The 72,089-nt window shown below is 34.5% G+C and overlaps 1 protein-coding gene across 1 annotated transcript; it reads left to right on the top strand.

The window, feature by feature from the left end:
- Nucleotides 1-33,551: 33,551 nt before the first annotated feature.
- On the top strand, nt 33,552-70,933 carry LOC139706088 (zinc finger protein 420-like). The gene is given in 4 exon segments (XM_071613738.1): nt 33,552-33,672; nt 57,177-57,303; nt 62,226-63,681; nt 63,683-70,933. Coding segments are annotated over 4 exon segments (1,905 nt in total). The 5' UTR covers nt 33,552-33,612; the 3' UTR covers nt 63,945-70,933.
- The last annotated feature ends 1,156 nt before the right edge of the window (nt 70,934-72,089 follow it).

Raw genomic sequence — 72,089 nt, 5'->3', positions numbered from 1 at the left:
TATTAATTTGTTTTTCTCTTTTATCTTTTTTTATATCATTGTTCCATGTAATACAAGTTTGCCCAAGTACCTAAGTGTTTTGTAATACTGCGATAATTAAAATTTTTATTTTATCATTTGAAAAGTGAGTGAATTGTGATGTTGTGGTATAAAGAAATAATATATATGGTACTTGTTTTATGATATTATTAAATAATGAGAATATAGACAACTTGGAGATTGCCATTTAAATAAATATATGGGCTTTTGGAAGTTTTGCTGTGTCTCACTGATGTCATATATCTTGCACACACAGAGGTGACCATGGTCCTATGAGTCTTGTTATTACTTAAAATTTTGCTTGCTATGTATATCTCAAGTATAATTGCATCATTTGGTTGGGCTTTTTTGAGTATTCAATAACTTATTGCAGCTGTCATTTATCCATTAAGATTATGTTGGAAAGTTTTACTACTTTTTTTGCTTTAGTGTTTTGCTTCACATGTGTTGCTCTCTGGATTTTATTATACCGACTTTATTCATCAATTTCACTACTTATAACTAATTATTGGGGCTAAGGATATAGCTCAGTTGGTAATGTACTTGCCTTGCATTCACAAGGCCCTGGCTTCAATCCCCAGCACCACAAAAAAGTACCTTATTGAATGATTGAGAGCATTTCCCTATGTGAGAGCCTGCTCTTCTAACTCTCATTACAACCTTTGTCAAATTAAATATTGTGTCAATGATCATATGGTTGATGTGATATGTATTTAATCATTTTTATTTCAGGAACCATTGATGTTCAAGGATGTGGCAACTGCTTTCTCTGATGAGGAGTGGAAATGCCTGGACCCTGTTCAGCAGACTTTATATGGAGATGTGATTTTTCGAGATCTATAAAAACCTGGTCTTTGTGGGTGAGCATAAATTTCCATCAGAATTCCTAGTTAACTACCAATATTTAATTTTTTAAATTTGTAGAATATCTTTTTGCCACTTCTATTCTGCACAAAAATGTTTTAAGTTCTTGTTTTTAGAATGAAGATTGGGCATTTGTTTATTTAGAAAGAAATGTTAACGGATTTTCTTTTTATGACCAACCTATCTTTTCAAAGTGATGCTGACTATCTGGAGATTGAAAATTGTTGCAAAGTATTTTAGTGGTTCTGTCAAAAACAAAATTTGAAAAAAGTAATTGTCTAGACTCTTCTATGATTCCTTTATTTTTCCTAATGAGTTCAGCATTTAAAAACATCAGTAGTTAGCAAGAAAATTTTAAAAAATGAACCTTATTCCATTTTCCAACAAACACAAAATCTTTAAATCATCCTTGGTCATTTCTGTCTCAAAAGCAATAACCTTGGAATTTGAAGAGAAAAGTGACAGTAGCCATATATTCATGTGGGTAAAAGTCAAGGAAGCAAAGAATATGAATAAGATGTCAAAATGTCAAAAAAAAAAAAAAATAAGTCACTCTTTAAAATGTTGAGAAGCTAAATTCTAGCAGAAATTATATTTCTAATCCTAGGTTTTATTGTCTTGCATTCATAACAGAGCATACCCTGCCCCATGTTTGACATAGTTCCCAATTCTTTAAGCTCCTTCTTGTATTTCAGTTATCTCCCTACATTTAAATAAACAAAGCACACCCTAATGCCTGTAAGAATTTGCATAATTTGACAGATGTCTATTGATCTTTAGAAACTCCTTAGAAAATCTGTGCATATTTTTGATATCTCTAGGTTGAACTATTGTAATATATTAATATCATAGAAGAATTTCTTTAATATAATTCATTTATTTATTTATTCAAATGTCCTCATCAGAACATTTTATTATTGCTTATACTGGATTTTCTGTGAAAATTTTCTGTCATGTAATGAATAGTAGTGATTCACAATGCCTGCTCCTAGACTATAAAAATATAGCTGATAAATGTGATTTAAAGAAAGATTTCTAGGGCTGGGGCTGTAGCTCATTGACTGAGGGCTTGCATTGCACATGTGAGACACTGAGTTTGATCTTTGGTACCACTTAAAAATAAACAAAAAAGTAAAATAATAACATTCTTTTCGTTTATAATTACAAAAAAAAATTAAAGAAGGATTTATAAGGTACTACTGTGTTTAGAATTTTGTGAGTTAGATTTTCTCTAATTCTTGTTTCTCTTTTTGAGATCCACTGTTTCGAGTAGTTTCAGTATTGCTCAGTAATACTGAGTTTTCTCAAATCAGTAATTTTTAAAAAAATTATTATACATATATGTTATAATTGAGTAAAAATTTTTCTGACTTCTCACTTGAGGACAATATTAGGTAAAATTAAATTGTACCTGAACCATGTTCCCATTTTTAAGAAAGTTAAATATGCTTATTTACATGTATAAATATTACCCCTACTTTGTTTATTATTTGTGTATAGTGCCTTGATTGTTTACTCTGTTTATGTGATTATTCATATAATTTATCTAAATTTTATTATATTTAAGCATATGTATGTATACTGGAGATTGAAGTCAGGAGTGTTATACTACTGAGCAACAATTCCAGCCCCTCTTAATTTTTATTAAAAAAAAAAATTCTTGCTAAGTGACTGATGCTGAATTTGCATTTTCCTTCCTCAGACTCCCAAAGAAGCTAGAATTACTAACATATTCATCATCTCTATACAGATGAATCTGTTCTTTGTCTAGTAGTAAAAATCTAGCATTTCAAAGATTTTTACAATTTTGTTTATCTTTTAGGAAGACAGCTTAGGTCCCCCAAGTGCCTCTCTTTAAAATGCAAAGCCATCCACTGTGACAAAAATATCAATCAGTAAGCTGCTTCTGTAGATAAAGCCAAGTCTGCAACAGAGATGTTGCCTGCTCCCCAACACCCGGTGAACTCAGGATGAGCTAAGGACAACAGATGGCACCCTTGTGCCCTCTCACTTGGGAACCAGGTATGTAGTCCACATATGCAGAACACTTAGTCTCCCCCGCTATGCAGAGATCTGTCTTTGCAGCGCCTCCAGGGGTTGCCTGCGTGGCACATCCCCAATGGCTGAGCACATATTAAATAATACAAATGCTTTCTACAGCCTTTGTGGTGAGATTTTTGGCTTAAGAAAACTTGGTTTTTAATTCTACTTCAATGCTCCCCTCAAAACTGGAAATGCTCTGCGTGGCTTACTAGTTAAATGTCACCACGAGGGAACAAGAATGAGGGAGGAGGATAAGTCAAGAATTACTTGAAAATAACAAATTCTTAAAAAATTCATCGTGTTATCTACAATTCCCTCTCCAAGTCTGCAGTCCAACTAGTATGCGCAGTGCAGCAGGCAGTGGCCTGAGGCCCAGGAAGATGGGAACAGTTCGCTCCCAAAGGGAAATCTTCAAAGAAGGTTCAAATATCTTAATGACCTTTTCTGGACTCTTCCAAAGGCCGCCTGGTCCCGCCACCCCACGATCTGGCCCTGCTTACCAGGTGGCCTGCCAAAGGGCCCCTGGCCCAGCCCGAGCCTGCGCAGGGGGCCACCAGGCCCCACTCCGCCCTGGGTGTATTCCCATTGTGAACGCAGCCTCTGCCCTGAGCTGGGGAGGCTTCAGCTGGGTGGTGCCCTTGTTGTCCTGGACACAGACGCCATGCCCAGGCAGCTCCAGGCCTTCAGGTGACCCAGCGCGACTCCAGGGAGACAGAGGCAGGACGTCTTCACTCCCAGGCCTGAGCCCCTAGGAGTGGGGCAGTTGGAGGCTGAAGGACATGCAGGATGCACGTGGGCCACCGATGCCTGGGGAACGGGTGGACCCATGTGGACCCGCTGGTGGCATTGTGGGCCCAACTGGGCCAAGCCTGAGTGGTGTGACCATCAGGAACCTGGAAGCCCACTGCGAGCATTGGGCGTTCCTGGTGGGGACCAGGCCTACGGCTGGCGCGCTCCGCACTCCCGGGGCGCCAGGTGCACACAGGCTGAGATGAATGGAAATTCTGCTTTTATCTTATTTATTTATTTTTTTAAATAATACTGAGTGTTTAATTCAGGGGTGCTTAACTACTAAGCTATATCCCCAGCTTTTGTGTGTTTGTGTGAGTGTGTGTGAGTGTGTATGTGTGTGTTTGTGTGCTTCTTCTGGGTATTGAACCTAGGACCCTGTGCATATGAGGCAAGCACTATACTAATGTAGCTCTATTCCCACCCCTTTTTCTCTTTCCCTTTTTTTTCACAATTTTTTAAAATTTCTTTCTTTCTTTTTTTTTTTTTTTTATTATTTTTGAGGCAAGATCTTGCTGAGGTTCTTAGAGTCTTTGTAAGCTGATAAGACCAGAGAAAAATGCCACCCAAACTGTAGCTTTGTGTTTTTTCTCTTTTTAAACCCAGCCCTAACATCAGTAGGGGCCGCTCTCCTTTGCTCTGGAGCAAGCCCTGGCCAGTAATAAAGGCTTCCTGTTGGAATTCTGCGGACCGTGTGCAGACTATTTTATTACTGAGGGATTTACTCAGCTGGCAGGATATAACAGAACAAAATTGATGTCATCATAGCCTGATGATGAAATTGTTTAGGTACATTCAAATATATCTGACTCTCTATGCAAGTGGAGGCCCCCAAAGATGTTGGCGACAGAGAATAAGGTAGAGGTTCAGGGTGCTGTAAAGAAGAGAAGTAAGGACTCCACACCTCATCTCCATTCATCCAAGGAAAAGGGATCACAGGAAGCTGGAAGTCTCAAGGCCTCCCATATTTAATTAGGACAAGAGAAGCAGGATGCATTTTAGTGAATTAGTAAGAGTCCTGATAGATTTATTTATTGTCGAGTCTATGGAGTTTTTTTGCAAAATGACAAAGTGTGAGATCAGCTTTCTTGGACTCACAATGAATGCCATTTTTTTTCCTTAAAGAGAGAGACCATTGAGTCAGTCTCTCTCTCTCTCTCTCTCTCTCTCTCTCTCTCTCTCTCTCTCTCTCTTTTTCTCAATACAAATCTATCTATATATAATTTCTTTTTGTCTTATGTAATAATAGCCAACATGTATTGACTTTACTAGATGGCAAAGACCAGGTCAGTTGTTTTATGTGCATCATTTTATTTAATAATCTAAACAACTCTGTGGGATAGTTACTATTATTACCCATGGTTCACAGATAAAGAAAGAGTTTCAGAGAGTTGAAGTAACTTTCCCAAAGTTACATAATAATGGAGAATAACAGAACTTGATTTGGACCCTAGAAGACTAATCTCAAACATCTCTTTTGTTAGAATTTTACTTTCTTGCCTCTCTTCTATGTTTAAAATATAATATACCTTTATAACTCACTGAGCAACTTGTCAAAGTGGATCTATAATCAGCATGTTTAAAAGAAAAAAAATCTAACATTACACATGCTAAATTCTGCTATTATAAGCAGTATCTCATCCAAGTAGGATATATTTACTACAAACTTATAAAACATCTATAATTTTATACTATTTTCACCTTTTAATGAGCCTAAGCTAAAAGGCTGACCCTTTTCTTGAACCATGAAATGTCCTTTATTCTTGAGGTAAACATGAAATAAAATATCTGTACAAATAGTCCTCCTTTGCAAGGACATTGTTTTCTTTTTTTCTCTCAGGGAAATCATAATCCTATGTCTTATACCAAGAGCTTTCTGAGCACCACCACAGACTTTAACATCAGAATTTCACTGCTATTTTTGGTAAAAACTGGTTGTTTTATGGTTGTTTTAAAAAAGATAACTTCATTTGAGAGGTGGTGTAGAGTAAGCAAAGAAATTTGTAGAGAGGAGAAGCATAAACACAGGAAGAATGCAAAAAATGAATATTCTTCGCAGTTTTTTTTTAAAGGACTATTATGAAAAAAAAAAATGGAAGTTATTTTGTTAATCCTAAGACTGTGCTCTCCTTCCAACCTAAAATGTTAACTTTATGAGCTATCAAAAGGTTACCCAACAATATTAGCCCAAAGCTCCCCAAATATTCATCAGCTGAATGGATAAATAAATTGGGTATATTCACCCACACAAATAAAAAAGAATTGTTGCTATTTTTATCAATTTGGACATATTACTTGGCATTATATTGAGCTAAAGAAGACACCAAAAATGCATCTTATGTTCAATTGAATTTAAATTCAGTCCAACAACAGATTAACCTATGACATTAGCAGTCAGAATAGTAGTTAACCTTGGGACAAGGACAATATAGTGATATTTTTTGTTCCTTGACTTGGATGCTAATTACCCAAATGTAATCACCTTGTGCTGTATGCTTCTGATTTGTGAATTTTTCTGGCTATATGCAATAATTTAAAAACAAATTTTAAGAAATAAAATAAGGAGTTCCGAAGAAGAAGAAGAAGAAGAAGAAGAAGGAGGAGGAGGAGGAGGAGGAGGAGGAGGAGGAGGAGGAGGAGGAGGAGGAGGAGGAGGAGAAGAAGGAGGAGAAGAAGGAGAAGGAGAAGGAGAAGGAGAAGGAGAAGGAGAAGGAGAAGAAGAAGAAGAAGAAGAAGAAGAAGAAGAAGAAGAAGAAGAAGAAGAAGAAGAAGAAGACATCTACTGAAATGATATACCACAAGTGCTGCTACTTGTGGGGAGAAAGTTCATTATGTATCATTTAATGTGACCAGAAAGAGAATCACTTAGAAAGCTAACCATGCATCTTCAATTCATTTCTGAAAATCTTCTTCCAGAATTCATTCTTACAATGAATTCTTCTCTCACATAAAACTATGGCTATCAATTAATATAAGGTGTTGTTTTATATAAAATTAAAAAAAAAAACGGGAAAAATCTGAAAATACCTGGAATACTAAGGGTCTAAAAATCATCCCAACTATCACCACATTAATGCAAGGACCTCAGTAATGACCCAATCTCTACCAAGTTTTCTGCTGGAGAGATTGAACTCTACTGTTAAGGCCACAGGTGGGGAAAGACATTCAAGAAAATGCTATGAAACTCAAAGGAATGTTCAGAAAAGCACTGCCTTCTCCTTAGGTGTATAGTGGGCTCATCTAGGAATTTGTTTAGAAGATTTTTATCTTGATAAGGTAATATGACCAACTGTCAGATCAATTAATTTTTTGTCATTCTCAGTATTCTGTAGTCCTTCTTTGATCAATATGGTATACTGCATGATTGCTCAATATGATTCATATAAAAAGAGAGAGTATAAAAACTTGCATTAGAAATAACTATACACTAAATTACATAAGATAATGAGAAATACACATTGCTCATTTTTACTCAAAACTTTATAATAACTTCACCTGTTACTGCTGTAGAGTCCCTTTGGTCCCAGAGCATAGGAGGGAGGCATTGGCAGCTTCCCCAAATGCTGGGGGACTAATTAAATATTGGTATTTATTTCATCATTAGCTCTTAGACAAAATATGTTCCCAATCTTTGAAACAGAAATGGATTTTGGTAGAGGTAGGGGACAGAAATAAGCATCCGGTCTCTGTACATTATTTAACATCAAAGTAGTGATTCAACACAACACTGAGGCAGACAAGGTTTCCAAGGCAAATATCAACCAGAGACATATTCCATGCTTATAGGCAGCTCAATTCCAATCATTTACTCCTTTTTCCTCAACTAAAGAAGACCTCAATCTTTAATTCCCACATCTAAATTAAAAGTTCTCCCTACCTCAGCCTTGTTTTAAATACTTATCCTTCTAAGTTTAAATTTTCCTTTCAACCCAATGCCCAGTATTCTACTTCCTCCTTCATCTCAAATTATCTCTTTAACTTGATTTTACTTATTTTTATAGACTCCTCCCAAGTCTCTACCCCAGGATAGGTACAATCTAAAAAGACTACACCCTACATTGAAGCTTAACCAAGAGGCCCACAATACAATTTTCCTTGCTTAGGTTTAGGAAGGATATATTTTAACTAAAATTTCATTATCATAAATTCCTTCCCTACATTTCTCCTATTCCTCTATCTGTTTTAAACACAATCACAATGTAGCAAACTCTCAAAATTTCTAAAAATATGTAACTGTAAGTATGCCACAAATACCATTTAAAATTCCAATGTTAGGGATAGAGATTAAAAAATACACTAAAATTTTCTTATAAGTTGTGTTTGTTGTTTGTTTTCAGTGGTAAGAAGGCCATAGAGGATTGAGGGCCTTCATACAGAACCAATTGCTTCACCTGAAACTAAAAACTGTATTGCAGCAAAATTCCATTGAAGACTAAACCTTTTTTTTTTTTTTTCTGTAAAGGGAAAGAGTTGAAATTGCACATAATAAAAAGGAAAGTCTCTATACCTTGCCCATAAGGATACAAAATATTAAGTAATTCATTTTCCCACTTGAGAAACAGGCTTCATGTACCAAACTAGAGCATTATGAAGTATGTATTAATGAATAATAGAAAAAAAATCATCTCTCCACTTTCTACCCTTCAAAGACTTAAAACCATGGTAAAATGGTTTTAGAGAATGCCCATGAATTTGGTTATCAATTCAGAATACAACCTAAGGGATAATTTGTGAGTGCCATCTGGGATCCAGGCAGCCTTATCAATAAAAATAAAACTTGTTGAGATCATCCAAATTTAAAATTCACACATAGTTTTCCATCTGAATTGAATTAATCTTTTCTTGGTACTGGCTTCCATGTAATAAAATAGTTGTTTGCAGGTTTTATAAAAAAGCCACATCTTTCGAAATTAAAATGTGCAATATTCCAGTTGAAAACCACAAAAAGAATTCCTTTATCAAAAAAGTTAGTTGTGAGACAGGATTCATTTGCATTAAACTCTAAAACTGACAGCTCAGTCAAAACAATTCTGTTTGAAACTCTCATTCCAAGTATCTGCCACAAAAGGGTACACAGTCTATTATGTCATAAGTTCTGAAATCCAAAAGCTTTATAAACATAGTTAAAGGTGGAAACAGGATCTGAATCTAGAAAAAGCTCTAATTCACCCCTAATTCAGCTAGCCCAGTCTAATGATAATTTTAAGAAACCTGGAGCTAAAAACTGTTACCTGGCACACTGGAATTTGTTTTCAAAAGCAGTGTCTGTATCATAGCCCATGTTGTTTTCAGGCATTCTCCTGTAGAACCAGCAGCATCTTAAATTTGCAAGTTCAAATTGTGTACTTACTCCTGATACCCACCAAAAGGAGGGACGGGATATAGAGAAAGATTTCCTGTCCCCTAAAATGTTTTGAGCACTGCAAGAACTGCTGCTTACTGTGTCCTATCAATGTCAAATCTCAGGGATTCTTACAAGCCTGGCAGCCTGGCCTCACAGGGCACACAGCAGGCGGCACCCACAGCCCCCAGGAATGCTGCTCCAATGCTGGTCCCTTCATAGTGACAGAAAGTGACAGACCAGAGCCCTAGAACAGAGTGCCAGAGACACCACCAAGCCCTGGAACCTGCAGAGCCCAGCGATCTGGGAGATGAGGCCAGGTGCATGGAGTCTGGAGCGCAGCCCGCAGTCACTACAGGCCTCCCGCCCTGGCCGCAGAGGTGGCCTGGGAGCTCTGGCCTCCCCTGCCACCAGGCTCTGCTGCCCCTGGCCGTCCTCCCGCCCCGGCGTGGGTGAGCTCCCACTCCCGAGGCGACTGGCTCGCCTGGGTGCCCGACCCTAGACCCAAGCGAGCTAGAAGAAGAAGAAAGACCGAGAGGGACACACTGCCCTCGCCAGGACTGGGGACCTCAAGAACTCCTCCCGAAACCTGTCCAGTCCAGCTGACAGGGGACCCAGTCAGTGCCAGGCGCAGTTTCCAGGGAGGCACTGGGTTCCTTTTCTTCCCTCTAGAAAGTCCTGAGCGCCAGGAGTCAGACCCTCCTCAGCTGTGGACTTCTTCCTGCTGGCGCCCCCTGCCGGCCCCTTCCTTGAGTCTCTCTTAATGATAAGGCTTCTCTGGATTATGTGACTTTTTGCACCACTGATCTGGGGGAGCAAGACAGAACACTGAGCCTCTTTTTAAAAAATAATTTTTAGTTGTGGATGAACACAATACATTTACTTATTTATCTAATGTGATGCTGAGGATGGAAATCAGGACCTCACACATGCTAGGTAAGTGCTCTTCCACTGAGCCTCAATCCCAGCCCCACTTAGAATAAGCAGGCTGGGGTGAGCAGTCATCATACTGTTATTCATTTATTTATTCGCCGTGAAAAGCACAGAGCGTTCAGCTACTATTAAGAATGAACACCTGGGTAGTGGCTTTGCAGGTTTCTCAGGAAGGCAGGTGAGTGCCCAATGCCTGGGATCCATGTGACTTACCTGGAAACTGGGCAAGCACCAAGGTCAATCTTTCTTTGTGCAAGGTGCCATCATGAGGCCACTGCAGATATTTCTGACCAGTCAACTACTAAGCCCAAGTGCCCAGCTGGGTTTTATATATTTCTGAGCTGACTCAACTCTTCTGTAATGATTGTTGTTTTCTGCCTCCAGCCAGAAAGTCATCTCAAGATATTGATTAATTTCAGATGGAGGAAAATAAGGTTCTAATACTGCCATCCATGTCCAAGTCTTCTCCAGGGCACCTGCTAGGCCTGCTGTGAGCCTCCATCAAAATGGGCAGGAATTCACTGACAAATTTCAAAGGGGCTGAAATGTCATCACTGTTTGTATAATTTTGGATTGATTACATTAGCATAAATGACACAAACATGACAAAGATGAAAGGTATGAAGCAAACCTCTCATTGGCAATCTTTTCTTTATTTAGTATTCAGCAGTAGAGTCAAGCAGTGGTTTACCTAGAATGGCTTATTTTGGGGGCAGAAAATGGCTTAAGTAAGGATCTGGGTTACATAAGCTTCTTTCACCATATCAATTTTCTTTCAGAAGCTTACAACATTCTTGTGAGCACTCATGCCATCCACATCTCCAAATACAATATGTCAAAGCTTTCTTTTCTGAAATCCAGATTCTATTTTTTGATGTTTGATAGTCCTACCAGTAATTATATTTCCCACCTTGGTCTCCTTTTTCCTCTATGTGCTTTCTATTAAAAAAAAAATGAAATAAAATAAACAAAGAAAAAAGAAAAAACTTCTTCTGCATGCCTACATAGCCCACATTTCTTCTTGTTTTGAAAACATAGGACTTGGTTGTACTTTACATTCTCTCTAGATCAGCCAGTTCTCTAATTAATAAACCTTGATTAAACTTCCAACATATTCAATGTCAACCTATATTTTGTATGCAAAAGGGTGTTGAGATAAATTCTAGCTCTTGTTTGTCCTTGATGTAAACTGTGAAGTGTATGGAAAATAAGTCCAAGCACATTACTCTAAATCTTTTGTCATTTAAAATTATAGACCTCAGCCAGAGCAAAGGAACATACACAAAACTACTTGTACCTGCTTGGTATCAGACCCCCCCACCCTAATGGAGCAGCTGACCCCAAAACAATAAGCCCAGAAAATACCCTATTCACATTCCTGTTCCATGCTTATGACTCAGCCGGGATCAATGCACATAAGTAGGCAAATATCAAAGGTTCCAGTTTAGCTCAAGACATTATCAGCATATTTTCTCAACTACTATTGCTGGCAGTATTGTATTGTGGGCATAATAGTGTAGAATAAAGTAAGTCACTGATACCCTGAGTGAGATTTTAGACCTTCGAGAGCCCTGGTCCAACTCTGCTGACCACAGTAATAATTCCACAACTACCAATTGCTCCTAAAAGAAATTTGTGCACTGTTTCAACTTTAACTGTTCGAGTTACTATATTCTGAAGTTTCAAGTTTTAGATGAAAAGGTGACTGGGCATGTGAAAATATCTGTAAACTGCAAACAAATAAATTTGCATTCTTTTTCTAGGACTTTTATGGACTATGGTTTCCAACAGTCATTCACAAAAGAGGTTAGAAAAAAATCCCTGTTTATTCCCAAGAAATCTTTACACAACACTCTTACACTGGCTACTTCACATAAACTTGCCTCAGGGATTTAATTCATAAATCAAATAAATTTCCTGCAGCCTGTACAGTACTGTTGGAATGGCTATTATAATAATCTAAAATTGTCATGTGTGGTGACATATGCCTGAAATCCTATAAGTTCAGGAAAATGAAACAGGGGAAATATTAGTTTGAAGACAGTCTCTTTAACTTAACAAGGCTCCAAGCAACTTGGTGAGAGTCTGTCTCAAAATATAACATAAAAAGGACTGTAGATGTGGCTCAGTGGAATGCACCCCTGCGTTCAATACTCAGCACCAAACCAAAAATTAAAAATAATAATAATAATAATAAGGATTCCAGGATACAAAAACATGTAAAAATGTTGGCAACAGCATAAATTTAATAAATGTATTTTTGATAAAAGTGTTAACATTCTTTAAAAAATTCTACATAATCCACTAGTAATAATTTGGGGTAGTAGCACAAGGTTGTACATGCCTGTGCTCCCAGTGCTTACAAGGATGAGACAGGATGATCTCAAGTTAGAGACCAGACTCAAAAAATTGGCAAGGTCCTAAGCATATCAGTAAACCCTGTCTCACAGATAAATAAATAAATAAATAAATGGGGTAGAGACTGGGTATGTAGCACATTGGTAAAGTGCCCATGGGTTAATCCCTGGGCTCAATCCTCAGTACCACAAATAAGTAAATAAATAAAATAAAAGAGAGAAAGAGAGAGATAGATTGGACTTGCATGTAATTTAAATTCTAAATAAATTTTAAAAAATTATAGGTGTATATATAAAGCAATTGAAATCCTTTTGTTGAAGATATTTCTGCCCTTCTATTTTTGTTGTATCTTTATTCACAGTATCTAATAAAAGGAAACAAATGAAGTGTCTTTTAGATAAAAAGGATTATCAGAAAATGCGTTCCAGCTGCAGATTATTCAACTAGTGCCTTTAGAAACTACACACTTAAAATTAAAACTGGTCCCTAGAAGGCAAGACTCAGATACTGGTGTTTTTTAAGTACTCCAAGAGATTTGGTATCTGTGGGCACCTTTTGTCAGACTGTTCTAAAACTCAGAATGAGGTACATATGGGGGGTCAGGATGAGACCACAATACACAGTAATTCTTCAATGAGTAATCTTAACTCAGACATTATGATAGATGAAAGCAGTGTTGGAGATTAAACTAGATTCTCTGTTTCACTGATTTCTGGGTTATGGATTCAATCCAAACAAATATTAGAAAAGACTTAAGGCTACTGGTTAAAATCTATTTAAAATAGGTATTAAAAATATACCAAGGCCTGGGTGTGTTGGTGCAGGCCTGTATTCCCAGTTGCTGGAGAGGCTGAGGCAGAAGGATCAAAAGCTCAAAGCCAGCCTTAGCAAAAGTGAGGTGCTAAATAACTCAGTGAAACCTCATCTCTAAATGTCTCTAAATGAAGTAAAAATAACCCTGAGACTGAGTCTCAGTAGTTGAGTGTTCCTGAGTTCAATCTCTAGTATCCACCATAAAAAAAAAAAAAAAAAATGTACCAGGGGGCTGGGGCTGGGCTCAGTGGTAGCTTACTTGTCTGGCACTGGGTTCAATTCTCAGCACTACATATAAGTAAATAAAATAAAGGTCTATCAACAACTAAAAAAATAGCATTTCACATAATGTACCTATTTGTTGACAGCCTTTGACCTCATTTGCTGTGTACTTTAGTCTTTGAGATTGAAGTTGGCCATGCATGGTGGTGCATGCCTGTAATCTCCCCAGCTGCTTCAGAGGATGAGTTAGGAGGGTCCTGAGTTCAAAGCCAGACTCAGCAATGGTGAGGCACTAAGCAACTCCGTGAAAACCTTTCTCTAAGTAAAAATAAAAAATAAGGGTAGGGATGTGGCTCAGTGGTAGAGTGCCCATGACTTCAATCCCTGGTTTTGCCTCCCAAAAAATGGGACTGGGGATATAGCTCAGCTGGTAGAGTGCTTGCCTTGAGGCCCTGGGTTTAATTCCCAGTACCACAAAAAACAAACAAACAAACAAAAAAAAAAAAAAAAAAAGGAAAGAAAGAGAGAGACTGGTCTTTCATGTAGTTTAAATTCAAGTTAGTCCCACTTTTATTTTCCTGCCACACCAGAGAAAGGTGTTTCCTGAAATGTTTGGAATGTTTCTATGGGTCAGGGCCATTTTAATAAAATGGTCTTACATATGAAAACAAAATGAATTGAGGACCCATTACAGTTTTGAAAAATCCTTTATTGGGACACATAAACTATACTATCTCATTTAGGAGAGATTAATTCTTTTTAATATCAACTAATTTTATTCTGCGTTTTTCATATGTGAAAAGCTCAGATTGTTGTTAAATATGGCGCCTGGAGCATTTCTCTTCCAGGAGCTCAGGTCCAGGACGCACTGAATGGCGCGAACTTTGAATGGCACACCTCCAAATCCCTGAAGTGGTGGGAACTCTCAGCCAATAAAGAAGTAACAGCCCACTCCCCCCTGCTCCTCCTCATCCCCCCCGTTGAGCCCATAAATATCAGCACCCCCTTCCTCCCCCTCCCCTCCCCCTCACTTCCCCCCTCCCTCTCCCCCCTTCCCCCTTCCCCTTTCCCCCTTCCCCCTTCTCTTCTGTGACAAGTTGCTACAGTCCTACTAATAAAATCTCGGCTTGTTGAGTTTATGGAGCTTTTCCACCATCCCTATACAGATGATAAATCAAATCTTTTAAAAATGATCTCTAGTTCATGAAGAAAAATGAAATGAAATATGGGAAAATAATCATTGATAATGTTGAAAGTGGAGTTTTGAGATGAAACAAAATTTCTCACTTTGCCAATTGAATCTGGGTGCTTGTCTCACAAATTTTGAAGAATAAAATCTATTTATTTAAGCAAGTAGAAATAGAACTCCCACCATGTGGATGGGGAATGATTCCAGATAAACTCATTTTTGTGTGCCATCTTAAAAGTTTACAGATGTTTTTCAGCAGACATGGAAAAAATTTATTTAAAATAGGTTTTAGAAAAGGCATCCTGACTACCATATGGGTTCACTTTCATCTTTTCCATGACCCATCTTTCCTCTTGCAACTTCAGCATGGGACAAAGGACTTTGTTGAAGGTGTTCCCAAAAGTGGGCATTAAGGTTTTTTACATTTGAAATAGGCCTTAATGGTGCTCATTAACATATCTTCCAGTTAGCCTCCAGCTGTGGTAGAATGAGGTTCATTATCCTGATTACACTGTCATTTTACTATCCCTTCTATTTTATACTTATTCACTATGAAAAAAGAACCCTGGATTTGAATACGTGAACAGAGAGCTAGAAAACTAGAGGTTTATTCTCAGACCTAGGAAGAGCTAAGCTGAAGTTCTGGAATTTATATTGTTGTTCTGAATTTGTGATACTGCTTCCCCTACATTTAAAAAGCTCAGGAGTCATGAGGAGCATTGAGTTAAATTCCAGCATCAGCTACTTAATGAGGCCCTAAGAAACTCAAAGGGACCCTGTCTTCATATAAAAATATTTTAAAAGGGCTGAGGATGTGATTCAGTGGCTGAATGCCCCTGGGTTGAATTCCTGGTACCAAAAAGAAAACAAAACAAAAAACAAAAAAACCTCATGAGTAACAAGCTCTAAAAGTACAAACTCTCTTGTGCATGGAAACAACAAATGAAGTTGGGGTTCTCTCCAGATAATTATCCCAGCCTTCACCACACAATGTGGGGACATGCTGGACTCATGGCACTTGGATGCCCACAAAGGGCTTTAGAGACAAGCTGAAAACACCATACAATTATGGGACAAAATGCCCAGGTTTTTAACTGCTGATCTAAGCTTCACTAGACTAGTAAGGGGAGGGGGTGGAGGTTGATCTGCCACAGAGACCCTCTGAGGAGTCCTGTGAAGATGGCCTTAGGCCTGAGCCTACACAACTCTATTTTAAAAACTCTAGTTTCAATCCTGCAGTCTCACCAGGCACACACACAGAGCACTCCAGTATGGCCTCAAACAAGTTACTTCCCCTCAACCTGATAAACAGAGTGAAGCCCCTGGCAGGCTGTCCTAGCCTGATAAGAGAGAAAGGCAAAAAGATCAGGGTGGAGACCACCAGACCAGATGTTTCTGACCCCAGGGTAAATGATAAGGAGGAATCTGGTTTTAGCTGAAGAAGATAGCAAGGGGGGTTCAAAAGCCCAAAATTTTATGTAAATAATAGAGCTAATGAAGAGGGATTCAGCCAGCCAAAACAAAGATGCACTGGAGCTGGAGAGCCTGATGAGGACCTGACATCCCATCACTGGTCTTCATTTCCTGATCCTCTGCATAATCCTCACCACTCTCCAACTCTGTGCCCTTGTCTGGACCCTGGTGAGAGCTGCAACTTCTCCCTATCATCCTGTCCTCAACCAGTCATCTGCTCCACACCAGGAAAGGCCTGCCTTGGTTTTTGTCCTGATCACCCTGGTCTGAGTGAGTGTGCATATGCTGGACATAAAGCCTAAGGCTTGAGACTTTTGAACTTAGCATGCATAGGGGGCGTCTGTAATTAGCCTGTCATTATTACATGTGCTTTGCAGTGCTTAGAATTAATTTATAATTGTTTGCTGTGAATGGATTATGTCTATTGCAGTGCCTAGCATTAAGAATTGTTGTTTTCTTGATTAAGAACCTATAGAGTGAAATTGTATCCAGTAATTGTGTGAATAAAGCATTGAAAGGGGCAGAAGTGCATGGACATCCTTTATTTCTCTCCTGTACTGCATATGTCACAATTTTTGCCCCCTCACAACAAGTCCCTAGCCACAATTTTCAGTTTTCGCCATTGCCACTCTAGCCAACTTCAAACAACCTACTCATCCAGTCTCAAGATAACAAGGCACATTTATCATTTTATTGCTTTCAGGGTTTTCAGAGTTCTCCCTGTGATTTGTTTTCAGCTTCTTCTTAGCGCAGAAACTTGGGCTCCTGATCCATGACAGAAAGCCTACAAAATGATTAAAAGAATTGTAAGGGTAAAAGAAATTGAAGTTAAAGCGTAAAAGTTAAAGGGTAAAAGACCGGGTGTTGTAAAAGTTTCTAAGCTGCAAGGTCTGAGTTAAAATGTAAAGGAGGTCTTGTTAGGTTTCTTTGCTACCTGCAAAACCCAAAATTTCTGTAGCTGTTAAGACAATGCTTAGAACAGCCCAGTAAATATTTCCCCTGACTATTTGGTTGTTTAGGGCTCTGTGTGGTTGCACATAGGCATTGCAGCGCCTGAACCAATCAGTTTAAATGTAACCCCCTCCTTAGGAATGACCTATCACTCCAGCCTGACCTGTTCCCGCCAATGAATGAACTAATCATGTTTAGGAGTTGTTGTTCAATTTTCCCGCGCCTCATGGTGATTTGTTCTGATGTATACAAAGCCCTCCGCCCTCCCCAAAAAGTGTACTTAAGCAGTGCTCAGCCCCTGCTCGGGGCTCTGGGCCGCTTTCCCTTCTTGAGTGGGCACGGAGCCCCAGCATGCTGGTTCAATAAATCCCCCTTCTGCCAATTGCATGAGTGGTCACTTGGTGGTCTCTTTCTCCGATGTTTCGCGGGACCCTTACAGAATGGCACCTACGAGACTGATTGGACAAGTCTTCAGGCACTGCCTCCAACCTAAGCCGAGTGGGCCCAGAATCAAGTCCAAAAGGCAGGCTGTTGCATTTTCATTTTTAAAAGACTAAGGATCAGGGTTGGGGATATGAACTTAAATAAGAGAAATTAAAATACTACTTATAAGGTATCTGCTGTTTTCCAGATATTCTCTGTATCACATGTGATTAAAACCTGACATTTGCCCTCCAGTGAGTATATTGTTTTCTATAACTGTATAAGAAGTCACTCTGCAACTTACTAGTTCACATTTGGATTGAACTGCATTCATCTGCAAAGTTTTTTTTTTTTTAATTTTGTTAATACTTATTTATTAGTTTTCAGCGGACACAGCATCTTTGTTTGTATGTGGTGCTGAGGATCGAACCCGGGCCGCACGCACTTCAGGTGAGCGCGATACGGCTTGAGCCACATCACAGCCCCATCTGCAAAGTTTTTGCTCCATGTGTTTAGCTGTTAAGATTACTGAAATTCAGAGGGTGATCTGGCTGCCAAAAAAAAAAAAAAAGCACCCTGAATCTTCTTCACATGATATCTCAGAATCTAATAAATTAAGGTGAGCTTGTTCTCATTGAGGAGACAGTGTTCTAAAAGCAAAAGCAAAAACATTAAAAAATATTTCCTGACTAGGTACCTGACTAGTACTCTTTCATAGCTACAACTTTATATAAGCCATAGGAAAAAAAAAAATAAGAAGAGCCCTGACCCCAAGTTTGTAGAATACATTCTACATTTGGCTAGAGTAGGAGTAAAATCGCATTGCCAAATTTCTGTACACACATAAGGCTAAAGGACTGCTGATATTATATCACTAATTCTGCCTTTTGTAATAGATGAGGTTTATACAGCTGTTCAGTGTCAAAAACTATTTTGAATATCCCACAAGTACTGTGTGTGTGTGTGTGTGTGTGTGTGTGTGTGTGTGTGTGTGAATGTATGTGTTTATATGAGTGTAGTACTGGTGGTTAAACTGAGAGAATTATTATTCCTGAGCTATATCCTCAATTTTTTTTTTCTTTTATTTTGAGACAGGATCTTACAAAGATGCTTTCTTGTGTGCCCACAATTTTTAAGTACATATCAAGATCAAATATGCCTGACCCAAAAGCAAATCTTATCTCCTTTAGGAGCCATGATTCATCACTATTTTTAAATTCTCTTAAAAGTTAACTAGTGACATTTTTTTTTTCCAAAAAGGGGGATTTATACACATATGGTGGCTCATGTCAGCAATCTTAATAATTTGGGAGAATGAAGCAGAAGAATCACAATTTCAAATTCAGCCTAAATAATATGAGAGAGTCCTAAGCAACTAAGCAAGACTTTGTCTGAAAACTAAAAATAAAATACAATTTAAAAAGCCTGGTGATACAGGGGTTTAGGAGAACTACCCTGGGTTAAGTATTCATTCCTCTCCCCTTAAAAAAAAGAAAGAAAGAAAGAAAGAAAAGAATTTAAAAAAAGAAAAACAAAATTTTTACATCTGATGAACTCTTTATTCAATGGGGATAATATGTTTGAGAAAAACTTCTAAAGCTTATAGCAAGGATTTAAAATAAACTAGGGAAATTGCTGAAAGTTCAATTGAAAAATCAAGAGCAAGCAATATTTTTTAAATTTCTTATCAGGAGAAATTTGAAAACAGGCATATTTCATTTCAGTCATGATGAAAATGCAGGATGCTATGGAAACTGCAACAAAAGGACTGTATCTGTATCACAAAAGTTTTGTAAATGGAGAATATGAAACTACATAAAAAAAGTGAGGACGAGACAACATTAAGGCTATATATGTAATCTAAAATAAATAATATACTAAATCTCCACTATACGAATTTTATCTATGAGTATGTCTACAAAACAACACAATACTCCTTGCATAAAGCAGAGGATTTGTGATAGTCTCAAATTAAAAATGATTTCACATCTGTGGCTGTTGTGCAGGGGCTCATATAACAAAAGCAAGGTTTGGGGCTCAAGCAGTTGAAAGAAGATGTGGGATGGTAGGCATGCTACTTTTGAAGGCAGCAATAGCCCATAACCAGCCTCTAGCTTCTATCCTTCAGCCCCCCAAATTATTAGATAGAACTTTTTTTTTTTTTTTTTTTTTTTTAATGCAGGTCAGACAAAGAAGGCACATCAACACATTTTACTGATGTAAGAACATGCTCACAAACAAATGTTTTTGACCTTGAGTACATAGCTTGAATATGAGTGGGGGTTTTTTTTGTTTGTTTTTTAATATTTATTTATTTTTTTTAGTTTCGGTGGACACAACATCTTTGTATGTGGTGCTGAGGATCGAACCCTGGCCGCACGCATGCTGGGCGAGCGTGCTACCGCTTGAGCCACATCCCCAGCCCCTTGAATATAAGCGTTTATGACCTTGGCTACTTGCTAAAAATACAGCCCTCTGGAAGCCTGGCCAGGTACTAACATACTTAGTCTTTTTTTGTCCTTAAATGCCTCATGGCATTGAGCATTTTACAACTTCTACTGTAAGGAGCAATGCTAACCTCTCCATTCTTAAGGTGCAACACAGAATGCTGTTTATCTCTAATTCTTACAGACAAAAAATAATAATCTTGCTCTCTTGCCACCTGGGTAAATTATTTTTTAAGTCCACCAGTTCTACTTAACAGGTAAAATGGGGTAAACTTGGATACCTGGGCTGGACATGCCAGTTGTTCACTTGGCTGCTGTTGTTTCATTTTATGCATCATCCATTGACTGGACTTGAAAGCCTTCATTCTTCTTTTTCTCCCCAGACTCAATCATCACAATGGGGAAGGCTGATGGGTATTTTCAAAATACAGAGATCTTACTCTACTGGATGTACTTTGGATTCCTAGACTTCTTGATTATCTTGCAATTCCTCATTCTAGTAGTCTCTCATACACTTGCATCAGTTTTTGCTGTCAGATCTATAGAAACCATTCATCCCATGGCCAGAGCAGCTGCACATGACTCATTTGACTACTTCTCCAAATCATCTATGCCACTGCTGCCACTTTTTTCTTTGGCCAGGGCCTGGGGCCTGGGCTTCAGCAATCCATTGATAGTTCAACTTCCAAGGTTCATGTTTGCCCACAGTGCAGTCAGAATCCTTGTTTCTGTTTACAAGGGACTCATTCCATTATGTCACAGCTCTCCATAGGAGTTCACTCTAATAGGACTGAGGCAACTAAGTGTTGTATGCTTCTTGGTGTCCATAGGTGCCACTACTCCCCTAACAATCTCCATTAATCTATCAGGACTGAGATATCTCTCACCTGCAAATATCCTAAAGACTATGCCAGTTGCTGTGTGGGTGTTGAGACCCAGGATGTAAAATTTTGGTCTCTAGCAATTGAGAGATATGAGGCAGAGTTGGCAGTGTAGTCATGCTTATGCAGAGGTAACAATAGCTCCCAGGTAGCCCAGAGCCTTCAGCCCTCAGACTCCTGCATCATTCTATAGGCCTTTTCATATATAGGCCAGAAAACAAAGGTGCAGGATCAATATTTTACACAGTGAACACATGCTCAGAAGAAAATGTTTATGACAATGAATGCATATACTAAATCAAGTTATTTATTACTTGAATAAATGATAATAATATTAATCATCATCATCATCATCATCATAATAACAGTAACCTGTTGGAAGCATCAACAACAGAGTAGCTATAGTCATGTCTGGCCTTTCCAATGATCCACCCTTTTAGGATTCATATTCAAAAAATCTACACACCTGAAGTCTTCTGCAATGATCTATTAGCAAGGAGGTAAGAGCTCTGCATCCACAGGCCTCAAAAAAATATGTTGTATTGTGATATGACTAGAACACAATCCCCCTGTCTAGGATTACTAAAAGCCATCTCCAGATGGTATCTAAACAAGCTCATCATTCTTGCAACTTGTCATTGATCAACTGCTGTATGGCTGCATCTAAAGATATCATATATATTGAAGTCATACAGATATTACTTTGGTGATCTAGAATATGTATACAACTGAATATGGCAGAAACCCATTCCTGTGCTGCTGATAACAAACCAACTGCTATGTGATTTTGCAACACAACTTTTTGTATTTGACATTTTTCTTTATTAATTAGAGATAGAGCCTGTTTTGTATGATTTAAGGTTTGGCTGTGTACTCTGTATCTTATTCACCAAGGATACATAAAAATAAAGAAAATACCTCATCCTCATGAGTTTAAAATTTTATTTATCATATAGTTTTCTCTTTAGCTATAACCACACCATAATTTTCCATAGGCTGTATGGTTTGAACCTAGTATCCTAATAATGCCAGAAGAAAAACCAGAAGTTCAAACATATTGAGTAACATTTTCAAATTAAATCAAAGTTTAGGCAGTAAAAAATTGTCTGGATAAAATGGAGATTAACAGGCTGTTGACTATAATAGATAATGTTACCTTCAATATACATTGAAATATGGGTTTCAATATTTAAACATTAGGAAGTAAGCCAGAATTAATAAAGGGGTGATTATAACAGCTGTTTCTCTGCTTAGCATTTCAATTTTGCCTATTCATAAACCAGGAAACAAGAGCCAATATTTTAATGCATGTCTGTAATTTCAGTGACTCAAGAGGCTGAGGAAGAAGGATTTTAAGTTCAAGGCTAGACTCAGCAACTCAGTGGGGCCTTAAGCATCTTAGTGAGAACTTGGCTTGTCTTTAAAAACAAATGGGCTGGAGATGTGATTTGTGATAAAGTGTTCTGAGTCCAGTCCTTGGTACAAAAAACAAAACAAAACAAAACAAAAACTCTGCTTTTTTGTGTCACTATCTAACTTCTAAGACAATAATGAAAGATTGATAAATCATGTAGTCTAGAGGATGTGAGTTGTGGCTTTGGGATCACATAGACTTGATCCTGAATTCTAGTAATGTTGCTTAATATTCATGAGACCTTTCAAATATTCTTTCACACGGAACAGCTATGTAAACCTCATCCATTACAAAAAGTAGAATGATACCGAGTGTCACCATATTAGCAATTCTTTAGCCTTATCTGTACACATAAAGTTGACAATGTGTTTTTACTCCTCTTGTAGCCAAAGTGCAGAGTATATTTCCCAAACTTTGGATCTGAGCTCTTATTTTTTGTGTGTGACTTATGTAAATCTGTGACTATGAAAGTGTATTAGTTAGAAAACATTTTGAATACTTTGTTTTTGCTTTCATAACACTGTCACCTCCATGAGAATGAGGCCACCTTAATTTATTTGATTCTGAGAAGAAGGGTGCTTTTTTTTTTTTTTTTTGGCAACCATATCTCCCTCTGAAGTTCAGTAACCTTACCAACCATCACCTAATGCAGTAAAAAGATCCCATATGAACCCAGCCTTAATTGATGATAAGCCCACACTTGAGACAATAATTTTTACATAGTTTCTTCTTATTCAGTGATAGATATCTAATTCACTAAACATAGGCTGAATGTCAGGATTTAATCACATGTGGAACAGAAGTTATGAGAAAAACATATTGTGCCTTATAGGTACTGATTAAATTTTTATTAATTTAAATTTAAACTTTAATCTCTTGACAGGCTTTATTGAATTATATAGAAATATGTGTAGACATCTATGCCTTTAATGTTTGATGATATTCTCAGCGTACCCCATACTAAAGAAGAAAATTGAAATCACAACCCTGCATTAGGCTAAAGACAAAACTTCAAAATATTTTTTTAAATGTGTAGATCCCAGTTTCTGGGTTACTGATGATCTGATGACCTAGAGTCTTCTCTCCAGTGATACCAATCTCTTTTGGTTAAAGTATGATATCTAAAATGAAAATGGATCTGTGCCCAGAATCCTGTGAGAAACAGAGTCCACTTTTGTACACTTATGAGATGTAGAGGGCTGCTCTCTCAAAGTACAGAGTCTCTCCTGTTCTTTGGCCTTGAGAGAATGTTGTTTGGTATGTTTATTCCATAACCTATGACACAGAACTGAGTTGTCCATTTTTTTTCACCTTGTTGAGGGGTATTTATGGATCTCAAATATGGAATATAGCTGTGGTGAACATAGATATCCCTGAGAGGTCAAGAGTGAATTTTAGGATGAAGCTTGAAAAATACATTTATTTATTAGTCAATTTATATTTTCAAAAATAATAATATTTTGGATATAGTGCTTTAAATTATTAAATTGATTTAAGCTGTCCTTAATTTTTATTATGAATACTAGAAATTTTTAAATGATACTAGTGCATTATATTGTTTTTCCCTCTGGGAAAATATTACTGCCTTAGGTCATTGCTTAGAAGTTTAAAATAAAATTTGCTTTCTCATAAGACCAGACAGCACAAAAGTTAAATGAAATTTTAAAGTAATTTTGATAATTTTTTTTTCATAAAAATATATATTTTGGGTGTGTGGGAGACCTTGCCTCTTGGTTTTATTTTCCCCATTGGGTTTCTCCCCACTGAAATGAAGTTTTCATCACATGAGAAGAACATCACATACTCTTTTACCTTTCCCCCTCTCACTAAGGTGTGGCTGTAGAGGTCTAAGAGTGGTGAGGATAATGCAAATGATGAGAAGTGATGAGATGTCATTCCAACTCCTCATCAGCCTCTCCAGATCAAGTGGCATGTTTTATTGAGCTGGCTGAACATCTGTTCATTTGCTCTATTATTTATACTAAATGTTGCAGCTTTTTTAACCCTTTTTTCAATCCTTGTTAGTTACCACCAGATTTTTCCATGACATCATTTACTCTAGGGCCAGAAACATCTGGTCTGGTGGTCTTCACCTTGGTCTTCTCACCCTTTCCTCTTATTAGGTGAGGACAACCTGCCAGCGGCCTCACTCTGTTTATCAAGTTGAGAGGAAGTAATTTGTTTATGTCTGAGGGCAATATTGCAGGGCTTCTTTAGGCATGCCTGGTGAGACTGCATGATTCAAACTGAAGTTTTTAAAATGGAGTTTTTTAGGCCAGGCCTAAGGCCATCCTCACAATAGTGTAGTTAATTTGTCCAAAATTAAGGTTTTTTGTTTGTTTGTTTTTTGTTTGTTTAATGTATTTGTCCTCAATTGAGTTTTTTTTTTTCTTTTCTCTCTCTCTCTCTTTTTTTTTTAACCAGGTATTTAACTCAGGGGCACTGAGACACATCCCCAACCCTTTTTTGTATTTATTTAGAGAGAGGGTCTCACTTAGTTGCTTAGTGCCTTGCTTTTGCTGAGGGTGGCTTTGAACTCATGATACCCATGTATAATTCTTCTGAGCCACAGGGGTTATGGCCTGTGCCACCAAGTTTGCTTTCAACTGAGTTTTTAAATATGTAAGACAACTTTATTAAAATGACATTTAGAAGCATTCCTAATAATAAAGCAAACTCCTTTGTCCTGGTGTGGCAGGAAATAAAAGTGGAACTGGACTTTAATTTAAATAACAAGAAAGTTCAATTGCAAGGGCTTAATTAGAACACAGTTAATTAGAAGATTATAGGCCATAGCACTGTTGTACTTTTTTAAAATATTTTTTTCTTAGTTGTAGATGAACAAAGTATCTTTATCTTTATTATTATGATTATTATTATGATTATTATTATTGTGGGTCCAGTATCAAACAGACTGCCTCATGCATACTAGCCAAGCACTCTACTACTGAGCAACAACCCTGGACCCTTAAGTGGTATTTTTAAAAATATTTATTTATATTTTATTTATTTATATGTGGTGCTGAGAATTAAGCTCAGGGCCTCATATATGCTAGGCAAGCACTGTACCACTGAGCCACACCTTCAGCTCTTTCTTGGTACTTTTTAAATACCTATTTTACATAAATTTTAATTAGTAGCTTTGACGCTTTTTCCAATATCTGTTTGGATTAAATCAATAACCTAGAAATCAGTCAAGCAAAGTCTAGTTTTATCTCAAACTCTGATTTTACTTTCTCTTTCTTCCCCAGACTCAGACACCTTATCACAGTGTCTGAATTAAGATTCCTGCTTGAAGAACTTACTGTATGTTGTTCACATTCCAAACTCCAAAATTTACCTGTTCCTTAGTTTTAAAAAAGTCTTACACAATTTTTCCAGAGGTACCAAAATCTCTTGGAGTACTCAGAAATATCCTTATCTGAGTCTTTCCTTTTAGGGAGCAGTTTGAATTATAGGTATGCAGCCTTTAAGGCAAGTAGATAAAAGGAAACTTTTCATCAATACCTTGTATCTAAAATGCACTTCATTTAATTCCTTTTATTAGATACTGTGAATAAACCTACAGTAAAAATGGAAATAAAGTAATGTCTTTAACAAAAATGTCCCAATTTCTTTAGATATATATCCAGAATTATAATTACTGGGTTATAGGGCATTTTTTAAACCAAGAATTGTTATTTATTTTTATTTATTTAGGCACTTATCCACTGTGTTACATCCCTATTTTTTTTTTTAAATAAGACAGGATATCACTGAGTCACTTAAGCCATTGCCAAGTTTCTGAGGCTGGTCTTGCATTTAAGTTCCTCCTGTTTCATCCTCCAGAGCCACTGAGAGTACAGACATTCACAATAATACCCTGCTTTAAAAAATATATTATTAGTGGATTATATGGCATTTTTATTTTGATCTCTTAAGAACCATGATAGGGGCTGGGGATGTGGCTAAAGCGGTAGCATGCTCGCCCGGCATGCGTGCGGCCCGGGTTCGATCTTCAGCACCACATACAAATAAAGATTTTGTATCTGCCGAAAACTAAAATGAATAAATAAATATTAAAATTCTCTCTCTCTCTCTCTCTCTCTCTCTCTCTCCCTCTCTCCCTCTCTCTCTCTCTTAAAAAAAAAAGAACCATGATAGTTTCTTCAAAAGTATCTTTATTAACTTTATATTGTAACCAAAATTTTTATCCATACACATACACATATACTCTGGAGTCCCTACTATCTTTCAGGTATTTGTTTGGTTTGGAATGGTTTGGTGGTAGGAATTGAACTCCGGGGGTGCTTACCACTGAGTTATGTCCCCAGCCCTCCCCCCCCCTTTTTTTTGAGACAGGTGATATATCACTAATATCTCACTAAGTTGCTTATAGCCTTGCTATGTTGTTAAGGCTGTCTTTCAAATCACAATCCTCCTGACTCAGCCTCTCCAGCCGCTAGTATATTTACCACCACACCTAGCTCTTTCATATTATTATAATAACCTTTTCAACAACACTGCCCAGGCTACAGAAAATCTCTTTGACTGATGCATTTTATCCCTGTGGAAAGTTTATATGAAGTAGCCAATGTAGGACTATTCTGTAAAGATTTGTTGGAATAAACAGGGATCATTGGTTTTCAACCTCCTTTTTAAACTACTGTTTGGTATCATAGTTCATAAAAGTGCTGGGAAAAGAATGTAAATTCATTTGTTTGAAATCTACATAAGCTCAGTCACCTTTTGTTCCAGAGTTTGGAACTTCAGGACACAATAACGTAAACAAAAATGTTAAAGTTGAGACATTCAGTACACACATCCACACACACACACACACACACACACAAAAAAAAAAAAAAAAAAAAAAAAAAAAAACCTTTCTAGGAACAATTGGTTGCTCTGGCATTATTACTAGTGTATCAGGGACATAGTAATATAAACAAAATATGTTAAATTTGAAACATTCAATACACACATACACACACCCACAAAAAAACCCAAAATTTTTTTCTAGGAGGAATTGGTAGTTCTGGCCTTATTACTAGTGTATCAGGGTTGGGGCGAGATTCAGGAAGTGCTAAGATCTCACTCAAGCTAAGAGTAGTTTACTGGATTCCTCCCTATATCACCTATAATACAAGCTAGAGTGAACTTCATCTGTCAGCAATAGCAGTTGGGAAAATATGCTGGCAGATTTTTTTATTTTATTTTTTTTTTTTTTTGAGATAAGTTGACAACTTTGATATTTGGGTATTTTTGCGTCTTGGTCACAGCTGATGAAACATTTGTGAAGGCTTTTATGGCTCCTAGATATCACCACATTTTTTTGGTATCATTTCTTTCATATTTCCTTCTTCTTCTTTTTTTTTTTTTTTTTTTTTCTTTTCTGGTGCTAGAGATTGAACCCAGGGCCTTGTGCATACAAGTCAAGCACTCTAAAAACTGAGCTACATCCTCAGCCCCTCTCTCACATTTCTGTTCACTAGAGGTGATGATGGTAATTGGGGATTTTGTCCCAAATGTGGTACATTTCTTAAGACAGGACTAATATCCAGTGTATGTAAATCTCTCTACTCATTCATGATTTTGCCAAAGAGACACTCATAGTAGTTTTTTCTTAAATGTATCTATAGATGGAGGGAGAGTGTCTCATTTAATATTCTGCTTTATTTTCAACATCATTCCCTCTTAGTATTTGCTTTTATAGTGTTGCTAAGGTTGGAACTGACTATCTTGCACATTCTGCATACACACTCTAACAGTGAACTTTGCCACTAGGTCCCAATTCTAACTTTAGGTTGGATAGATTCATTCATTCACGTCTAATGTTATTTTTTTATATGATCTGTTTTACATACGCCATTCTATTGCTCTTAACAATACTATTGATCTACATATGGTTTCAGATTTGATTAATATTGTGATTTATTGGTCTGCATTATTGCAATATAGTTTCATAATATAGATTAAGTGTGTCTCATAACAATAACTACATTATTTGTTTTTTTTTATTAAAGGTTTTGGGGTATTTTACATATATTTTATTTCAAAGATAATTTTTTTTGGTCCCTTCTTTTCTTTTATTTGCTACTTGGAATTAAACTCAGGGGAATTGAGCCACATCCCCAAACCTATTTTTTATGACATTTAGAGACGGTGTCTCACTGAGTTGCTTAGGGCCTCACTTTTGCTGATGCTGGCTTTGAGCTCACAATACACCTGTCTCAGCCTCCCAAGGTGCTGGGATTACAATTGTGCACCAACACGTCCAGCTCTCTTCTTATATTTAAAGAAAAACATGCTAAAATTTTGATAGGAAAATGTTGTATATTAAATTGAGTTAAAATAGTTGTCTTTGTAATGATTAGTTTTATTTACGCACATGGTATTTTATGTGCTTTTGTAAATTTTTATTTAGTTTGTGATAAGTTCCACATATTTTCCTTGAAAGCCATTATTCATGTGATGTATTTAACAGATGTAACTTCAGTATAATACTTATGTGGTATTTTGTTCTCTAATTAAACCAAAAATCTTTCTGGGCTCTAGAAACCAATCTTTCTCAAACTTTATTATTTTTATTTTTCTGAATCACCTCCTCTTTCCTCCTAGGCCCCAGATTTCCACTGTATTGACAAGTATAGCTCTAGATTTATGCTATCACATAACTGTACACTGTCATTGTACACACATATTATAATTTCTACAGGTCTAAGCTGCTTGGTGAGGAGTATTTCATCTTTATATAAACAGTTTTCATGATGAAATAACAGCAATTTCTACTCCATCTTTAGTTCATGAGAATTTATTTTGTGTCCTCATCAATACTTTGTATTCTTTTTGTTGTTTTTGTTTCTTACTGGAATTTTAAATCCGGGGCACACAGAGATTGGGTCACATATAGTTGCTTAGGGCCTTGCTAAGTTTATGAGGCTGGCTTTAAACTCAGGATTATCATGCCTTAGCCGCACAATCCAATGGGATTAGAGGTGTGTGCCACGGAAACTGGTTCTATTTTATTTTTATATTGAAATATATATCACTTCTGAAAATAATTTATTCTTGATATTAAGAATGCATAGAATACCATTTTCCCCCACAAATAACCCTTCCTTTTTTTTGGAAAAGATGTCATTTTTTTTTTTTTTGAAAAGATGTCAGTAGTGCCAGATGTATAATTTATTAAAGTCTAAATGGCAAGGTTGTTGTTATTATTATTTTTATTATTATTATTATTATTATTATTATTATTATTATTATTATTCTATGTATTAGTTACAAAACTTTACGTGTTCATATTATTATAAGGTATATACTCTTTTCTATAACTTCATAGCATACATCAGTGTGTATAAAAATGACATTTTGGGGGTTGGGAGGTGAGGGGAGGGAATCATGGGGTTAGAAATGATGGTGGAATATGATATATATTATTATGTAAAGTACATGAATAAAGGGGTGAATTCATGTAAATATAATTTGTATAAAACCAGAGAAATGAAAATTGTGCTCTATATGTGTAATAAGAATTGTAATGCATTCTGCTGTCATATATAATTAAAAAATAATTAAAAATTAAAGATAAATGATGGCATTATGTTCTAACTGAAAATAAATACCACTCCTTTTAAAAATTGAAAAAAAGGTCTGTTGGTCAGTTGTAAACTTTATAAAGTACAAAATGTATCCTGAACATTTGGTAATACATAAACCTAGATGTAGGTATTTATAGTGGTGTCAGCAAAATTTAAAAAAAAAAATACTGTAGAGTTAATTTTTTGCAATGTATACTCATAATTATATGAGATGCATTTTGTACATGTACATGTATACTACCATTATATACAATTAATAAATGATTACTACATCTCGCATTAACCACATTTATTTCAAATTAATTTGTCTTTTGAAAGCACCAATATATGACACTCTTTGATATATACACTTGATGTGTCTTCAAATTTGTCACTTTTATATATTATGTTCTTTTCTTTATTCTCATTTTTATAGAATTTCTTTTTCCAAATTATTGAGATTAATGAATTTTAGACACTTCAGTTTAACAGTGCAGTCTGTAGATTTTCTTTTTTAACCTCAGATAAAATACATTCCAATTTTAATAAGCTTATTGTTATGTAAATGACTTCTAAAAACCTGCATATATAACACCCTAGCCTGACCTTACTCTGGACTATTGATATCTGGGTGGAGGGGATCTCAAAGTGATTCATGGAAAAGGCAGAACAGGGATGGGTCAGGATGTGAGATGATAGATGCTGAGTATGTAGTAGTGAGTATTAATGAAAAAGTATTGGTAGAATAGATACGGGTAGAGAAAAAAAGTGCTGTGAAGAAAAGAGGGAAAGAATGACCAGCTCAAGAGTTCAGATTTAAAAAGTCTAATGGTGGACCAATGGTAGTATGAGGGTAAGGGGTAGTTTCTTTGGAGGCAGAAATAAGGTAGAAGTGAAAGAAGAAGGCAACTATGACACAGTCCCCAAGAGAAAGAGTCAAATGAATGGGTTATGTGTTTATTTCTTCCCACCTCCAAGTGGAATTGATAAATCAGAGTATGTTTCAGTAGGTAGTATAAAACCATTTCCAAGTAGCTTTACAAATTTATATGGCCACATTCAACATTTGATAATTCCAGTCACATAAAATCTGTGTACTTTTTTATCTGTTTTGTTTATTTATATATTTATTCATTTCATTTTTTTTTCATTCACTTTTGCTTTACTATTATTGTGTAATAGTAAAGCAAAAGTGAATATATATATATAATGCAAACTTCTATAACATTAGATTAAAGTCAGCCAGCCTCAGCAACCTAGTGAGGGTCTAAGAAAATCAGCAAAACACTTTTTATAGAATAATTTATTAAACGCTGAGAGTGTTTCCTAGTAAAAAAGCATATCTGATTTCAATTTGTCATATGAGAGAGAGAGAGAGAGAGAGAGAGAGAGAGAGAGAAAGAGAGAGAGAGAGATCTTGCAAAAATAAAAAAAAAGTAATCAGTGACACTCTTAGTGTCAAGGATGTAAATAATTTCAAAGTAATAGTGAGCTAGTTGAAAAACTCATCTAGATTATTAACTACTGTTTGGGAAGTTGGTCTGCTCTCCAAAATATAAAAGTGAGAGAGGAATTCTTTATTAAAGTGTGCATAAGAAAAAAGAGGAGTTTTGACACAGCTTTTAGTTGATTCAGACTGGGTCAACTTTAGCGGGTGATTAGGGTTCTGCCAAGATGATAAATCCTTGAGTTATTTGGAATAATGTGATTTTATCTAGTCTTCATAAATGAAGATTGAGGTATAATATAAATAAGGCTTGGCAAAGGAAAAACATTTCAATGAAAAGTAAATGTATGAATAAACACATAAAACAATATTTAACAAAAAGTCAACATTCAGAATATTTATGCAATTATGTTATCACCAGTAATGTAAAAACAATGACAACTAAAGAAAAAGTGAATTAATAAAAAACAAATAAATAATGTAGTGAATGAATTAATTAATGAATAACTAACAAGTACAAAGATGTAATGTGACTGAAATTGTCAAAGTCAGCTTGTAGCCATGAAAAAGTGTAAAGGTACATAGAAATGGTGTTTTACTACTTACTGAGACATACCCTATGAACTATAAATTCCACTCCTAGGTGGGAAGAGTTGAACACAGAACCCATTCACTTGGCTCTCTCACTTGGGAACTGTACAAAAAATTGCCTTTTTCTTTCCCCTCAAACTTTATTGCTGCTTCCAAGAACACTACCCTCTATATTCACGCTATCATTGTAGACTTGTAGCATCTGAACCCATCTACTGTTCAAGTTTTTCTTCTTTTCTTTCATTGCTCTTTTTCTCCCTACCCCCATATCGTCCACCAATACTTATTTTGTATAGCAAAATCTACATACTCAGCAATCACTAGTCTTATATTTTACTGTATCCATTTCCTACCTTGTGCATGACCACTTTGAGATCCCCTCCATCAAAACATCATTAGTCCAAAGTGATCAGAATGGGGGTAAAATGTGCAGAATATTAAAGGTCAGTTACACAACAAGAAAGCTATAAAAAGTGGGCCTCATTTAAAGGTGAAAATAAAAAGAAAATCTTTAGACTTCACTAGTTAAAATAAAGGATCCAAAATTTATGAGTCTCAATAATTTGAATTATACCTGTGAGTCAGTTTTTTGGGGGGAAGGGATATAAGGACATTGCTAATGATTTTAAAGCTCAAACTGTTTTGTTTTTTTTTATGAGACAAAAAACAGAAAAATTAAAAAAAATATATTAAAGTAATTGTTATATAATTTTCATAAAAATGCATATGTATTCACAAATTGCTTTAACCTTATAAACAGTTGTAAGTGTCAGTACACTTCTCTCTGGGCTAGGTCCTATTATTGGAAGAAAACTTTACCTTAAAATAACCCCATACAGAGGCATTTAATGCAATTAACAGGCCATCAAATAATAATAATAATAATAATAATAATAATAATAAGAAGAAGAAGAAGAAGAAGAAGAAGAAATGAGGTGTGGCGGATTTCAGGGTTGTGAAACATACCTGTAATATAAGTTACTTGAAAAGCCATCACAGGAGAATTTTAAACACTGTCTGAAGACATATATGTAAATATTATTTATAAAAAGTGTTAATGGGTTCTGTAGTCAGGGTGCACAAGTCCAATACACAGTCTTTTTGTTTTCTTGAATATTTTTTGTTGTAGATGGACACACTACCATTAGTAATTTGTTTGTTGGTTGGCTTTTTAATGTGGTGCTGGGTGTTTAACCCAGTACCTCACACATGCTAGGGAAGCACTCTACCATTGAACCATAACCCTAGGCCCCAAAGTCCTTTACTTAATCATTTTTTTTAGGGGGGGTGGGGGCAGGATTGTATGTGTGTAGTGCAGAGCATTGAATCCATGGCCTTATATAAGCAAAACAAGCACTCTACTGACTAAGCTATATCCTCAGCCCTGATCTGTAGTCTTTTTTTTCAGCCCGGATCTGTAGTCTTTTTTTCATTAAAAAAAAAAAAAAAAAAAAAAAAACGAGGGAATGTATCTCTGTAGACACAGCACTTTTCTCTGTATGTCGAGGAGAGGATCGAACCTGGGATTCACGGATACCAGGATAGCGCGCTACTGCTTGAGCCACATCTCCAGAGCCTGCTTTGCGGTCTTTTAACAGTGACAATGGAGCAGCCTGTCATTCAGACTGATTCTGCGCCCACTTGGCTCAGGTTGGATGCAGTGCCTGAAGCCTTGGCCAATCAGTCTCTTAGGCGAGAACTGTCCAATCCGCGTGCAGCCAGTGATGAGGGGGCGGGCTTCCACGAACTTCCGTTCCCTTCCGGTCTGGAGCCGGCCATTTTTTCGATCATTTTTAGGCTTTCTGTCCTGGATCCGGAGCCCAGGTTTCTGTGCTATGGAGAAGCTGAAAACAAACCACAGGGAGACCGCTGAGAACCCTGAAAGCCAGGAAATGGTAAGTGTGCCTTGTATCTTGAGACTGCGTAGGAAGGTGGCTTAAGGCTGACAGGAGTGGCAATGGTGGAAACTGGCAGTTGTGGCTAGGGACTCCTCCTGGTCCTCTCCAGAGTCATGTGGCCAGAGGGTCTCTGTGGTAGCTTAGCCTTCACCTCCCTCTTACTAGTCTAGTGAGGCTTAGATCAGCAGTTGAAATCCTGGGCATTTTGTTCCATAATTGTATGGTGTTTTCAGCTTCTTTCTAAAGCCCTTTGTGGGCTTCCATGTCCCATGAGTCCAGCATGACTCCAGATTGCATAGTGAAGACTGAGATAATTATCAGGAGAGGACCCCAAATCCATTTGTTGTACTCATGCATGAGAGAGGCTGTTGATTTTAGGGCTTGTTACTCATAAGGGTTTGTTTGTTTGTTTGTGTCTTGTTTTCTTTTTGGTACCAGAAATTCAACTCAGAGGTGTTCATCCACTGATTCACATTCCCACCCCTTTTTAAAATATTTTTATTTAGAAACAGGGTCCCTTTGAATTTCTTCCGGCCTCACAAATTTGATGATGCTGACTTTTAACTCATTCTCTTCATGAGTCCTGAGATTTTTAAATGTAGGGGAAGCAGTATCTCAAATCCAGAACGGACATCTGAAATCCAGAACTTCAGTTTAGCTCTCCATAGGTCTCAGAATAAACCCCTAGTTTTCTAGCTCTCTGTTCACATATCCAAAACTAGGGTTCTCTGTTCACAGAGAATAAGTAATAGAATAGAATAGATAGTATAATGACCATGTAATGTGGATAATGGGTGTCACTCAAACACCCCTGGCCGCTAACTGAAAGATGTGTTAATGAGCACCATTAAGGCCTATTTCAAATGTAAAAGAGCTTGAAGCCCACTTGTGGGAACACCTTCAACAAAGTCCTTTGTCTCAGGGGTGATTCCTGATTGAATTTGAACATAAAAGAATTGGTCACAGAAAGAATGAAAGTGAACCCCTGTGGTAGTCAGGATGCCTTTTCCAAAGCCTATTCTAAATGCATTATGCTCCGTGTTCTGCCCAAAACCATTAGTAAACTTCTAAGATGGCACATCAAGATGAGTTTTTTTTCTGGTATCATTCCTCATATCACATAGTGGGAATTCTATTTCTTAGATTTTTTTTCTTCAAAATTTATGAGACAAGCACCCAGGTGCAATTGGCAAACTGAGAAATTTTGGTTCATCTCAAAACTCCACTTTCAGCATTATCAATCATTATTTTTTCATATTTTATTTTAATTGGATGCATCATTTATGTTTTTCTACAAGAAATGAAGGGCATTTTTAAAAGAGTTTAATTTATCATTCTGAGATTTTCACATCATGAGAAGAAAGCAGAATAAAATTTGGTGACATTAAAAAGAATGAATCTCTCCTAAATGAGGTTTATGTGTCCCAATTAATAAATTTTAAAAACTGTAATGGGTCATCAATTGATGTTTTATTTATTTATTAATGTATTTGTTTGTTTACTTATTTATGGCCAGACCATTTTATTAAAATAACCCACAGAAGGGCTGCGGTTGTGGCTGACCTATAGAGCACTCACATAGCACGTGAAAGGTCCTGGGTTGGATCCTCAGCACCACATAAAAATAAATAAATAAATAACCCACAGAAACATTCCAAACATTTCAGGAAACTCTTTTCCTGCCTGGTGTGGCAGGAAAAATAAAAGTGGGACTAACTTGAATTTAAATTACATGCAAATTCAATCTCTCTCTCTCTCTCTCTCTCTCTCTCTGTACTGGGGATTGCAGGGCCTCATGCTTAGAAGGCAAGCACTCTACAAGCTGAGCTATTTACTCAGCCTCATTTATTTTTGGAGGGGGGGAGACCAGGGATTGAAGTCAGGGGCACTCTACCACTGAGCTACATTCCTACCCTTATTTTGTATTTTACTTAGAGACAGGGTTTGAGTTGCTTAGTGCCTCACGATTGCTGAGACTAGTTTTGAATTCATGTTCCTTATGTTTCAGTCTTGTAAACAGCTGATATTACAAGCATGCACCACCATGCCTGGCCAATTTCAATCTTTTGGGCTAAGTCTTACACAGCAAATTAGATCAAAGTCCATGTCAATAACGCCGTACATTATTTAAAAAAAAAAAATATATATATATATATATATATATATATATATATTTTTTTTTCTTAGTTGTTGATAGACCTATATTTTATTTACTTATATGTGGAGCTGAGAATTGAACCCAGTGCCTCACATGTGCCAGACAAGTGAGCTACCACTGAGCCCCAGCCCCAGCCCCCTGGAACATTTTTTATGGGGGATATTGGAGATTGAACTCAGGAACACTTGACTACTAAGACACATCCCCAGGGTTTTTTTTTTTTTTTGCTTTATTTAGAGACAAGATCTCACTGAGTTTCTTAGCACCTCATTTTTGCTAAGGTTGGCTTTGAACTTTTGATACATCTTCCTCAGCCTTTTCAGCAACTGGGATTACAGGCTTGCACCAACACACCCTGCCCCTGGTACATTTTTAATACCTGTTTTACATAGATTTTAACCAGTAGCTTTAACTTTTTTCTAGTATATGTTTGATTTGAATCCATAACCCAGAAATCAGTGAAACAGAATCTATTTTTTATCTCTAACACTGCTTTCAGTTATGAGAGTGTCTGAGTTAAGATTTCCCATTAAAGAATCTACTATGTGTTGTGTTCTCATTCTGATCTCCCATATGACCTAGTTCTGAGTTTTAGAATATCTGAAACAAGGTTTCCAGAGATTCCTTTTTTTTTTTTTTTTTTTTTTTTGGAGTATTTAGAAAACACCACTCTCTGAGTCTTGCCTTCTAGGGACCAGTTTGAATTTTAAGTGTGAGCTTCTGAAGGGATGGACTAATTGGATGCTTTGCAGCTGGGAGGCATTTTCTGATATACTTTCTATCTAAAAGGTACTTCATTTGTTTCCTTTTATTAGATACTGTGAATAAAGATACAATGTGGCAATCTTTAGCAAAAGGATTCAAATTCCTTTACATATATCCAAAGTTATTATTAGTGGATTGTATGACTTTTTTTTTTTTTTTAACCAAGAATTATTATTTATATCTTTTTATTTATTTAAATAATGGAGATTAACCCCAGGGCACTTTACCATTGTGCTACATACCCAGTCTCCAACACTTTTATTTATTTATTTATTTTTGAGAGAGGGTTTTACTGAGTTTCTTAGGACCTTGCCAAGTTCTTGAGGCTGGACTTTAACTTGAGAATAAACCCCTAGTTTTCTACCTCTTATCCTCCTAAGCCACTGGGAGTTCAGGCATGTAGAACTTTGCACTGCTATCCCAAATTATTACTAGTGGATTATGTGGCATTTTTATTTTGGGCTTTTAAAGAACCTTAACACTTTTATAAAAAATATATATTTATTGGTTTTATATTGTCATCAATATTTTTACATATTTGTCTACCCTGGAATCCCTATTAATTATGGCATATTTACTTGGTTTTGTTTGGTTTGGTGCTGAATATTGAACCCAGGGGTACATACCACTGAGACACATCCACATTACTTTTTATGTTATATTTTGAGACAGGCTGTCACTAAGTTGATTGTAGCCTTGTTATGTTAATGAGGCTGTCTTTGAACTAACAATTCTCCTGCATCATTTTTCATAGCTTCTAGAATTTCAGGCATATGCCACCATACATGACAATTTTAGATTTTTATAATAGCCATTCCAACATTTTCTGCATAGGCTGCAGACAATCTATTTGATTAATGCATTAAATCCCTGAGGCAAGTTTATGTGAAGTAGCCAATGTAGGAGTGTTGTGTAAAGATTATCAAGGATTGTGGAATGTGATAGACATTATTATCTAAAGTACATATATGAAGATAGGAATTGATGTGAACATACTTATGATGTGAATATACATATGACAAATTGTTCTATATGTGCAATAAGAATTGCGATGCATTCCGCTGTCATGTATTTAAAAAATAAAACAAAATTAAAGATTTCTTTATATGTATTGCTGAGAATCAAACTCAGTGCTTTGCACATGCTAGCAAAGTAGTCTACCACTGAGACACAACTCCAGTCCATGTACCCAGCTTTTTATACTCTTTGTAGTAGTCAGAAACAACTTTAAAAATTGCATTTATATCACTTTTCCTAGTACAGTAATGTATTGCTAACTAAACTTATCCTTAGTATTTTTAAAAAAAATAATCTAATGGATGACTGTTATTTTTTTCCAGAGATTATTTTATCACTTCTTTAGGGCTTGGTGAAGGGTCTTCTTTTTTTCAGAATGTAGATGTCTCCTATTATCAAATGGTTCCATGCTAAGTGTGTTGAAAATAATGATTCTAAAAGTTTACAATTCACACATTTCCAAGACTATAGGGGAAAGGGAAAGGACAATATTCACAACCAGGAAACCATTTCCCATGGAAGCATAGTATCAGTGTCCAACCTGGAGTGTAATCCAGATCTTTCAGTGATAAGGTTGTTTAAGAACTACAAATGTAGGTTTTTGGGATCCTCTAAAGTACACTGAATGGCTTTAAATCATTTACTCTTCTTCAAAATAAAATTTCTACTACCTACTTAAATAATAAAACAAGGTGAATGAGATTTAAGTTCTATGGAGGTACTAAGATTGACCTTTAATTATAGTTTATAAATAGTCAAATAAGAAGGGCCTTAGAGTTGTCTCATCTTTTCCAATGCATGATATGGAATACTTAGATGAACTGACATGAAATAATGAAAATGCATTTCCGGGAAGTGATATCACAGAAATTTTCAGGGTAGAATCTTGGAAATGTGGGAAAAATATATTCATATACATATGCATTTCTACTGAAAAAATAAGTGATAAATACATGAGTATGAGAGTAAATTCAGTGTGCCTCATGCATTGTAGGTTGAAGGTAATGATAAAGGAGTAACTGAGGGATCCAGAACTCTATAATTGTGGGAGATATTAATAGCAATTTAGAAAAAGATAATATAGTTAAATCCCTTTAGATTTGCCTCTGTCCTCTGTTCTTCTTATAAATTTAATTCTGTCAAATGAGATTATGTGGGTATGGTTCTCTCTGAATTTATGTTTTCTCTTGTTTTTAGGATTTTGTCAGCTATGTCATGTAAAGCCCTGTCCTAAACTCACTTTGGAGCTCTTTTACCACCTGTTCTGGACTGCAGAGCAGAGACTCACCTCACTCATTCTGTGCAATGAATTGACTTTTGTCAATCTTTGCAAACAATGGTTGGGAGAACAAGGATATTGGAGGTCTTTCATATCCTATAATATGGTTGTCAGACCCTGTGGGTTAAAGGGCAGTTACTTGCTATGTTAGAAACATCTTCCCTATGAGAAGGGCTTATCTATATTTTATGTTTTGGAAGCCCCATAAACACAGAAGAGAAGCATTTATGGTCACAAACAAAGGAATGCCAGAAGCCATTAGATGTGAAAAAAAAAAAAAAAATCTTAGAGCTTTCAGAGGTAAAAAGTTTATTTCTGTTTTCTGTAAGAAAACTAAAATTTCTCTTTGGCCTGACAATATTTTGATGTTTTAAACTTGCTTGCAATTTCTACCTGTGTTTTGAATTCCCCTATGCCTGGCTATCCCTTACCAGATATCAACCCTCTCTAAAACCTTACTGGTGCCTCATAAATCCTGGCTCCCACTGACCAAAATACAATTCTCTCTAAATCTCAGTGGCAGCTCATAAATTCTAATGTCTGCAGCTGAATTTATTCCCTCCCTTGAAATGTTAGCCATGTAGATCCTTAACCAGCCATCTGCCTTTGTATTATGATTGTCAAAATCTTGTTAGCTGTAAGTACCTTAGACACCCACTTCCTTTGTAACCTTTTGTGCTGTAAAAACTTTTTCCTGAAGGTCAGGGGGATGATGTCTAGCATGGGATCTTGTAAGAGACAGTCCTGGCCAGCTTTTGTGTACACGATACAATCTTGATTTAATTTGATTTAAAATTTGAGTTGGTGGTCTTTTCTTTGTGTTTTGGTTCAACATTAACCTTTTTTTTTTAACTTCACTTTAAATACAACCAAAGAACACAACAAAACTCCTGTTTATGAGCCAGATGCATAATAATAGTCATTCTTTCCTGAAAGCACAGTATTCATTAAAGAAATAATATAAGCTTAAAAATTAAAAGATAGCTCAAATATCAAGGGAGTTTAGGAGTTAGAAATTTTTTCTTTCAGAATATAGGTAGTAAAATAGGAAAAAAGATAAAATGTGAAGCATAAATATATAAAGTAATATGCAAAAAATATCACCAAAATATTTATTACAAAAAAATCATATCTACAGAAATGGTTCAAAAGAAGCAGTCTTTTTGTCAGGGAATAAACATTTGGACAGGAATGGAAGTTTTGGTTCTCTTTTTAAGTAGTTTTACCAATAGTGAATAATCTTTACACTATTTCTGCATTTTACTGGTTGGAATTAATTATAATTCATATATCTGTGAAAAAGATACTGAATGCAAAAAAATATTATTGCTCATGTTTAAATCACCTACATTATTTGATCTTTCCCTTTTTAAACTAAAAATCTGCATAAAACCATCTCCTAATAAATATCTCTATCTGTATATTAGCAGCAACTGAGTTATAAAATTTGCTATGATAACTTGTCTCTTCATGTACTTAAAGACTATGAATTTGCTGCTTAGCATTTAGGTATAATTTTTTATGGTGTTCTCTAGTTATTTACGTCTCTGTGCCAAGTTTTATACCAAGCTCTTAGTATGTGCCTTAATTACTCTGTGTAGCAATGTAGGATCCATGTCTTATTTGTGACACTTTGTTCCCAGAACTGTGTCTAAAGGGAAATATGTACAAGATGATTATTCAGGGAAAAAAATCTATCTAATATTTTATTTTATATTTATTTATATATTTATGTATACATATTTTATTATTTAGAAACACTTTGGTCTTAAACTACACTGATTCTAGTGTATTTAGCTTGAATTGGTTGTGAAAAACAAACTAATAAGACTTTTCTCTTTGTTGTTTGGTGATTTCTGCAACCTCAGGAACCTAGTGAATAATGGCAGAAATAAATAAGTAATTCTCTAGTTTGAGGCAGAATCATCAAACTAGATGATGTTTTGCTTCTGCTTTCTATCTTGATCATTAGATCACATACCTTTAAATTTACATGGAACACTTTTGGAATTCTTTTCTGTTAGTTCTTCTAAAAAAAATCAAAGAAAGTGAAAAATAATGCAGGAAAGATAAATGATTAATTTAAAGCAATTCATTTCTTAAAATAAATATTTTTTTTAAATTACAAAAAAATTCTGAAAAGTTAGAAAAGTTAAAAGATTTAGAAATAGTCTAAGGCAACTTCTCTTTTGCTCAGGACAGTAGACTATATCTCCAACTCATTCCTCTCTAGAATTGGACTGTGTGCAAATATGAAAAAAAAAAGTGCTAAGATGCCCCACATGGCTTATAAGTTTTAAAATCCTGACAGGAGCTCAAATCTGCCATTTTTCTACTTTACAAAATACAAAATCTTAAATTTGTATACTTAACAAACATTTGCAGAAGTGTAATTTAAAATGACCTAAAAAAATGAAAAAATCATTGAAGGACTGACCCACTGAACATGAGGGACTTATAGTATTGAAGCCCTTATATTAAATGTCTTTTTATCATTGTCAAAATTTTCCACGTTTATATTATCAATATATTAATCAAAATTTTTATGCATTTAATAACAAATATCTTAGTTCCTCTTTTACTCAGTCTTTTAAAAAATTAGTAATAATTAATATTAATAATTTAATGCTCATGCTTGTTAAAGTATGAAACATATACTTTAAAAGCTATGGCTATAGCAAGTGAAAAATCCAGCCTAATTTCCTCTTAAGATTGGAAGCCATCTCATCACAAAGGCATGAAAAGTTAATTTCTGCTTCATTATAAATTACTGTGATTTGTAAACTTGCTTGAAATGCCTGCCAGTGCCTTGAACTCACCCATGTCTGGTTTTCCCCAATGAGATAACAACCCTCCCTGAAACTTTAGTGATGACTCATAAATTCTGGCTCTCCCTGACCAAATAACAACTCACTCTGAAACTTTAGTGGTGCATCATACATTCTGATGTTGTGATCTAAACTTACTCCCTAAGTGCTGAACCATTTAGACCATTAACCTACTACATGCCTTTGTATTATGCTTGTCAAAATCCTGTTGTCCATGTAAGGTCTCAAACACCCCCATTTTGCAACTTTTTGTGCTATAAAACTGCAGTCCTAGAGAACTGGAGTGCTGTCTTCTTTTCCCATGGGTTTCAAGAGAGACTGTTATGCTCAAATGCAGGACCCCCAAAAGACCACCAGAGACCAAGATAGATGTATGCAGCAAATAGGTGTTTATTGTGAGCTAGCTCAGTCCTCCACACACACAGCAACTGGTGGCTTAGAAGCCCTGAGCCTGGGGTTTGCAGCAGTTTTATACACTCTTTGGGGAAGGCAGGTACCCCAGATACATCATAACATCTCTTGGCAAATCATCACACACCTTGGGAAAATCATAAACAACTCTAAAACATGATTAGCATATTCACTGGTGGGAACAAGTTGGGTAAGGGTGATTGGTTAGTAAAAGATGGGGATTCATTTGAACAGATTGGCTTAGGCCATGAGGGGAGTATGTGCTGAACTATATGATTTCCCAAAATGTTATCAACCACCATAAAGTACTGGGAAGGTCATCTAGCATCTCAGGTATTTTCCCTGTCTCATGCTGATTGGTGGCTGCTAGGGGTTTGCTATGGATCCCCACCTAGCCTGACTGAGTCAGGGACACCAGGCACAGCAGATCTCTCCTGTTATTTGTAGATAAACAACTCAGCAGGGTGGGTATGAGCCTAGGAGTGCTCTGTGTGTCTTTGCAAGGACAAGAGTCATGCCCCCTTCCTTGGACAGTCTTTGCTCTGAGGTAGAGGTTAGTTTCTCACCTTGTACCTTATGTTTTTTTTTTTTTTTTTAATGTATTTTTTTTAACTGTAGGTGGACACAATACCTTTATTTCACTTATTTATTTTTTATGTGGTACTGAGGATTGAACCCAGGGTCTTGCACATGGAAGGTGAGCACTCTACTGCTGAGCCACATTCCCAGCCACTTATGTGTTGTTTTTATTGGGCATTTTTACTTTAGGGGGTTTCTTCCCAAAATCATGGCATTTTCAGGGAAATGGATGGCACTAGAGCAGATTATGCTAAGTGAAGCTAGTCAATCCCTAAAAAACAAATGCTAAGTGTCATCTTTGATATAAGGAGAGCAACTAAGTACAGAGCAGGGAGGAAGAGCATGAGAAGAAGATTAACATTAAACCAGGATGACAGGTGGGAGGGAAAGGGAGAGAGAAGGGAAATTGCATGGAAATGGAAGGAGACCCTCATCATTATACAAAAATTACATATAAGAGGAGGTGAAGGGAAAGGGGGAAAAAAACAAGGGAGAGAAATGAAGTACAGTAGATGGGGTAGAGAGAGAAGATGGGAGGGGAGGGGAGGGGGGATAGTAGAGGATAGGAAAGACAGCAGAATACAACAGACACTAGTATGGCTGTGTGTAAAAACATGGATGTGTAACCGATGTGACTCTGCAATCTGTATACAGGGGAAAAATGGGAGTTCATAACCAACTTGAATCAAATGTATGAAATATGATATGTCAAGAGCTATGTAATGTTTTGAACAACTAATTAAAAAAAAAGAACTCAAAAAAAAAAAAAAAGCAGCACTCAACGACCTGAGATTCTAGCCCTTATCATGTCTGGATTGGATCATATTCCCTGTCACTCAAAAAAAAAGGCTCACTTCTCTCATATTCAGTGTTCATGATCTGAAGCTCCTTCCAATCAAGAGCATTTTGTGGGAACTGTCCAATCCTGTGTGTCATCAGGGAGGAGGAGGGTGGGCTTTCACTTCTTATCTCCTGAGTCCTCCATTTTTTCCATTTGAGTCTCACACTTCAGAGTCACAGGCTGTTCTACTGTACAGAAACTGAGGATCCCAAGTAGTCCTACTCCTGAGAACCAGGCAATGGTGAGTGTACATTAGCCTAGCAAGGGAGGCTGGGGCAGAAAGACTATTGGAATCACAAGACTGGCTGTGTTGTAAACAGGAGCTAGCAGATTGGGACTCTGGGCAGTCTTTGGAGTCTGCAGACTTAACTCATCCACTGGGCCACTATGTCCTCAGTCCTACTGGCCAACCAGGTGGGGAACATGTCAGTGGCAGAGACTCTTTGCTGCCTTCCTTATGCTCAAAGGGCATCCTCAGCACCTGCATAAAATACTATGTGGCAGGGGTGTCCCTGCAGCCCAGATGCTGGAGATTGACAGGTGGAATAATTATCAAAATCAAATCTTCAAGGGCCGTTTTCCTGCAGGAGAGGAGCTGTCATTTTGGGATAACTAATTTCCTCTTGAGCGAGCTAATTTTCATTTTGACATTCTTTTATTTTTACTTTCTTCATTATTATTATTAAAGTTAGGTGAACTGAGGGATACTGTACTACTTAGCCATATCCTTGGTAATGAAGCCAGATTTGCAGATAGGTAGTTAGTGTAGTTAGATAAATTGGGTCTAATATCCAGTAAAATCAAGAATGAACACCATATTGAGAATGGAGTCCAGGAAAAGGGGAATTGAAAATGTGCCCAAGGCCCTGAGCCCATCCCAAGGAAATTTTAATGAAGCAGCTCACAGCAAACATGGAGATGCTAATCCAAAACCCCTCCTGCCCAGATTATTCCTTCTGCCCACCTGTCCTCCACACTTTGGGCCTTCCCACCTACATTTCATCACTGCAAGAAAACAGAATAAAGGACAACAATGTGACAGGAATGCCGGATAGCTGAAGGAAGACCTTAGCTATAAGAAAGCTAAAAAGACCTTAGCTTAAAACAAACAAACAAACAAATAACAACAACAAAAAACCCTTCCATGGATTCTACCTCTTGGGTCCCCTTTTTCCTCTGGGGAGAAATCTTTTCTACTGTCCTTTAATAAAGCTTCTATTTTCCACTCTAAACTTGCCTTGGTGTACTTCTCTGGTGTTATACTTCAGCATTGGGGAAGAAAGGACTCTTCACCAGTAAACAGCCCTAACATGTTTAAATTTATTTTGAGAAAGGTCCTAGCTAAGTTGCTAAGATTATTTTTGTTATGGTTTGATTTATCTAGACTTTGCTATTGCAATAAAGCATACTGTTTTTACATGCATAAGTATTCATATGGGGATCTTATTTATATTGTGATTCTTTGATGATTATTGTAATATTATAATTTCACAATATATATGAATACTTGGTCATGATAAGTTCTTTTTTTTTTGCTCTTATATTTAAAAAGGTTTTTGGCTAAAGTTACTTATAATTTTGTATATGAATTTTAAAAATGTATGCTTTACTTTCTTATTTCATTTAAAGTAAAGCTTGTTGATCTTTTTTTATTATTATTGCATTATTCTTGTATTTAATAGTCAGGTTTATTTTGACATAACCATAAAACATGGAATATAATTTGCTCCACCTTAAGTATCCAGTAGTTCCCCTTTCCCTATTCTCATACTTTCTTCTATTGTATATTTATTTATAGTTTTTTTAAAATTATTGCTTTATAGAATACACATAAAAATAGACTTCACTGTGATATATTCATATTTGTACATAGCAGTTTTCGTGAGATATATTGTGGGTTAATTTGGGGGAAAATTATCACCTTTATAATGATGAGTTTTATCATCTGTACATGGGATGTATAATTTAGTCCTCTATGTGCTTTTTGTGACTTTTATTATAAGTTCTACAGATTTTGTTTCTAAAAATGTACATATGTGAAATACCACTTGCATAAGGCACCTATGTAAAATTTATATACAGTGTTTTCTGCTGTGTTTTAGACTGGATATTTTATGAACTGTGACTGGCCCTAGTGACCATTTTTTTCCTACAGATTATTTTTTATCTCTTCCAAGATGTGTATTGTATTGAGCCATGCCCTTGGGCTTCAAGTGTTTGGATGAGTACCATTGCATACTTATATGTTATCAAGGTCCCATATGCTCTAATTTCAGTAAGTCTCTGTGATGGGGAGTATCATGTATATTCAATAGCAAAATAGTTTCCACAAATAGATACTAATTTAAACTTCTTTTGAGTTAATGATTATTCATTTGTTTTAAATGTTCATCAATATTACGTAATTTTTCCCATGATGGGTTTTTATTTTGCATTTCTTTAATTTGTAAAGCTTTTGAATTTTTATAGTTAATAAACATATCTCTTGTATAAATTTGCATTCAAATTTCTGGCCTTTATATCTTTTTGGCTTAAAAGATGAGAAAATGGATCAAAAAATGCAGCTAGAGTTTGTTTTCATGAAAAAGAAAAAGGTTTAAATTATTTTTTAAAATTGCCTTTTTTCTTTCCTCATTATTTATTATAGGCTTCTTGTATGATTGTAAGTGTAGGTTATGTAAAGTGAATTCTAGGGCTTATCTTTGGAAATTACTACAGGAAAAAAAATAAGAAATATCTCTACACTATGGCTGCAGCAAAATGAGTAAATTTCCTAAAATCATGGTAATTAAATTGTTAAATGACAGATTTACTAAATATCCACTCCTTAAAGAATTTTCTTCTGGAATATTTTTGGCAGTGAATCATGAATTCTATTATCTGGATTTGGGGGTTTAATATAAAATCATATGGACTGAAATTTGGCCAATCCTAAAAATATTCATACATAATTTGTTGTTTACTTAATGATATGTTGTGGAGATAGCAACTAATGAACATATTTATTTTTAGAAATAGTTACTTTTTTTCTTTTCAGTTTCTAATAACCTTTAGATTTATTTCCTTACTGAGTCACTCAAGGTCACTGATGTGTTTCTTTTCATTTTGTAATCTCTAGGCATTTACTCTTCTAAGAAATCTGTCTTGAGAGCTCTGTTTCTGAAGAGTATCTTAACATGAAAGAAAAAAAAAAAAGTATTTATGTTGCCCTGAAATGTATTCTCAATGCACTCTCTTCAAAATGGAGAGAAAATAATATTTCCACCGACTGACATCCCTGTGTTAGAAGCTAATAATACATTGATGGTCTTTGAAGAAATTTCATACAGTTCTGTCTTTGGGTAGTTTTCTGTGGGCTGCTGAATTTCCATTTAGTATCCAGATACCCATGTTTTTTCATCTGTACAATGAGAATAATTTTAGAGGGCACAGATGAATAATGCTCTTCATGGAGGCTATGAATACCTGTATGTTCTGTAGTGCACAGCTGACAAAGGCCTGGGAGACACTGTGCAGATACTAATTGATTAACAATTATCTGCCACTCTCATAAATTTTCTTTCAAAAGCTTGTAATAACTTTAGGCATTTATGTCATCCACATTCCCAAGTATAAAAGTTTAAATCTTTCTTTTCTGAATTCCAAGTTCCAATTCTCTTGTGGTTCAATGTGGTACAAATAATTATGTTTCTTTTTTCTTTTTTTTTACACTGTGTTTCTAATAAAAATGTTCTCAGTTCCAAACCTATATTTCCCATGTCCAGGTATGTTTAGAAAATGACATAGATAATTGTATTTGATAATTTATAAAGGAGAGTTGAGAATACTCCTTGCTTGTGTCTCCCTTCCTTAGAAACTGAACCAGAACTGTTCTTGGTCCTGAAAAGGGAGGACCATAACCAATCAGATATAAAAAAAAAAAAAAAAAAAAAAAAAATGTTGATTGATTGTATATTCTCTTCTTTGTTCAGATCCTTGGCCCATTTCTCGATTGGGTTATTATTATTATCATCATCATTATTATTTGCTTAGTTTTTTGATTTCTTTATGTACCCTAGAGATTAGTGCTCTATCTGATGTGTGAGGGGTAAAATATTCCTCCTAAAATGTAGGCTCTGTCTTCACCTCACAGATTGTTTCTTTTGCTGAGAACAAACTTTTTAGTTTGATTCTATCCCATTTATTGATTATTTGTTTTAATTCTTGTGCTATCAGTGACTTATTATAGAAATTGGGGCCTAATCCCACATGATGAAAATTAGAGCCTGTGTTCAATTCCATTAGACATAGAGTATCTGGTTTAATTCCTAGGTTCTTGATACACTTGGAGTTGAGTTTTGTGCTTGGCAAGAGATAGTGGTTTGTTGAAGAGGCTATCTTTTCTCCAGTGCATGTTTTGGCACCTTTGTCTAATATATAATAATTATAATTTTGTGGGTAAGTCTCTGTGACCTCTATTCTGTACCATTCGTCTGCAGTCTTTTTTTTTTTTCCAAATGCAATGCTGTTTTTGTTACCATTGCTTTGTAGTATAGTTTAAGGTCTGGTATAGTCATGCCACCTGCATCAATCTTTCTGCTAAGGATTGCTTTAGCTATTCTTGGTCTCTTATTTTTCCTGATAAATTTCATGATTGCTCTTTATATTTCTATGAGGAATGCCATTAGGATTTTGATCAGAATTGCAGTAAATCTGTATAGTGCTTTTGGTAGCATTGTCATTTTGATAATATTAATTGTGCCTATTCATGAGCAAAGTAGATCTTTCCATCTTCTAAGGTCTTTTTTGATTTTTTTCTTTAGGATTCTGTAGTTTTCCCTGTATAGACCCTTCACCTCTTTCATTAAGTTGATTCCCAAGTATCTTTTGGGTTGTTTTTTTTTTTTTTTTTGAAGCTAGTGTAAATGGGGAAGTTTTCTTCATTTCTTTCTCATAAGATTTTCACTGATATACAGAAATGCCTTTGATTTATGGGTGTTAATTTTATACCCTGCTACTTTGCTAAATTTATTTACTAGTTTAGAAGTTTTCTGGTGGAGCTTTTTGAGTCTTCTAGGTATATAATCATATCTGGCATTTGCAGGTAAATGGATAGCATTGGAGAAGATTATGCTAAGTGATGTTAGCCAATTAAAAAAGAAAATGCCAAATATAAGGAGCTGATTCATAATGGGGTAGGGAAGGGGAGCATGAGAGAAATAGATGGATTCTCAATAAAGAAGAGGGGTGGGAGGAAAAGAAAGGGGGCAGGGGATTAGCAAGAATGGTGGAATGTGATAGAGACCATCATCAAAAGTACATGTACGAAGACACAAATTTGTATCACCATACTTTATATGCAACCAGAGATATGAAAAAATGTGTTCTATACATGGAATAAGAATTGTAATGCTTCTGTTGTCATTTATTTTTAAAAATCGATAAAAATATGAAAAAAAATTGTTCATAAATTATATACATTAAATATGTGCATGTTATATATAGAATATATGCATATATATATATATATATATATATATATATATATATATATGCACACATATGTTTATATATAGATCTAGGGAAAGGCAAGTCTCTTTCCTGAATTTTTAAAAATCAATTAATTTATTAATTTGTTCTAACTTGCTAATAGATCAGAATGCATTTCACTTCATAGTACACAAATGGAGCACAAAATTTTATTTCTCTTGTTGTACAGAAAGTATAGTTACAAAACCCATGTAACTCTATTTTGTGTACAACAAGATTTTCATCTCATTCCACCATCTTACTTACCTCTATACCATCTCCCATCACCTCCCTCCACTTTGTCTTATTCAAAGTTTCTTCATTTCTTTCATGCTACCTTTCACTTCCCTCGTTGTGGATCACCATCCACTTAGCAGAGAAAACATTAGGTCTTTGGTTTAGGGGGATTGGCTTACTTGCCTTAACATGACATTCTCCAACCCTTAAGAAAAGAAAATGTTATAGACAGGCCATTGGGTCTAAGGCCATGTCATAAAATAAGAAATATACCATTAATCAATTTAAATAATAGACTCAAATCTTTGGATCTGGGGGAAAATACACACACACACACACACACACACACACACACACACACTTGCACTTTCTGGTTAAATCTCCTTGCCGTCAATCAGGGCAGTTTCTCTCTAGTTTTTTATATCTCAGGAGAAATATTGGTTAAAAAAAAATGTATCTTTTACCTGTAGCTTAAAAAGAAGTTATCATGTCCTTCATCTTCCTGAACTCAGGAGAAGCATAACTCTCAAATATGGTTCTGTGAACTGAGATTTTCTGTAGTCTTGACATCGTTTTGAGGGTGCTGTTCCAAAAATACATATACTTTATTAGTAATATTTTAAATACATAATGGGAATTTTCACATAGTGGAAATTTTGGGTTATAGTATAAAATTCAATTTTTACTATTTTTATATGAATTCTAAAAAAATAATTATCTTTCCACCTCATACAATTTTAATGTTCAGTCTGTTTCCATACAAGAGAAGTGAACTGAAATTTTACGGGATTGTCACTGTATTATTTCCATCCATAAATAATGTATTTACATGTATAATCTACAAATTCAAAAGGCCTCATATGCAAGTTTAAATGCAAATGCTTTTCTGGGTTGGCTAGATTTTACTTCTCCAAGGATACCTTGCCTTAAATTTGCTGCAGCCTGAGGATCTGGATTTCAATTTCCAGAGCCTCAAAAGAAAATAAATAAATAAATAAATGTACAGACAAGACCCTACAATTGTGACATCATTTATTTCTGGATTTAAGGTTATGTCCTGTCTCTCAAAAAACTCACTAGGCTCAGATTGAGCATATGAAGACATAAGTTGTGTCCAATCAGGAGCCCTTATATAAGTATTGTCCAATCTACACATTTCAGTAAAGAGAAGTAAGTTTTGACCATCTGGTGTAAAGTCTGCCAGAGTGGGTATCCATTTCTATGCTCCCTCACTAATGTTCAGTGCACCTGATTTTTTCTCCTGTATAGGTACTTTGTGATTTATAGAGAGGACGTGTGGTTCCTAAAAATACAGTAAATGATGAGTGTGCAGTTAAATCCTGAGACTGGATGGTGAGTCTGGTTGAAACTGGCTGCACTGACTATGGTGGGAACTGGCAATGGTGGACTAGAGTCCCTGGTGTAATCTTTGGTTTCTGCAGTCCTGCATCTTCTGAGAAAGGTCAGCTATGAGTCTCCACTGGCCAGTCAACTGGACCATATATTAACAGTAGACCCGGAAGTCCTATGTATCCTATAGAATATCTTCAGCCCTACCTTAAATTCTATGTGAGAACATTTGTGGCAATATTTCCGAATCTTCTCAGATTGTGTTGTGGATTCTGGAGTGGGGAGATCATCACAATCACAACTCCATATATTTTTTCCTCCAGGAGGGGGGTGAGATACTCTATAGGTATCTCAGTTTTTCTTTCCTCCTGAATTCATTCTCCTTCTTTTTGGAGATTGTGGTATTGTGGATTGAGCCAGAGGTACTGTACCACTTAGCTACATACCTGGTAGGTTTTTTTTTATTATTTATTTTTTTTTATCTTCAGACAGTTGCTGAGTGTGATTTTAAATTTGTGCACCAGTATTGTGAGTTGTATTTATATATAAAACTTTAGCTTCCTGTTCAATGACAACTTCCCCCTTTCCCAGTATTATCAGTTACTTTACCCATCTTATATTTCAAATGAACATGGTATTTTCAATTGTTATACCAAAAACTGGATGAGACTTTAAAGTATTTTTTTCTCTCTGAGTGCAATGATGCATGCATATTAATTCCAGAGACTCAAGTGCCTAAGTCAGTAAGATTTCAGTTTCAAGTTAAACATCAGGAACTTAGGTAGACCAATTAGACAATTAGAAAAACCTGTCTCAAAATTTTAAAACATGGCTGGGTATGTAGGCCAGAATTAACATGCTCCTGTTTCAAATCCCCAGTACCATAGAAAAAAAATCAAAAGCAAAAATTTTTGTTGTTGTTGTTGTTTATGAGCATTTTACATGATTGAAAAGTAAAGAAGAATTGCTTGATCTTGGAAAAATCATGTGTTTCTATTCTTCCTTTGTGTCTCCAAAGGCAGACAACCTGTCAGAGTGTCTTTATGCTCAGATTTCCTTTTGTGGAATGTATATGAGAGCATTCTCATTCCCTACTCTAGTATTTTCCTGGAACTGTGTTTCAGAACTATGTAATATGAGGACCCCACAGCTGGCAAATCTAATGTCTCTCGCAAGTCCAGACCAGTACTTGGGGCTTTTCTTGTTCAAGAGCAGTATAAATGTAGACAGCTTAGTTTCTCAAAGAAGTAACTGAGAGAACTCTCATCTTCCATTTTTTTTTAAATGTCTTCACTAATTTTATAGTCTAGCACAGTGTTTCTTTCTTCCATATTCATATAATTGGAGTACTACTTACTATTCCACTTTTTCAGAGTAGCCATTCTAACAGCTGTTCTCAAGCTGCAGAAGATCTTATAGTTGGCTGGTGCACTAAAATTCTGATGCAAGCTTTTTAAATTCCAGGGTGTCTTATGCTCACTGGAAAAAAAAAATTGATGTGCACCTATTTTAGAAATAAAGAGGGATCTGTGATTGTAACCATTTTTCTTCACTAATATTAGAGATTTTAGCCCATTACAATGTTTGTACACCAATGTGAAACCACTCCTTTTTGATCTAGAGAGATTTGCACCTGCACAGTTACCAGTGCTTTCAATGCTTTGAGGTTTCAGATATAGTCCATTGAATGGAAAAAGTTAATATCAGGACAAATTACTTACAGAACGAATTGGTTAGGTCTGGTGTTATTAGTATAGTGAGCTGGGTGAGAGAGCTCAGGAAGTGCTAAACTGCCACTTTGGATTTCAGTGGGGGTCTGTATTTCCCTGTTAATTTTTTGGTACTGTCTAGATAAAAGTTCAACTGTCAGTAACAGCTCTTTGCATTTTTAGAGAATGTTGGCAAATCCCTCTAAGGGATTAAGGGGTTCCCCTAAGATTTAACACCTCTTCCATCTGGTCTAATGGAATAAAGCCCATGGATCTTGCATGGCCATAGAAAACCACTTATTTTCCCCCCCCTGGAGTTGATACTCATGTATATCTTATTCCTTCCTCTGTGTGTACAGATAAATTAGCATTCAAACTACAGGCAATTTAGAGTTAAATAATATATTTCAAACTCAAATCAATCTTCCTTTATTTATATTAACACTGGATTTGGGCATTTTGTTCCAGTAATTTTGCATATTGCTCAAATCAGGAAAATCTTCAAGTGCATTTTACTCATCTCTTGGTAGATATTTGTTTTTTCTAGTTTTCCAATGTGTGTGCCTCTAATTCCTTTACAGTTTTAAGAAGGACTCAAAAGAGGAGTATATATTTATTTGGTGTATCCATAAATGGAGGGAGATTTATATTCTGCTTTTATTTATTTTTATTTTATTTTTTTTTTAATTATCTCTCTTTATATCTGCTGTTTGGTGGATGCTTGTGTATAATTCCAATGTCACACCCATTCTGCACACAAGTCCCTTCTTTTGATCTATGCCTTTATTCTAACATCTACCTTGAGGTTGGATTGTAGCATTCACTCACATTAAATATTTTATTGATATGTTTTGATTTATATACTTATAATAATTAACAATAAAAAGATATTTGCATACATATGAATTGCCCTATGTACTTTTCTGTATTGTGATTTCTTTATCTTAAAATTACTACACTCTTGTAATATTATAGCATGCATTAGTGTCAGGTAATGATCACTAGTACATTTGCCCTTATTTTTTTTTTTTTTTTATATTTATTTTTCAGTTTTCGGCGGACACAACATCTTTGTTTGTATGTGGTGCTGAGGATTGAACCCGGGCTGCATGCATGCCAGGCGAGCGCACTACCGCTTGAGCCATATCCCCAGCCCGCATTTGCTCTTATATATGAGAGAGTTCTTGCCTAATTTTATATACATTTATCTTTCCAGGAAAATTTTAGAAGTTTTTGCTTTGATTTCTTCTTAAACAAAAAGTAAAAAACGGTAAAATTTTGACCAGTTATTATTAAAGGGTACCTTGGGGAAAATGATCATTTTTATAATAGTTTTATCCTTTGTAAATATGTTGAATATTTGAGTCTTTTATGTTCTTTTCTGTATTTTTATTTTCTCAAATACTGCATATTCCTTTTGTAAACATACTTACATATGAAATGCAACATTCATGTGACATCAGCATAAAACATACATGGTATTTTATAGTATTTGTCAAAGTGGATATAATACATCAACAAAAATTCTAGCTCCTAGAATTTACATTTTACAAAATTTAATAATTATTTCTTCCTCTTTAGCCATGCCCCTTGATTTCACCTCTGGAAGAATATGGCTGTATTCTCATGTACAGTTGCTGTAATTTTAGTCTCTGTTTCCTGTGTGGGTGTATCATATACATTTTATTACAAAACAGTTTCTACAAATGGATAATAAAAGCTTAATTATTATTTTTCTCTTTTGTGAATGTATTTATTCCACATATTCATCAATGCTATTTAATTCATCTATATGATGTGATTTTATTCAATGTTACCTAATTTCTAAAGATTTTGAGTTTTTATGATTATTGAACACTTAGATATATCCTTTTTTAAAGTGACTCTTCAAGAACTTTTTCTGTTTTTCTTTTGCAATCTGTATTATTTCTTCTTCTTATAAGCATTTGATGATATGTGAGGAAAATAGGGATTCTTATTACCTTGTCAGTTTTGCACCTTTTAATGTAATCACTTGATGAATATATTTTTGTATTAATATTTTGTAGTTCATAAGTTTAAGCCTATTATATTCTATAATTTTGAAAACAAAAACTATTTTTTTTTTCTTTTGTGATATTAGGGATTCATCCAAAGTGTCTTAATGCTGAGCATATGCTCAGCTCTGTTTTAAATTTTATTTCTAGATGGGGTTTGCTTAATTTCTTCAGTTGGCCTTAAATTTTGAACTTCATGCCTTAGACTCCAGAATAGTAGATAGTTCAGGTGTGAACCACCATATGAACCCTATCTTTTGTATGTAAACTTTTGAGCTTTGTACTTTCTTATATATTTCAGTAATATTTATTAATAACTTATATTTACCATTTAGTGTGTCAAAATATGTTGTTATGTTTTATGAGTGAAGGGATAAAATAGCATTTTATTATTACACTGTTTTCCCAATATCCTAGCAAGTTTTAAGAGTTTTGTTGTTGGTGTTTTCTGTAGTTCCACCATTTATTTTATTATGAGGTTTACCCTGATTGATTTTACTTCATAACATCAATCATGTGGCATCATGGTATTTTGGTCAACAGTAGACTTTATGTACAACCATGGATCTAGCAAATATCTTAGCCATGTACTAGTCTATGCCATCTAGATTCTGTCATTGCACTCAGAGAATTGGAAAATTGCACAAGATTCTTAGGATAAATTTTCCAGAGTGTATTTCCATAAAGTGAGAAATCATTATATATGCCTATATTTGCAATTATACACTGTATAATTGATATAATATTTTTTGTTGAATTTTCAAATTTGCTAGTGCTTTCTTTTTTAATTTTATCTGCTTTTTTTTTTTTTTTTTTTTATTTGTACTGAATATTGAACCCAGGGGTGCTTAACAATAAAGCCACATACTCAGTCCTTTTTTTTTTTTATATTTCATTTAGAGACAGAGTTGCTAAGTGCCTCACTAAGTTGCTCAATACAATATATATAAGACAATATTATATATAATATTATCTTAGAATTTATGATCCTTTTTTCTTATCCTCCTCAGTCACTGGAACTACAGTTGTCCATCACTAGACTGGGCTCATTTGCTTTTTAAAAGCACCAACATTGATATTGGTAACTCTGTGTTATTTTTATCTTAAATAGCTTCTAATTTTGCTCTTTTCCTTAAGACTTTCTTTACTTTAATTTTTAAACTTTACTTTTTATTGGGATGGATGATTCGATAAGAAATTCTAATCATTTTGTGGATTACTAAGTTTTTGTATGTTTTATTTTCACCTCAGGTATAGATGAATTCCAATTTTTGCAGCTGTATGGAGGTCTAAGTGAAACATAATAACCTGTGTGGATATTGTTAAAGAAATGGAACCACAATTTTACCCAGTTTTTCGACTGCACTGTATATGCCCAAAGGACATAAAATCAGCATACTACATTGACACAGTCACATTAATGTTTATAGCAGCACAATTCACAATAGCTAAGCTATAAAACTAACCATTCAATGATGAATTAGTCCATTCAGTGATGACAGGATAAAAAACTGTTGCTTATGTACACAATAAACAATGAATCAGCCATAAAGAAGAATGACTTTATGACATTTGCCAGGAAATGGATGAATCTGTAGATTTTATGCTAAGTAAAACAAACCATTTCTTTGAAACCAAAGGTTGAAAGTTTTTGCTCATAAAGTGGGGAAGGGAAAGAAAAGAATATCAGTAGGTTGCACAATAGTAAACAAAAAATAAATAAATGAATATATAAAAGGGACAGGGATAGAAATATAAAACATATATCTCTAAGTTAATCCTAACATCGTATCCACCAACAAGAACAGAATTTTTATTAGGATAAGATATATCCCATGCTTACATAATACCATAAAAATCGATATTACTGTCAAGTAGAACTAGAAAGAACAAATAAAATAGAAAACAAATTATATTTGTTTGAAGAGCTATATGTATATTCTATATAAATATCATACAATATAAACATCGATCAAAGTGTATATATATATATATATATATATATATAAAGTTTATATATATATATGATCTTTATAAAGTTTATATATATATAAAGTTTATATATATAAAGTTCATATATATATATAGTATGTTAAAAATGTTAAATTATAAAAAGGAAAACTCAAATTTATATATATATAAAGTTTATATACATATAAAGTTTATATATATAATGTTAAAAATGTTAAATTATAAAAAGGAAAATTCAAACAGGATTGTTGTTGCTATTTTTATATTCATAACATACATAAATACTATAAAATGTTTGAACTTAAATAAACTATTAAATATTTCCATTAAGTGGTCTGTCTACCTTGTTACATTTCAAAATTTCTCTTATACCATTGGTATTGGAATTACTAGAGATCTCACTACACATTCAGAACAGCCAACTCTATTAGAGAAATAACAAATAAGATTCCACACATTAGTAAATCTCTGATTAGTGGTTGTACAATTAAAATTTGAGGATTTCCTTTCTTAATTACCATAATTTTCTCATCTGAATAATATACATAATTTAGATCATGATATAAAAAATTAGAAAATATATATTTTTAGGGTAATGCCTGAGTTTTATATTATTTTTCATAAATGTGGAGTATATATACTTTTTTGAACTTAAATCACTTTTTCTGCAGAAGTAGATAATAGTATCATGGTGTTCCAAAACACCACCTACATGATAGTCTACTAACTCTCATTTCAACTTCAATTACATTACAGACTGTGCAAATGTTCATGTGGTCAATGTGTTATTTATTTGCCTATTCTTATTTTAGGAACTGTTAACATTCAGGGATGTAGCCATTGATTTTACTGAAGAGGAGTGGGAATGCCTTCAGCCTGCTCAGAAAAATTTATATAGAGATGTGATGCTAGAGAACTATAGAAACTTGGCCTTCCTGGGTAAGTTTAATTTCCCTTTAAAATTTGAATTAATAATTATTATTTAATTTACTTCTGTTGCAGAGTATCTTCTGGGAACTTCTCAATAAGAATGAGTTTCAGATTTTTGTTTCAAAGAACAGGGGCATTTTTATACAGATATTTTACTCTCTCTCTCTCTGTGTGTGTGTGTGTGTGTGTGTGTATATATATATATATATATATATATATATATATATATATATATATATATATATAATTTTACTCTTTAATCTGTCTCTTTCTTTGTGTGTTATACATCCTTCACTTTAGATAAGTAGTACCTAGTATAATTTAGTGATGTAAACTATTGTAGACTACACATACCAGGGGACACAGTTGAGTCATTCAAATGTCAAGGAGAAAACCAAACTTAAAAATGTTGAAAGAGTACTTATCCAGTAGAAGAAATTTTCAGAAGCTTAGGTTTATTTATTTTGATTGTAATCATTGAGTACATACTGCCCTATATTTATCACATTTTCAAATTCCTTGTTGTTCTCTATTTTCTTCTTTAGTGATGTCCCAGTTTATTCAGATTAACCACCAAAACTTACCTTTTGTTGTGAGGGACAGCATGATCTGTTTCAAATCCTCTTGTGAGGAAGCCTTTAAAGAAGGAAACAGAAGAGAGAGACACACACACAGTGAAAAGGAAAAAAAAAAAAAAAAAAAAACTGTCCACCCCTCTTAACAGCTGCACATATAATACCCCAAAATTACATAGCTTCTGATACCATGACTACATTCTAACCCAGTGTTTCTTTAACCCCAAGTGCTAGATAACCAAGATTGGGTACAGTTAATACAAATAAAGAGCCCCTTCTCCATGAGGACATTACCACAGAAACTAGATAGTGCACCTGTAGAGTTGTCTTAATAGCTTCAGGGAGAAAGTGCTGGGCATTACAATTGTGGGACTCAGGGTGCCAGTTACCATCACCCCCACACTTTCCTGTCTATTTCCAAGGTCAGAATACCTAATACCTCCCCTCTTTTTTAAGGCCTTTTGAATAAATAATATTACTTATCTCCTTAATGCTGATGGGGGCAAAAAATAGGGCAGGCATAGACAACAGCAAGTTCCAACATCAGTAAACATCCACCTATGAAATTGAGTAAACATGAAGTTAGCCATTCCAACAAGTCTAAACATCCATCATCTTGTTGAACCTTATTAATTATATCTTTAAGGTAATCTAAGTCTTTTGAAATAAAATTACTATTATAACTTAAATTGAAGGAACACATGTTATTAAACTTCTGATATCCTTTATGATGTAACAATAACACACAATCAATTGCAGCATGATTGTCAAGTATGGCTTGACAATGTTGTTTTTGTTCTTCATTAAGCCTATTTACATCCATGGAGGCATGATTAATACTGTTTATGATAGCATAGGCGAGTTTCATAGTAGTTTGCACAACTACTGAATCATTACAGTTTTTATCAAGAGGAATAGACCTTTTATGAATAAATTCCACAGGATGGTGACCTATTAAATACTATGTGGATGGTAAGGACACATTATTCTGCTAAGACAACAATGAATACCATGAGACATTTTTACAGGTATATAACAATTTCATGCAAGTGAGTCAAGATATTGTAATGGGTTCTAAAAGTCCAGGATCTGACAGTACTGAATTTCCCACAGCTGGTGTACAAAAAACAGAGAACATTGTTATTAAGACTAAAGCATTTACAGAGTTTTGTGTGAGTTTAGCAAACAAAATTATCTAGAGTATATTCTAACCCCATTTTAGCCAACACCTGTTGAGCTGAGGCTGTTAATGGTTTTATACCCCCCAAGTAACTAGAATTCAAGTATTTTGGGGTCCTCTTTTAATGTATCTCCTCTTTTGAGGAGAATGATTATTCTCTTGTTTGGATGGACTCTTCTCATCCATGGTTAAATGAAACTTGGAAATCAGCTTGTGAAGTCCCTGATGTTCATTTATAATTGCTATTTTTCATACATGAAGCTGGAGTCCAAACAGGACATGTTGGCATAAGTGTAGCACTCTATGCTTTTCCTCATGTGATCAAAGGCATAGGATCTTGTCATGCTGGTGAGGTGGAACCTCAGATATTACATAATTTTTTTTGGTAATGGCTGTTTGAGAATAAAATGTCTCTATTCAATGCAGATGACCAATTTTGAGTATTTACTTTATGTTGTATATTGAGCACATTAACTGTAAATAAAACAATATTTAATGCATATTAATATAAGAGAGGATAGATCTTTGTTTGTTTCTGTTTTAAAAGGCAAGTATTAGGATAGAATTTGCTCACTCAACCAAAGCGTGTCCAAAAGAATTATGAGAAATTTCATGATTTAAAACTATATCTCATTGATTAAAAATTGTGCAAAAGGATGAGATGTAAAGGCAGGGGCATTATCCATCTTTAAACAAATAGGGCCTCTAGGAGAAGATCATGCTTGGTTTCTTTCCATGCTCTCTGCTGGAACTGACTTGACATTTTCTTTTTTTAGATTCAATTCTGGTAGTAAAATTTTTTCTTTTGTTTTGTGTTTTGCAATAATGCATTAGTAATCATAAATATTTTGAAGTGAATAAATCATTATACTTCTACTTTGTAATTTTTTAATGTTTTTTGTTTTTTTCTATTTTGATTACTGATTTAATTTCTGGATCATTGTTTTTTTATTGTGGCATGCTTGGATTCTTTTCATACTTTCTATATGTATCTATCATATATATATATATATATATATATATATATATATATATATATATATATAGAGAGAGAGAGAGAGAGAGAGAGAGAGAGAGAGAGAGAGAGAGTCTTTGACTATAATATCAATCCTACACAAAACACAGTGTGTGTGTGTGTATAATATATTTATATATATATATATATATATATATATATATATATATATATATATATATATATATATATAATCTCACTTCTATTTATATATATTATAGATTTTTAATTTTTACAGTATTTTACAAGTTGCTTAGACTTGTCTTAAACTTGGTACTGCTTGATAAGCCTCTCCCATATTGGTAGAATTTCAGATTTGCACACTAGGCATGCCCCTCTCATTTTTTTCTTAAAGAATTATTCACATAAACATTGTGCTCATTGATGTTAATATTTTTCAATTTCACTCTCTAAACTTTTTAAAATAGTTATTTAGTGTTCTTTGAGTAATTCATAACTGTCAGTATCATAATGTTAAATTCTTAATGTTTTTTTTTTCTTTTTTTGTCACTTGGATTTAACCATGCTTCTCTTTGTTTATATTTGCTGTATTATTTTTTATTTGTTCATTAAAGGAGCCATCAGTAGATTATATAGTCCATTTTTGGGAAAAAGGTATAAAAACTTTTAAATAAATAAAAATAGGCAAGAACAGTGCTGCATCCTTGTAATATTTGCTAATTGGGAGGCCATGCAAAAGTACTTCATGTTTGAGAGAAGTCACAGAAATTTAGAAACAGCATGGCTCAAACAATTTTAAAAAGACTTGTGTTGTAGTTCATGATATAGAATTTTTGGAGTAATCTCAAGCATTACACATGAAACACTAAAAGTTGGATGACCTAAAGACCCAGAATTGCCAGTACTAAATATGTATCCATGAACAATTAAATCTGAAAATTGAAGAGATACCTCTGCTTTTGTGTTTAGTGCAAACATTTTTCTCAGTGTTAAAGCTAGGGATTCAATGTGTGTGCCCATCAATGTCAAATGTGTAAAAATATGTAGTTATATACTATTTTATTTAGTTATAAAATATTTTGTCTCTTAAAGTGTTATAAGGAATATATGCAGGACTTTCAATTAAATGAAAGGTGGCAGGCAGATATTAAGTTGTAGGAGCATTTGATTCACATGTGGAAGTCAGAAATTTAGTGAGCAACATTTTGCTCACCAGGTACTATGTTTTGTGTAGGGTTGATATTATAGTCAAAGTCTCCATATTTTTATTTTATTGAGCATAATAGGGTCAAGAGTTTTATTTTACCACACAGTGAGTGTATTATGTTCTTCATAAATACTAGTAGAAGGAATACAATACCTTGTAAGAACAAAACTGATAATTATATGAAATCATGATTATGTTGATTCATTCTATTTAGTCATTTTACCTTGTATATATAGTATAAAATACCATGATATATTTATAAATAAACAAATTTGTATTTGTCAATAAGGGAAATTCTCATATCACACGAATGTAAAAATATAAAAATCAATTTATTATACTTGATGGTCATGTGTTGAATTCATCCAAGTATTATCGCCATAGGCTATGCAAGGTTTTTATACTCTTTTAAAATGTTTTTTATGAAACATTTTATAGACATATATGTGTATATTTCTTAGTAAATTTTTTGTTCATATTTCTTTTTTAAGAGCCCATTGCCTCTTTACCCTTGTTGAATATTTATGGTATTATCACTCAAAATCTACTAGTTGTTTTCATGTCTCTATGTCACGGTAGACAAAAACCATTTTTTGGACACTCTTTGAAAAAGCCAGAAATGTTTGTATATGTTTTACATTTCTCTTATTCTACTGACAGTGAAGGTAGCTGGTAGATATTTCCTAAATACACAATACTATCTTATGAAGGACAAAACGCTTTAACTACACTTTATTATATTACTCTTCTTAATGATGTACTCCTCTTGGATACTGTGGTGTCTACAAGAATTTGGGTAATATTCTCAAGGTAATTTTGTCTGTACATTTTTATTGAAGTAATATATTTTTTTGAATTTATGGTGACTTTGGACTTACTAATCTGCTACACTCCTGATGTACTTATTTTACCTTAATTTCATGTTATGTATGCAAAATATATTTATCCCAGTCTAATAGGTATTGTTTTTTTTTTAATTTTTGTTTCTTTCAGCCATGACTTCTAATCACACCCAAGAATATTTACCAGAAAAGGGCCTAAGACATATATTTCATGAAGTGATAAGTGCAAAATATAGAAGTAGTGATCTTGACTATTTACAACAAAAGAAAATATGGAAAACTACAAGTGAGAGTGAACACCAGAAATCATATAAAAGCTCAGGCCTTGTTCACCACCAGAGAATTTATACTGGAGAGAAGTCCTACAAATATGAAAAATGTTCCAAAGCTTTTAGTAAAAACAAAGGTCTTATTTACCACAGAGGAAACCACAATGGAGAGAAGCTCTACAAATGTAAAGAATGTGGCAAAGCTTTTGGTCAAAAATCACACCTTAATTGCCACATCAGAACTCACACTGGAGAGAAGCCCTACAAATGTACAGAATGTGGCAAAGCTTTCAGTCGAAAATCACACCTTACTTGCCACATCAGAACTCACACTGGAGAGAAGCCCTACAAATGTAAAGAATGTGGCAAAGCTTTCAGTCTAAAATCAATCCTAATTTGCCACAGCAGAACTCACTCTGGAGAGAAGCTCTACAAATGTAAAGAATGTGGCAAAGCTTTTGCTCGAAAATCAAACCTTATTTGCCACAGGAGAACTCACACTGGAGAGAAGCCCTTCAAATGTAAAGAATGTGGCAAAGCTTTCAGTCAAAAATCACCCCTAATTTGCCACAGCAGAACTCACAATGGAGAGAAGCCCTACAAATGTAAAGAATGTGGCAAAGCTTTTGGTCGAAAATCACACCTTATTCGCCACAGGAGAACTCACACTGGAGAGAAGCCCTACAAATGTAAAGAATGTGGCAAAGCTTTCAGTCGAATATCATACCTTGTTTGCCACGGAAGAACTCACACTGGAGAGAAGCCCTACAAATGTAAAGAATGTGGCAAAGCTTTCAGTCACAAAGAAGGCCTTATTTACCACAGCAGAAGTCACACTGGGGAGATGTCCTACAAATGTAAAGATTGTGGCAAAGCTTTTCGTCACAAATCACACCTTGTTAACCACAGCAGAACTCACACTGGAGAGAAGCCCTATAAATGTAAAGATTGTGGCAAAGCTTTTGGTCGAAAATCATACCTTATTTACCACAGCAGAATTCACACTGGAGAGAAGCCCTACAAATGTACAGAATGTGGCAAAGCTTTTGGTCACAAATCACAGCTTATTTGCCACAGCAGAACTCACACTGGAGAGAAGCCCTACAAATGTACAGAATGTGGCAAAGCTTTTGGTCACCTATCACCCCTTGTTAACCACAGAAGAACTCACAGTGGAGAGAAGCCCTACAAATGTACAGAATGTGGCAAAGCTTTTGTTGCCAAATCAAACCTTATTCACCACAGCAGAACTCACAGTGGAGAGAAGCCCTACAAATGTACAGAATGTGGCAAAGCTTTTGGTCAAAAAATAGGCCTTATTCGCCACAACAGAACTCACTGGAGAGAAGCCCTACAAATGTAAAGAATGTGGCAAAGCTTTTACTCAGAAAACAGGCTTTATTTGCCACAGGAGAACTCACACTAGAGAGAAGCCTTACAAATGCAAAGAATGTGGCAAAGCGTTCAGTCAAAAATCACACCTTATTTGCCACAACAGAACTCACACTGGAGAGAAGCCTTACAAATATAAGGAATGTGGCAAAGCTTTTACCAATAAAACAGGCCTTATTCACCACAACAGAATTAACCCTGAAGAATAGCCCTACAAATGTAAATAATGTGGCAACACTTTTAATAAAAAATAAAACTTTATTCACCACAACAGAAGACATCCTGGTGAATGTGAAATGTGAATAAAGTGATAATAACTTTTAAAGAAAAACTAAACCTTGGGGCTGGGGTTGTGGTTTAGTGATAGAGTGCTAGCCTCACATTTGTGAGATCCTGGTTCAATCCTCAGTACCACATAAAAATAAATAAGTGAAATAAAGATATTTTGTCCAACTACAACTAAAAAATAAACATTAAAAAAATGACTAAACCTTATTAACAACATAATTTATACAGAAAAGAACCCCTACAAATTAAAACAATGCAGCAAATCTCTTAATAAGAAATCAATTCTTATTGCCACTAGGCTATTTATTCTGGAAAGAAGACATGTAAATGTGGAGAATGTAGAAACATTTTAAGTTATATATCATACATTACTAGACATCAGAGAAAACACTGGAGAGAAGCTCTACAAATAAGACCATTGTACCATTACTCTAAGAAAGGGACAACATTTAATCATCACCACAATAACCATAGCATAGAGAAAGTTTTGAAATGTGAAAATTGACAATGTGACAATGCCTCCAAAATTTATTCACCAATACTCAGTACCTGTGGATACATACTGGTTAGAGAAAATACAAATGGGAAAAAAAAAATTGTAGCCACATGTTTCTTAAGCACTGCTTATTTTTGGAGAATTCATTTTGCCCAGAAACCCTAAAAAGTTAAATAATATTTCCAAAACATATTTAAATTTTAAATTCATTGAACATCTGAAAACTCATACTAGTACTGAACATTGAACAGATTTTGTCCAAAATGTATGCCTTATATAACAATGAAACATTTATAATAAATGTGAGAGTAAAGTTGTTATCTATACATTACACCTTGATGTATATGAGGATCAGTAAAATACAGAACTCATTTAAGTTTAGAAAATAAGTAGTTGTCTTTAACTTTTGCTTAAATTTATTAAGCATTATCAAGTTATTTTATAGAAATATCAGTCATAAATACCATACATGAATAGTGAAGAAACCTCATCTTTGAAAGAATATAATTGTTTTTCTAAATCAATATTTACTATTTTCACTTTTGAATACTGAGAAAAGAATTATATGAAATCTATTTTTGATGTTTAACACTGAAGTGTAATATTTTAAACTTTTTTTTTTAATTTCAGTTTAAATTTAGGTATTTTTAAACACTGAGCCACAATCCTAAGCCCTCTCTCCACTTTTGCAAATTTTGAGACTCTTTCTAAGTTGCTTGAAACCACACTAAGTTGCTGAGACTGAATTTAAACTTCTGAAATTACTCAACTTCCCAATTTGCTTGGATTACAAGCATGGACCATCATGCTAGGTTTACAGTGCATTTTTTTTAACTTATATTTACCTTATGTAGGCAATATGTCTTTATAACTGAATATTTATTTATATGTTAACACTCATGTATTGCATCCTGTTGTTAAATGACAGACATCACAGTGTCCCACTTGACTAAATGTTCTATGTTACAGTAAAACATACTATTGAGTAAATAATACTCTAGCATCTCTTAATACTTTTACAGATTTTAATCAAACTTAATGTGGAATACAATTTGCATAAGTCAGATCATTTTTTTTTCTGTTTGTATTTATGGTGAAATTAAGAGTTATAAGAAGGATATAGATATAGGAAAATAAGCCCCAGATTTTCATATCTTGAATTATAAATTTTAACTTTTTAACATTTTAACATTTCCTAGGGATTTGAATAGACTGAATTTCCACAAACTTAAAGGTAGCTCTTACAGGAGAGAAGAGCTTTATCTTTCTTGTGTGTGCATAATGGCCTTCTAGACTTCAGCCTCATTGGAGACATTTCATTTTTCTGTGAATGAGGTCAGTGATCAGTGTTTTCATGTGCATAAGTAAATTCTGACATCATTGTTATTCTATAGGTAGTATTATTTCAGGGCAGGAATCAGAGAAATGGATGTGGAGTCAAGGTTGAGTGAGGCCTTATACTTATGACAAAATAATCAATGAGCTATGTTGTATAGTCTCATTTTCTGTGGACCAAGTAGTAAGAGGTTAACTGAGAAGGTTGTATGTAAAGATTAAGTTTCTTATCATAAAATGTTGGCTTACCAGCTACAATAGGGTAAAGGCTTCTTATACATAGAATCCATACAAAAATCATATTGAATATCATTCACAATTTTATTAACATTACATATAATTCATGAAGAACTGAGTTTACAACAACATATGCCTAAGAACAAGAACAGAGGACATTGTACACTCTCCAATATAGACATATTTATACCAATTTAATTATACATGAAACTACACTAAATGAGAAGAAAAATCAATTGGATTAACACACAACAGTATACAAATAAAAACTTGTAAAGACTTTAGCAAGAGACCAATAGTGGATGAAGTGTGGCTTCCAAATGCTAGGGAAAAAATGGACATATAACCAGTTAAAGGTAATTGAAGAAATATAAGTTACCCACTTTGAGCTAGACCAGCATTTGAAAGAAAAAGAGTCACAAAAAAGCAAAGATTATTCACTTCCATTTGTATGCTTTGTAATATTTTCCAAAAGTTTTCTGCATATTTTATTGCAGTCAAATTGGAAACAATCCAGAAAGTTAAAAAAGACAAGTATTGCTCCTCTGGTTTTAAAAGCAAGAAAAGGAATAGAGAATTATTGAGCTAGAAAAATTTACTAGTTAGAGGTTAAAAAAAAAAAAAAAAAAAGAACTGAGATTGTACCAGAGTCTAAGTATAATGTATTTCAGCCATCCCTGGCTGCACAGGGCATTTTTGCTTAACAAAGAATTTGTTCACGTATGTACAGCTTAAATAACATTGCTGTTTTTACTCAGTCTTTTTCATTAATAACAATGATGCACCTTTCAACAGTTTCCATCCACAAAAATACATAATTTCAGAAATCTTCTGGTTCATCTTCCATATATTCTGCCACAATATCCACCAGGGCAAGATAATGTAAACCTTTTGGCAGCCCCATCAAGGCATTCACTTCTTTTAATTTTAAGGCCAAACATAATCTGCATAGAAAAGTATGATTCATGGAACAACATAATTTTACTTAGTAAAAATTTTTTTTTTCATGAAAAATATATTCCAACTCCTTTGTCTTGGGATTACATTAGAAAAATATGAGGTAATTATACTGTGTACTATGACCTTAGGCTATGAGCCTTAAAATACAAAAAAAAAAAAAAAATGTTTATTTTTAAATATAGTTTTTATATTTCAAAACATTCAAATGAAATCCCACAGCAATCAATGATACAAAAAAGATGAGAAAAACAACTGCAGTTTGGTGTTTCATCATGACATTACAATATCTGCTGTAGATTGCCTGTGGCTTCCACTTTTAATTTTAAAAATAATAATTTTTCCCTACAATTTGGGTGAAGTGGAGGACAAAATTTCCTACATTGCTTTCCTGAGCAAGCCATCATACTTAAAACAACTGAACCCCAAGTCAAAATATGTTTTCTCTACAATCTAATTATACCAGTTCTTAACTCATCTAGCATAAAACAAATCCACTTTCTTCTGGTTGAATATATTGAGCCCAAAGATATGGAACCTGGGAGCTAAAAGAAGTATGACATAAATAACGAGGTCTTTTTTTGCATAAGGCAAATTGCACTTCTTGTATTTGATTTTTCTGCCTTTGAAGATCTACATTTCTCTTCCTACAATGGTATTATGATTGGTGGTGACTTGTGTGATAACAGGAGGCTTAAAATGCAGCTACATGTCTTTGAGTCCTTTCACTGGTAAAAAATTACTGTAATTTGTACTCTAATAGGAGACTCAAAATAGTGCTATACAAACCTATTTTTTTTTTTTAATCTGCCTCTTTATTCATGGTTTTCTAATGGTTTTGATCTAGTCAGTTCAGACCATTTCTGATTAATTGGTGTCATCAAGGTGTAAATTCCCTCTGATCAGTAGCAATGAGACAATTCTTCCCATTAAAAAATAAAAACATTCTCATAGAGTCTTTGCTATATTCCAAGGAACAACTCTTGCTTTTGCTTTACTAAACAAAATAAATTCCACATATTTGAGTCCCAAAGTAAATGGCAATACATTAACCTAAGCACCATGAGGGATATAAGAAATACAAGATATCACCTTTGAAATATAAAAAAAAAAAAATAAGAATCATAAATGCTAAGCCATTACCATCTAAACTATCCCAGAGTTTTTAAATTGTAATCTTAGATGTTCTACTCACTCTCATAGTAAGAGGCCTTAAACTCAAAGATATTTAATCACTCACTAAAGATCACTCAGCGAATGCATAACACTTCTTATTCTAAAGCTTTTACAGAATTTTTTGATAATACAATGCAAAGTGTCACCTGTCTTCTTTAGAAATAAGAACTTTTTTAGTCTGTTTTATAATGCTATACAAAATGCCAGAAACAGGCCAATGTATAAAAAGAAATATAAATGCATAAAAATATTTTCTGAAGGGCTGTCATTGTGGCTCAGTGGTAGAGTGCTCACCTGTCACATGCAAGAAGTTGGGTTTAATTCTCAGCACCACATAAAAATGAATAAATAAATAAAATAAAGGTATTGTGTTCAACTACAACTTATAAATAAATAAAAATATTTTTGAGTACATAGTTCTGAAAATTTAAGTGCATTGTACCAGAATCTTCTCAGCTCCTGTGACAGCCCCTTCACCTGCATTACATTTGAGATGGCATTATGGTGAGGGCTCCTTTGAGAAGTAGAGAGAACATAATGAGAAAGGAAGTCAGAGAAATTCAGAAAGAAGACTTGCTCTTTTTGTAACAACCGGCTTTAATAAGAACTATCTTGTGTCCCATGAAAGTTCCATTAACCCTTTCCAAGAGCATCTCCCCCAATGATCTAACCACAATTTACTAGATCTCACTTCTTAAACATTCCACTATTTTCCAACTCTCTCCCTTTGAAACTAAGTTCCAAACACATGAGCATTTGGGGGACATACTCAAATCATAATGAAAGTAATATGAGAGAGATAATGGTAAAAATGAGACATAGAATGTCATTTCTTAGTAGTTATAAAGATTCTAGATACTACAATAAAATGCTTTAGAGTATAGAAATTATTTTAGGTTGATATTTTAAAGACAATAGAGAATTTCACTAAATTACTTTTTGAAGAATGAATGAATTTGAATGTGACAGGACTAATGGGCTAGGTATATTAAAATAAGGGAAAAGTCTGCAAAAACTCAACAGATGTTTAGTAAACCATGCCTAGGTATAAAAAGAGAATGCTGGGCTTTCTGATTATGCTATATCAAGCCAAATTTTACTGACTAAAATCCGGTGGCCCTCAAAACCAGAGCAAATATTCATATGAAAGATGCTATGGACATCAGTCTCAAGAACTTCCTACTTAAAATATCTGCTTCCAAATACTACATGATTCATAGTAATTCTCAGGAGTATTATCTTTCTTTCAATTTCAATTTTTAGCTTTCTATATAGTTACCTCACCATATCATGTCCAGATCAATATTTTCTTGAACTTCTTCATATATTAATCTATACACTATCTCATATATGTTTGTTTCTAGATTGTCAGGGATCCCTCCTAGTGAATTCTGAGATGTGCGAGAGGTTGAACAAGCATAGAAATTTGCTTATGAAAAATAAGCCATGTAATAGGTGGGAAGTAAAAGGAGAAAAGATGCAAAAGTCCTCATCTAAACTTGTATGTGCTGATACTACACAAGGTTATTCCAATGATGTCTGGTTTGGGGTAGGGAACTAACTTTTCTTATACACTATGACACAAAGTTCATCAAAATGGTTGTTACAGACTTTTTGAGAACATCTAAATTTATCTTAATAATTTCTACATTGAAAAAGTACTGTTACCTTTAAACAAAACTATCCATTGCAATAAATCTGAAATAGTTCTTTAATATTGCAGAACAGAAAGTTGATGGCATTATTCACTGAATGCCAATATTTTCCAATAACACCTCACACCACAATATATGTACCTTATATAGTTTAACACCTATAGGAGTTCTTAACAAAATGGATAGATAATTAAAGTAAAGAGTGAAATGAAACTCAAACAATTAATTATAGTAAAAATTATTATTACCGTATTTCAAATACTAGTGTATCCTTTTGCTTTTTTCCCCAAAAGTTATTTTTTTTTAACCTTTTGGTATGATATTTCACTTCATTTATATAACATGATAAATAGTACTGTTTTTTCATATGTACTCTCTGATGCATCTCAAATATATTTGCATACCCCAAGACCTTAGCAGATTTCTATACACATTATTCACTAGAGAAACAGTAGTTACTTCTGAAATCTATATTGCTCTTTTCAAACGAGGTCTTGAAGTTTTTTTTTTGTTTGTTTGTTTTGTTTTGTTTTTAAATATCTGAAATAATTATAATGAACTTATTTCTAATTAGCATATAGTAGTGCCTGATAAATATTTGTGAAAAGGATGAAGAAATAATAAGAGCATTTATATAATCTATACAATATGGTATGTGGTATTTCATGATTGTAGCTACAAATTATTGAATATTATAACAATCTTACTATGTGAGTGAGATGTGGGTATGATGAAACAATAATATATAAAAATTGCATGCTGCATTGTTAGTAATTCACCAAAAAATATTTTCAAAAACAGACACTCTGATGTGTGTTTTTTGTCAACTATTATATTATGAATGAATGAAGCTCAGTAAATGAATAATTGGAACTACATACTTGCTTAGGGTGCCTATCATTCATTGTTAAAAAACTTTTAGCTATATAAAATTTTAATACTGTATGTCACATTGTGATAAAATGGAATTTTGATAAAATGTACATTAATAATGCTGAAGTCTTTCATTGAGTCTTATATCAGTTTATGAAATAAACTTGCTATATGTGATTTACTCAATTCTAAGTGTCTTTTGTTTTCAGAAACTGTATGGACAATGCAAATTAAAGTTAACATACTAATATTAATAGCAGAAGCACCACAGGAAAAATGAAAACAAAGAATTGGGAGATTCCACCATTATAGATGTAATTTTCTCAACATCTATTCAATGTACCTAACCCACTATTGATACCAAAATTAATGAGCAACCTCTTCTCATGCTGAATGTGCATGATGCTATTATATAAAATGAAAACAATTGCAAATGTGTCAGAGATGCATTTTGCAACATTAGTTAAAAATAAAATTGATTGATCAGTATCTCACTGTGTTTGACCCCAGCAAATACCCTCTCAGTGTGCAAGATAAATGGGTTAAAAATTTAAAAAATCAAGTAAAATCCATGTTAAAGAATAACAACTATTTTTTCATAAAGAAACTGTCAATGTCTTTTGAATACAACATGAAAATAAACTGTGCCCTATCACATAAAGGAAAGCAACAATTCTGGTAAAAATCTTTATTTTATTCTTTGAGTATGCCAAGTATTCTTTGGCAAACTGCCAAATATATTGTTTAAATTTCACAGGTGTAAATTATATCTGGTTTTCTCTAAATTGTTACTATTTAATATAAATTTGTTGAGGAATTATTTCTGCATGTGCTGATTATTAAAATATAGTGAGAAATGTAAGTCATTTAAAGTTCTATGAATTGCAATCCCAGAATTGTGGGAGGAAGCTGTATATAATCATGAGAAACATATTGAGTATGATTAATTTGTTCCAGATATTTATTTCTCTTAGTATCCACTTTTTACATAAACCAGTGCTTTTAAATGGAACTGACTATTAAATATCATAGGAAAGGCCACCCGAGTAATCAGAAGAAGAAATTTAAAAGAAAAACCATCAAATCATAAACACCTGGTTGAAACAAGAACTGGTTAACTGTTGGATCTTAGCTTTTGACTTTGCTAAATTTCCTCCTATCTTTCTTTTGATGATGACTAAGAGGAAGGTACTTCTATTAAGAGCATGACCAGAAAAATTTATGGCAATTTGTTTTTCTAAAACATATATAAAATTGACTTGCTAACTCGGAATAGAATCTAATGAGTATATTTTGTTATGGTCAAAAAAAAAAAAAAGTATAACTACTCAACATGA

Source organism: Marmota flaviventris, chromosome 6 (assembly GCF_047511675.1).
Source record: "Marmota flaviventris isolate mMarFla1 chromosome 6, mMarFla1.hap1, whole genome shotgun sequence".
Classification (NCBI taxonomy): Eukaryota; Metazoa; Chordata; class Mammalia; order Rodentia; family Sciuridae; genus Marmota; species Marmota flaviventris.
Note: the sequence above shows the minus strand (reverse complement) of the source record. Positions and strands in the feature narration are given on the sequence as shown.